Genomic DNA, 71,324 nt, shown 5'->3' on the forward strand with positions numbered 1-71,324 from the left:
CCTACTTCTAAATTGTATTTTTATATTAACTTTAGACTCTTCTTCCCATGTTTCTTTTTAATTTCGAATTTTAGTTATTTATAAATTGTATTTTTATACGAACTCTAAACTCTACTTTTAATTTTATTATGTTTATTCCGAATTTTAGTTAATTTTAAATTTCTATATGAACTCTATACTCTACTTCTAATATTCCTTATTTTTAATTCCGAATTTCTATTATTTCCTAATTGTATTTCTATATGGACTCTATACTCTACTTCTAATATTCTCTATTTTTAATTCCGAATTTCTATTATTTCCTAATTGTATTTCTATCTGGACTCTGTACTCTACTTTTAATATTTCTTATTTTTAATTTCGAATTTCAATTATTTCCTAATTGTATTTCTATATGGACTCTATATTCTACTTCTAATATTTCTTATTTTTAATTCCGAGAATTTCAGTTCTTTCCTAATTGTATTTCTATATGGACTCTATATTCTACTTCTAATATTCCTTATTTTTAATTTCGAATTTCAGCTCTTTCTAAATTGTATTTCTTTATATGGACTCCAGTATCCTCTTCTAATATTCCTTATTTTTTAATTCCGAATTTCAACTATTTCTAAATTGTATTTATATATGCACTCTAGTCTCCTCTTCTAATATTCCTTATTTTTTAATTCCGAATTTCAACTATTTTTAAATTGTATATCTATATGGACTCTGCTTTTTCTTTTTCTCCGATTAATGTGAGAATTTCTAGGCCATGAGAGCGAACGTGGAGGCTTCTTTTTCTATTCCTTTAATAATATAATAGATAGATAGCCAATAACTTTTTTTTCCTTTTGAGAGGAACATTACACCACTTCTTTTTTTTTGTGAGGAACAGTACACCAGAATTTTTTCCCATGGAAGTGCACTTGAACAGAGCAAAGATCAATGAACATCAAACTTGAAATTCAGTATCAATATAGACTAGAGAAAAAAAAGATGCGAGTATGATCATCAAGGATGCTGGTGCAACTACTGATCAATAAAACAGCCATGATGAGCATGCATATGAGCAGTAACACATTGCAAGACAGTGAACGTTAAAAATTCAGAAATGAAGAACAATGGATGAAGTAATCCGGTCAACCTATTCTGAATGCAGTTACAGTGTTTAGTGTTAGCACATCAGAGCGCATCTCTCCCGCCATTGCCAACAGGAGGCATACTATCTAGGTGAATTCTTTGGCAGGTAATTCGCTTGCTGAAGACATACGTGTTCCATCAAATTTGCCGACTCAGTTGCTCAAGATAGAGTAGTAAACCCCCCACAAAAAATCAGGCACGATTATGCAACAAACTCACCAGAAGCTAGCACCTAGCACCGGAAGGCCGGAATGTTCTTCCAAAGACGCACGAATCGGGACGAGTGGTAAGCCATCGGCGGGTGCAGCATCTCGAAGAACTGCCACTCCAGGACCCTGCACTGGCCCAGATGCACGCCGAACAGCCGCGAGTGCAGGAAGAAGTAGGCCACATCGCCGGGGTGCTCCGGGTGGATGAGCGCCACCGTGGGGATCTCCGGCGGCAGCATGGTCGCCTTGTAACCCTCGTCGGCCCAGATCGCCTTGAAGCTCGCCTCGCAGTCGAAGCTCCACGTCCCGGCATCCTCGTCGAGCAGCGTCCACATGCTGACGATCGGGCCGACGCCGTCGCGCTCGTCGATCTCCACGTACCGCAGCTCACCGAAGTTCAACCCCACGCACCGGCTCTTCTCGAGGTCCCGGCCGCCCGTGCCCGGTGGCAGCTCGCGGCCGACCGGGAGCGGGACGAAGCGCAGCTCACGGTGGGCGACGCTGAGATCCAAGGCGAGGAAGCCGTACGAGAGATCCACCCACCAGATCTCCTTGGGCCACACCACCACGCCATTGCCGCCCCATGGACGGTCGCGCGGCGGGTAGTTGAGCTCCAGGTTGCTCCAGGCTCCAGAGGCAGAGGAGTACAGGAGCAGCGTGGCGTGGTCGGCGCCGACGACCGTGGGGTGGAGATCGGCGACGAGGTAGGCGTCGCGCGAGATGCTGGCGAGGCAGGCGTTGCCGGGGTGGAGGATGGGGAGGCCGGGGTCGGGGAGGCGGGTGGACTTGTGCGTGCGCGTGTCGCAGATGAAGTACGCCTTGGGGAGCAAGCCATGGCGGTGATCGCCGTCGCCGAGCGGCCGACGATGGTAGAAGCCGTCCAGGACGGGCGGCTACGGTTCGGGCCCCTGCGTGGCGCAGAGGAGGAGGCGGCCATGGCAGTCGCCGCCGGCGACGTAGGGGTGGTCGTCGATGGTCTTGCGGCGCGGGGCGATGCTCCGGTGCACGACGAGGCGGGTGGCGCCCGGGGGTAAGCGGAACTTGAACCCGTTGTCGAATCCCGGCTTGAAGTAGCCGTCCTGGACGACGTGTGGCACGCAAGCGAGGACCATCCATAGCTCGCTCCCGTCCTCCGTCACCCACTGCCCCTTCCACCGCTTCCACGCCGCCACGTCATCATCCATTGCAAGCGTGGGTTTGGGTCGTTGGAGAGGCGTGTGCGCGGAGCGTGGAGAAGGGGCGAAAAGAATTTTCCGGCAGTTTGGTGGTCACGTTTTGTGCTGCGGCTGTCCCCGTCACTCGTGTACTTATATAGTGGCGACTCAGCGTGCGTGGCGTGGTGGTTTGCAGCTTGTGAGATGGCGTCCGTGGACGACATGAGACACGGCCGTACACGATCTGTTTCGTTTCGAACTGAAAGTACAGAGAACGCAGTTGGTTGCAGCTTTGTGAGATGGCGTCGTGCACTCGTTTGGAACCCCGCGCGCACCAATGCACGAGTACGAGGGACAGCGCCGCTGAGGCGCACGCGTGACAACGTGAGTAGTACGTACCTACGCCACGGCGAAAAATGCGCGCACGGGCACGGATAGATCGGCTGATCAAGTTCTTCTCCTTGCACCGCTGCAACTGCGTGATGGTTCAAAGACGGACCAACGCGCCGCGCCGAGCCCATCGCAGCATGTGACGCTGAAATGATCAGCGCGTCTCCCGTACTGGAGCGGGGATGTTTGTGACATCAACACGCTGCACCAGATGTAACGTTTCCGACACAAGGATGTAAGTGGATAGTTCCGCTACCTGCATAAAAACCCGTTTGTTAGTCTATTTTTTATATGGTAATATAATTTTTTTTTAAAAAATGAACTAGAAGTGAAATAAATGGGAAAAAAAAGGTCCGGTTGCCCGCTCCGCTTGCACCCCTCTGGACATAGCAACAATTAATTGGGCATAATTCTCTTGAGCAAGTGGCAATCTATCACCCAGACTTGTCGATAATGGATCTGCAGACTGCAGTTGCACGATACTACGATGATAATCCACGAGAGAGAGAGAGAGAGAGAGAGAGAGAGAGAGAGATCTCGCAACGGGGATTCGGACAACATCGTTGCAGCTTTCCACCAGCTTTCCAAGAGATTAGATGCAAACAATCGAAGAACCAACAAATTTAAGACGATTGACAATCTACATTTAGGAAAAACAAATGGTGCTATGAAATATCCCAACATAGGTCCACGAAATACAGAATGCATAAATGTTCCACTTAACGATACTCATGGTCATTAGATCATTTGTTCAACGATCAGCAAATCATCAGGACAAAGTCATGACCGGCCGGTGAGCTAGACTTAGCTGAATTCCTCGTACTCACCGGAGGAGCACCTTTTTTTCCCCCCTTTTAATCGTCATAACCTTCAAAACATGCACAAATGATGGAAATGTTACAACAAGGTAAATTTACTTCCATGAAACTAATTATCAATTTTTAGGGGAAAAAACTTTCATGCATGTGTAGTTTAATCGAGAGTTATTTACACTAATTACTAAGGTAGTTTACACGTTGTTTGTTATCTAAAAAACTTTCACACGTCCTTATCTAAAATAAAATGGTTCACATGCATCTGTAGTTACCTCCTCAAATACCTAGAAACTTTCTTGATTGAAGAGGTACCGAGAGGTGTGGTACCTCGTCAAAGTATCTTTAAAAATTAATTTTCTTGACTGAAGCTAGCACTATAAACTATATTTTAGAAAATAAACACTGCAAACTATTGCCTCACAAATTCCCTTAAGTTAGATAATGCATATGTACATGAGGCTTAATATATGAGAGTAGCGTGACATACTTAAGTCTTCAAAAAAAAAAGCGTGATATACTTGAATATGTTCACCTTTGTCTAATTAAGACGCGCGGATCCCTCGTTCGCTGGGCGCGTAAGTACCTTTTTTCTGATTGTTAGAAGCTTCAAGACAAGCAAACAGATGGAAATGTTAATTCAACATTTCCATTACTCTTATTTATATTTACTTAATCACCTTAAAGAGTTCACAAGCAGTTAGCAGGATTTTATTGCTACTAGGTAAGAAAATGCATCTTGTCATATAACAAGCATGTGCAGAGTTGAAAAATGATTCCAATGTTCAAGTATCTTGAAAAAAAAAATCTTCATTAGATTGTTTGTGGATGAACTCCTTAAACCTACACAATACATACGTACGTACGTGAAGCTTGATTATATAAGAGTATCATGTCAAACTTGGAAGTAGTTGTGACATTATCCCTACATTCAGGTTTAAACTGCCTTTGTACTCGGTCCAAACAAAATGCATAAGCAGATTACTTTGTGCTTGGCTGACTAAACACGAATTAAAACTGACAAAAAAGGAAATTTGTACCACGATATGATAATTAATATGACGATAGAGAATCTTGCAGCTACTGATCATTAAAACAAAGACATGACCAGCATATATATGAACACTAACACAGGGCAAGACTGGGTTGGAAAATTGAATCTAGCATTCACCGAAGTACTATATCATTATATGTCGCAATGAGTGCTTAATCCGCAAGAAAGAACTTGCAAAACTGTGAACTGCAAAGTGCCATATAGTAAATTCAGTGAAACTTATCGCTCCAAAAATTTAAGAACACTAGACAGAGTAATACCATCAACCGCGTGCATGAACATGAAGTTGTAAAGCTAGCTACTTATATCACAGAGTGAATGTTGACTAGGCCTAGCTAAGTGAATCCTTAATTAGGTGTTCCATTTGCATGTTTTTTTTTTGAGCAAATTTGCTTGCTTAATTAAGAGCCAAGACAGGCATGTTCCATCAAATTTGGCGCGATTCATGACTGACACCAAAGTACTAGCAGCTCACAGGGGTAGTTAACACAAATATCAGGCAAGATTATACAGTCACGTACCAGAATTTGAGACTGGGAGACGCCAGGCACGCACGAATCGGGACGAGTGGTAACGCATCGGCGGATTCAGCATCGCGAAGAACTCGCACTCCAGGACACTGCACGCGCGCAGGTCGACGCCGAACACCCGCGAGTGCAGGAAGAAGTAGGCCACCTCGCCGGGGTGCTCCGGGTGGATGAGCGCCACCGTGGGGACCTCCGGCGGCAGCTTGGTCGCCCTGTAGCCCTCGTCGTTCCAGATCGCCTTGAAGCTCGCCTCGCAGTCGAAGCTCCAAGTCCCGGCAAGCTGATCGAGCGTCCACATGCTGACCGCCGGGTCGCCGTCGCGCTTGTGGATCTGCACGTAACGCAGATCGTCGCGCCTCAGCCCCACGCAGCGGCACTTGTCGAGGTCCGCCGTGCCCGGTGGAAGCTCGCAGCCATCGGGGAGCGGGATGAAGCGCAGATCGTGATGGATGCCGGGGACGACGCGGCGGAGTTGGTCGAAGGCGAGGTCCGCGAGGAGGCCGTAGGAGAGATCCACCCACCAGATCATCATCTGGTGCACGACGACGCCGTTGCCGCCCCAGGGACGATCGCGCGGAGGGTAGTTGACCACACGGTCCTTCCAGACTCCAGAAGCCGAGTTGTACATGAACAGGATAGCCTGTTGGTCCCCGGGCGTAGGGTGGAGATCGGTGACGATGAACCCGCCGCTCGCAGTGCCGACGAGGCAAACGTTCCCGGGGTGGAGGATGGGGAGGCGGCGGTCGGGGAGGCGGGTGCACCTCCGGGTGCGCGTGTCGCAGATGAAGTACGCCATGGGGAAGCCGTGGTGCACGCCGAGCGGCCCACGGTAGAAGGCGTCGAGGACGGGAGGCTCCGGTTCGGGCCCCTGGCTGGCGCATAGGAGGAGGCGGCCATGGTGATCGGTGCTGGCGACGAAGTAGGGGTGGTCGTCGATGGTCTTGCGGCGCGGCGCGATGCTCCGGTGCACGGCGAGTCGGGTGGCGCGCGGAGGAATTTTCAGCTTGATCCCGCAATCAAAGCCCCGCGGACGGTCGCCGCGGACGACGTGCGGCACGCAAGCCATGATCATCCATTTCCGGTTCCTCGTCCACCAGTGCTTGTGCTTCGCCTGCTTCCCCGCCGATATCTGTTCATCTACCGCCTCGGACATGGCCGGAGAGAGAGAGAGAGAGAGAGAGAGAAGGATCTGGGTTGGTGTTTCAGAATTTGGCTTGGAGGAGAAGCGGAGCGTGGAGACGAGGAGGGGATCAGTTTGGTGCTCACGTTTTGTGCCGCCGCGCGCCGCGCGCGGCTGTGTCGTGGGTTATATATTGTCGACTCGGCGTGTGGTGTTCCCCGTGGGCGGCACGCTTCGAGAACGAAAAAAGAAGGCGGTTGGTTGGTGTGGACCGCAGTGTTGGTTGCAGGTTTTTTTTTTTTTTTGTGTGTGTGCGCGCCTGTGACGCCATCACTGAGTCCATCCGTCGGCTGGCAATCGCGTGGCGGCGGCGAGCGTTGTTTGGGCGGGTGGGCTAACGTACGGTGTCGGCTTGCTCCGGCGACCGCACGCGTTGTGTGGGTGAGTGGGTCGGCGAGCACGAGGCAGCGTCGCTGCGTCGGCGTGGGCTGCAACCACGCGCGGTCACCGTGAAGCATCAGTACGTGCGGGAAGCGCGTAGAAAAGGAGCATGATGTCGAGCGGGGGCAAAGGGAAGCGGACGGCCGGGGGGCACAGAAGAGTGCGAGGGAAGCCGGAACGGTGAGCAGGCGGCGGTGACGCGCAGGCGACAGTACGCGACGGCGCCGATGGTGGACAGGACTGCAAGCGAACAGCCCGGGTGTATAATAGTACTCCCTCTGTTCCTCTGTTTTTTAATAGATGACGCCGTTGATTTTTTCTCACATGTTTGACCATTCGTCTTATTCAAAAAATTTACGTAATTATAATTTATTTTATTATGAGTTGTTTTATCACTCATAGTACTTTAAGTGTGATTTATATCTTATACATTTGCATAAAATTTTTGAATAAGACGATTGGTCAAACATGTGAGAAAAAGTCAACGGCGTCATCTATTAAAAACGGAGGTAGTATATCTTTTGATGATTTTCCAGATAGTTGTATGAATGGACATTTGGTTGATTGACTTGATATTTGATTTTGAATTCGATATTCGAATTGGTAGAGACATTACAAATTTAAGGAAAATATGTGTTTGAGATTTTTTTATATTTGATATGAGGTTTGGATCTTGAATTGAATTTGAATAAGTCTAGGGGGATGGTGAACTGGGATGAAAATTAGATTGAACTTTGAAGAGCGGATGCATTTGAATTAGATTTGATATTTTGGAGGACTTAGCTATGGAGAGATTAATAGAGAGACTTGAAAATAGGTTTTGCTTTTATTTTATAAAATACCTCCTTGAGGGATATCAATTCCTAAACATGGTTCTTACATAACCTTTAGAGCAATTCTACGGTCCTTGAGGAGGTACCAAATTTTGGTACCTCATGGTACCGAGGTACTTCATGGTATCTCCTCAAGGACCGTAAAATTGCTCTAACCTTTAATTCGGATTTAGAACTTGGTGGATGCACCTGGACAGATTTGTAGGGATTTTTGCTTTTTGAGAAAATTTTGTAAAGAATGGAATGGATAGAGAATTAAAAGGATCAATAAAGGATATGAATTCGGATAAAACTCTGAATAGTGGTTTAGGATGCTATTCGAATTTCAAAATTTTGAACATGAGAACTTTTATATGGGAGAGGATTTTTTTTAATACAAATTTTAGGATCATAGGAAAGAATTAATTTGGCCATTGATTTTTTTAGTGGATAAAAATGGTAGGGAATAAGGAGATTTGATTAAAGCAAGAGTTGAATCTTAGCAAAATTGAGGATAAAAAAAGAATGTGTACATGTGATACATTTTTATGAGTAAAGTATAGGAGGACTGTTGATTAATTTTTGTAAAGGATTTAATTGCAAGGACTTCAACTACAAAATTCGAATACCATGAATTTAATTTAGAAGAAAACACCAAGACTTTGAGGTCACAAAGATTGATCTAATTGAGATCGTCTTTGGCAAAAAAAACCTAGATACAATCAAAGAACCATAGGATTTCATCAAAATAGTTTTCGATGGTTAAACGAAAACCGAGGCTTACACATTAGTATATAATTAGTTCTGGTTTTGCTATACATTTGTTGAAAAGAATTTCTCCAACAAATTTATCAAATGTAAGTACATATTGTAATTACACTGTAGCTTTTTTTATATAAAACTTTCATATAATTTTGAACCATTAGATTTTCTTCAAGATTCATGAAAGCGGGGAAGGGAAAAAATTATAGTGCATGCATGGATGAGGTGATTAATTTGGTCCTCCGACCTCCGCTTTGCAAAAACAGTGTGTTATGCTCGATTTTTAAAAGTTACATACAAGTTATATTATGGGAGAATAGCTAATATGGTCCCTAAAGTTTCACTCATGGGTCATTTTAGTCCTTAATCTTTCATATTGTCCAAACAAGTCCTTTAAATTTGTCATGTGGGCTAATATAGTCCTTGGTCCCACCAAAATCGCCACATGGATATGCCATGTCACCTTCCTATACAAAATCTATATGATTTGTCCAACTTACCCTTACGCATAGGAAAATAAAAAACAAAAGGAAAAAGTTAAAAAATATATGGTATATGCAAGAGCAAAAGTATACCTCAAAATGGTGAAAAAAGAAGTATTTTTTTCCTATGGTTATGTCTAATTCACCCTTATATTTATTTTTCTATGATATACGTAAGGATAAATTGGACAATTCATTATAGATTTTGCATGAATGATGACATGGCATATCCATATGATGGTTTTGGTGGACCTAAGGACTATTCTAGGTCTTATGACAAAGGTTAAGGATTTCTTTGGACCATTTAAAAGGTTAGGGACTAAACTGATCCTACAGAGAAACTTTAGGGACTAAAGTAGATATTCTCTCTTATATTATATTGTAATTACATGTGAATTATACTATATTTATGTCTAACAAATTTTATGAAAAAAGATATTGACTAGACCCTATGTATCACCTATTACAAAATTGAAAATGAGTTTTCTATTTGTTAAAGAAAGTTCTATCTATATAGAAAGTTTTTTTAAGAAAATATGCACTGTTTAGCGGTTTGGAAAATATATTAATGGTAAATAAGAAAGTAGCAAAATCGAAATAAAGGAAAGAACACACCCTTAACAATATGTGATTATTATCGAAAAGGGTAGTACACAAACGTTCGTGGTTACCTAATCCAGCGAATAACTCAGAAGGGACACGCGAAACAGGAGGACACGCCATTTTCTTCCGTTTTCATCTTTTTCCCTTCTTTTTACGTGATTATTCTGTAATCCATTGCATCTTTTACGTGATTCTTCTATAATAAGTATTTCTATTTTTTTTCTTCACTTCTGTTTATTTCTCAGATTTCTTTTTTCGTTATACATAGTATATTTTAATATCTTCTTAACGGAAATTTTCTATACAAATAATTTCCGTGGAAACTTTCTATATATAATGAGACTTTATATATGTAAACTTTATATACGTATATATAGGCTTTGTATATCATAGAAAGTTTATAGAAACTTTCTATATATAGATTTTATATAGAAATTACATCATAGTTAGAAAGTTTAGTGCAGAAATAACAAAATGCTAATGGGAAATTTTTTAAATGAATAATATTCTTGGAAAATTTCTATATATAGGCTTTCTATATAGAGAGATCGATTTTATGTATGTAAACTTTATATATATGGACTTTGAATATATAAACTTTATATATATATATATATATATTGTATATGTATACTTTATATATAGACTTTGTATATGTAAACTTTATATATAAATTATATCTATAATTCGAAAGTTTAGTGCATAAATTTTACTAGAAATAAAAAAAACTAAGATATTTTTCAAAAAAAAAATCCAATATGAACAAACCTCCTAACAGAAAAACGATAAAAGGAAAAGTTTATCTTTTCCCATCGCGTGATAGGTAAACGAGAAACCGGAAAACACCTTTTTTTTTGTGGCTCCGTTTTTCTTTTTGTCGTTTTCTGTTCGCTAGGTTTGTCGCTAGCGAGCGTTCGCGTATTAGACATACCCGATTATTATGGTAGTAGCCATTGAGGCATGAAATCAATAGCACTAATAAATTTGTTATACTCCGTACGAGTTAACGGTGAAAGAAAGTACACGTTAAGAGCAGGTACAATAGTGAGCTAATAGCCCGCTTTTTAGTACATGTGGCATAGAGCTAAACTGCAGAGAGAGAAAAGCGAGCGACTAAATAGTCACCGGCTGAGCACGCGCGCATATGTAAATCTACATGTCGTGGGGCCCATGCATGTCACAGCAACCAGTAAAAAAATAGGAGAGCAACATGCAGCATTAGAACAAGAGAATAGCACGATTAAAAAATTGAAAGCTAATAGCCTGCATTGTATGTCAGGTAGATTATTTATCTATTGAATGAGTTGGCAAGTTTTTGGAGCCATCAGTCGGCGCCGTTATTAAACTTGCTCTAAGTGCTAGAGCTATACTACTACTCTGCCTCGTCAGCCTCGACCTCACCTTAGCTGACATTTGCATAAAACCTGAAGCTGTGAAGAAGACCCATCCTAAAGGGGAAACTCTTTTAATCACACGGTGGACGTCCACCTGTTTATTATATGCCATCTAAATAATTATTAAAAAAATAAGATTGATCAATATGTAATATATCCACAAACATACAAGTTCAAATTCAACTTCTATAAATTGTAACAAAAATAACAATTAAAACTTAAATTAGTATAAGTATATTTGCAGTTGAATTTATTATTTTTGTTACAACTTATAGAAGTTGAATTTAAACTTACATGCTTGTGGGGTGATATATTACATATTGATCTATCTTATCAAGTGTTCTGAAATTTTTTTAAAACTATTTGGTTGACATGTAATAAACGGGTGAACGTCCACCAAGTGATTAGAAACCATCCTAAAGCCACTAGATGCGAGATTGTTAAGGGGCGATCGATCGCCCCTAGCGGGCCCCCCTCTCCTCCATATGGTTTCTTTTTTTGGCACCGCATTACTTTCCTATTTTAGTAAATTTATACACCTAAAGTTTACACATCTAAAGTTTAAAGACCCAAAGTTTATAAATCAAAAGTTTATATATCCGATTCAAATTTAAATTTGAATTGAAATATTTTTAAATATAGTATTTATATACACCTAAAGTTTATAGATCCAAAGTTTATAAGTCAAAAGTTTACATACCCGGTTCAAATTTGAATTTGAATTATATCCGATTCAAATTGAATTTGAATTCAAATATTTTTTATATATAGTATTTCTATGCATCTAAAGTTTATACACCTAAAGTTTATAGATCCAAAGTTTATAAGTCAAAAGTTTACATACCCGATTCAAATTTAAATTCAAATATTAGTTTATAGGTCCAAAGTTTATAAGTCAAAAGTTTACATATATACCGTTTCAAATTTGAATTTGAATTTAATTTTTTTTATATATAGTATTTCTATACATAATTTTTTTCAACTTTATGTTTTTTATTTTTTTTAAAATTATGGTGTAGTAGGAAGAGAAGGAGAGGAGGAAGGAAGAGAGTAGTATATAGGGGATGGGAGGTGATTAGCCGGCCCCCACTAGATGCCCGAATCTGTTCCCGTGGAAAATCTTAACCCGAGACGCACGGAGATGTTGGGGTCGTCCACGACCACGAGTATACCACGTACCATATACTGATTGTGAAACGAACTATATATACGTACGCTCCTGAAGTCCTGATCACTCCTAAATGAGCCTGAATGTATATATATGTATAGATTGCAACGTACGCTACGCATACACAAGTCGATCGAGGATCCAATCGAAACAATGCGTCTTCGCTTCAAGACTACGGTCGACATCTCGCTGGCGGCGTCGATGGCCTACGCGGCCTTCGGCGCCGCGGTGGCCTACCCGGCCAGCGCTCCAGCGGCTCTGGCGCGCGCCTTCGCGCTCGGCTATGGCGCGCTCCTCTTCCTGCTCCCGTTCTCCGTCTACGCGCTCGAGTTCCTGCGGCCGCCGTACCCAATCGATCGCACGCCGCTGTCGATGATCACGTGCGCCACGGCCACCCCCGTCGCGCTATCCGTCGCCGTGCTGACGGTGCTCAACCAAGGAAGAGCCGGCGGCGATGTCGCCTTCGCCGCCTGCGTCGTCTGGATCGCCGACGTGGCCGCCGTCCTGTCCCTCGCGTGGTGCCTCACGCACGGTGGCACCATGGGCGTGGCTTTAAACAGGAGAGGACAGTACGGGGAAATCTGCAAAGTACAGGAGCGGATGAAAAAGTCCAACAACCATGCCGCCGTTGACGTCCGGTACGCGATCCGGGATGCCAAGATTCGCTTTGCGGTGGCCGTGTCGGCCGCGGTCGCGGTAGCTGGCGGCGTTGTGATCGGCGGCGTTTCATTCAAGGGTCTATCCTACGCCGCCGTCTTCTTCGCGCTCCCTACGAACCTCTTGTACTTCCGGGACACGTACGCTTATCCTACGGACCACATGCCGAAGCAGCTCGAGTGGTGCTACGTCTCGGTGCCTATGGCCGTCATGCTGTTGTCCCGCCTCATGTTGGCGGCACGGCAGGCAACCACGCTGGACATCAGGCTCGTCGCCGTCACCGCCGTCATGTTGGCAATAGACTTTACCGCAATTGGTTTTCTCGAATGGCACAGCAGGAGGGAGATGCCGAAGCCTCGTGGTACACGTGCGAGTGCGGCGGAGATCGTCACGTCGTTTGTGATGGTTTGCTTGCGGTATTGGTTGTATCTACACGTTTTCTACGTCATTGGCAACGGTTCTCAGAGATGGTTCAATTAATCAGCATATATACAACGGTAAAAGCTGTATATATGCTGATATATATAGCTTTTACCGCTGCGAGTTGCTTTCATTTAGACGGTAATAGTCCACTTGTAATAACTATGTAACCCACACTTCTCCTTCTAATATATGCGGACATTTACAGTCTCGAAGACTGTAAATAATACTCTTGCCACTTTCACGTAAAAAAAACTATTAGTAACAAATAATGTAATAATGCTCTATTGCTTTTGTTTTAGAGACATTACCATTAGTCAACATTTTTTTAGAAGAAACTCTTAATCAGCATAGCGGTCGAGGAACCGAATTTTATTCAAATTGATCAAGTGATAGCAGAATCAACATTGCGACACGTATGTACTCCTACAGGTACACACGAAAGAGAACACGTCACGTTCCATGTAGCAATAATACTCATGGAGTCATGGTCATTGGATCAATTGATCAGTTAATTAATGCTTAGCAAATCATAAAGAGGAAGCAACCGGCCTTTGTCTTCGACGTGGATCCTTAATTAGACTGGCAAGAATTTACTTGAATCACTTGTGCTCACTAGAGGAAGGTCTTTTTTTCTGATCGTCAGAACCTTCAAGACAAGCAGAAATGATACAAATGTGACACAAGGATAAAAGCTTCTAGGAAACTAGCATTTCAATTGAGATCGTTTACAAGTTTGTACTCTTAAAAGAAAATCACATATCCTTATCTAAAAATAAGTAATTTTACAACCCTTGAGAAGATATCATAAGGTAAATTTTTTTTTTATCATCCTTGAGAAGGTACTAGAGGTACTATATTTTTCTACTGTAAAACTAGAAAGGTGGCCCGCGTGCATGTGCGGGCACTTATATTATTCAAAGGTAAAAAATTTTATTGTTTGTTCAAAAATTTTGTATCATAGATTAAGGGAAAACTAAAGTTCGGATACTATTATTTTGTAATAATTTAAGGATTCTATTTTTCTTAAGGTATCTTAAAAATCCATTCACAAACTTTTGAGTAGAAGATGGATTAAATACTTACGACTTTTGAATCATATTTTTTTCTCGAGTAAATAATAAACTATTGCTTGTAGTATGGCTACAAATGAAAAATGCGAGAGCAAAGATACTTAAAATTCTTGTGATTAAATCGTCTCATGAAGGCACATGATATAATGAGAAAGGGAGGGAATTGTATACATGGTGAAAAAGAAGAAAGGGAAAAATGAAAATGTGGAGAGGAAGCGTAGGTACCCACGTATAGTAGGTGCGTACCGAAGGTGGAGAGGTGGGACCTCGTAGTATTTAGTTTGTCCTAAGATCAATTTAATCTAATGGCTTATAATATTAGACCCACCGATTTAAGTAAAATCTATAACTAATATAAATATTTGGATTTTTCCGGTCATCACATCGCAGTAATCTCGGTATTTTTCGTCCGTAACCCCTTTTTCTTCACCCCGCGCGGTTTTTTCGTCCCGTAACCTTTTTTTTTTCCGTCATAGGGTGATTTTTGTCCGTCACCACCCCATCCCCAAGTCCCAGTCAGAATTCCATCATCACACAAATAGAATCCACATTGAGCACATCTTCTCTCCAAATCTCAAATCATCACAATCCAAATCAAACACAAAACCCCACTCCAAATCTAAATCGGAATCACCTTATAGGTGGTGGGCGTGGCATGTCACGAACTCACGGACGTTTGTTATGTGGCGGCGAGGCGAGGAGGAGACCGCCGTTTTTGATCGTGACAGGGCGGAGGCGGAACGGAGCAGCAAAGCGAGCGCGAAGAGAAAAGGTGAAATACCCCTCCTCCTTCCTCGGCGGGCAGGAAAACGACGCCACCCAACCGAAACGAAACGCTTCTGCTAACTGCTACGACCACGAGTTGTTACTGTAATATATCTGGCTATCTGATTGGTAATTCATCAAACGTTGTGTATTGTGTGGAGAACAATCACATAAAACGAAGCACTCTTTAGCACATAATTAATTAATATTAATTTAAAACCTTAAAATGAAATACTATGGATGTATTTTTAAAAAAACACTCATAACTACTATGTAGGTTGTTATAAAAACCGGCCCATTTGCTAGTTTTAATAAGAACTGGTATATATAGAGATTTATAAGTGCGGTTTTTAACTTTTGTCTTTTCTAAGAATCACATGGATAGAAAATGCTCTGTAAATGTCAGTTTTAAATGAATCGGCACCTATATGGGTATCCCTCATTAGTGTTCCTGTATAATTTAACTCGCCAATACCATCGTATATACATGCACCGTATATAATAAGGAATTATACATTTCGGAGTACACTCATCAATTATCCCAATCCAATACACACCCAACTATTCTATATACGCACTAACCAAACATCGCCGACCCCACCAAGGGTAGGGCGCCGCTCGCCACAGAAGGCGTCGTGGACTGTGACAGAGAGGGAGGGGGAGTGAGAGCAGCAGCGCTGCCGATGGGGGTGTGTGGGTGGAGGGAAAGCCGCTGATGGGGAAGAGGGAAGGGGTGGCGATGAAGGAGAGCAGGTGCGTAGCGGAGGAGTGATAGGCGGGCAGAGGAGAGAAGGCCGAGAAAAACGAGGAGATAAGGGTGACGGAAGGATCGAGGCACGTGGGGGTATGCCGCTCTCTGTTTTTTTTACATGTGCGCCACGCTCTCGGTTCGACAAAATAAAATTCCATAGGACCACGGTCCTTCGCTCATGCAAAGGACTCTTAGGCTTTGCTCTTCCCCATCTTTCCCAACTCACCTCTCTTGTGTTTCACGCGCACGTTTTTTAAACTGCTAAACGGTGTGTGTTTTGCAAAAGGTTTCTATATGAAAGTTGCTTTAAAAAAAATCATATCAGTCCTTTTTAAAAAAATTAATAAATACCTAATTAATCATAAGAAAATGTGTCGTTCCGTTTTACGTACACGGCACATCCCGAACACAGCCTTAGGTTGTGTTTTGCTTGGACGCTTTACAAATTGCTAAACAGTGTGTTTTTTTCAAAAAAAAAAGTTTTCTATATGAAAGTTGCTTTTTTAAAAAAAAATCATATTTATCTATTTTTTAAAAAAATAATAAATACTTAATTAATTATAAGAAAATATGTTGCTCCGTTTTGCGTACGCGGGAGATGAGTTCCCAAACTCACCTCCTCTCGACCACAGCATTAGCCTCTTGCGCAACACGTGTTAAGTTAGAATCTGAAAGCAAACATTTCTCCTTTTCTCTCATGTCCCCAAATCCTGTTAGTTGACACCGTGATTGGGCGTGAAGCGCGTGCGCCGGCGTCGGCAGCGGCAGCCGCATCAGCGCGAAGCTGCGTGCCTCCATTAATGGCGTGAGGAGCAGCAGCAGCAGCAACCTAGCCGGCATGAGGTGAAGCTGCACCGCGACCACTGCATGGCTCGATCCGATGCATGCTTTCTGGCGTTCGCTACTCATGGCTGAGTACCGGGCATTTACCTGGCGTGGTGCAAAATTGTTGATTGTGAGCTTGGAATTACATGATTAATTGCAAGTTTTTAGATGGAACATGGACATCATTCTTGCTGCTCTGATTCTTGTTCGGATCATCTTAACACGCACACATGTCACCACTAAGAGACTATGAGTAAATATGCAAAGTATTTTTATCTGTCCTGATTATTGTTAGTTAATTTTATGATGAACTTACCTATTTTTAATACAGATTTTTTTCACAAAGTTCATATCATACATGTACACGTGGAATAATTTTCCAAACAAAAAAGAAAACTTTTGTGATTATTATTATCATACTAGACTGTTTAAAAAATCGTTCAGTTAAATTTTATCCAACGTGACATTACCCGTGCAACGCACGTGTATTTTGCTAGTCAAGTAATAGATACTTTGCTTTTTTTTCTTAGAATTTATAATATTTTCTCTAATTTATTAGAGCACCACGTGGCAGCTTGGGGGCATTTTAAGAAATTTTAACGGACTTACCACATGTGATTAGAATATTAACCATGTAATATATATGTATGGGATATATGCTAATATTCGTTCCAGCTTAGTCCATGTTTATATACATGTAGAGAGAAATTAATATGTTGCTAGTAAGCTATTAGAAGTCTAATTAATAGCAATTAATTTTGACACCTATTTACAATTGTTCATAGTAGCTCTTGCAGATTCATCTTATGATCTTAATTATGCGTTGATCACCAATTTACTAATCACCATGACTCACATGAAAAAATGTGTACTACTTAGGTTTAGGACAATTGAAATTGATGAATTATCTGATTTATGTGATAGCTATTTGAGATTATAAACGAATGAATTAACTTCAAAAAATTAAAAAAGTTTTTTAAAAAAAACACCATTTAGGAACTTGGAAAGCGTGGAGCGTGCAAACAAAAATCCAAAAGATGGAATTATGAAAAAAAAGACCTTAAAGTCCCTTATAACACTCTTGTACTAGTAAGAGTTCTATTGATATTTATTAATATTGTTCTTGCAACCGTATAAACAAATAATATAAAATCCAAATACGACATAACACAATACGATATAATTATTATGTAATCAACTCTGGGTTTCAGTTTAAATAGAGCTAAATGTTGGAAAAACTCAACCCACGGTGCTTAATTCTTCTCTCTCTACATCACACCTTTAATTTTCTTTTCATGTTATTAACAAAATTAATCATCTCCATATATGATTTGATATGTGGCAAAGCGGTAGCGCTGCAGTGGTCGTGATCACCTTAGATGCCTCAGACATGACACTTTGTCACACGTGCGAAAGGCAAAGATGCAAATGTGCATTATGCAGCGGGCCAAAAAAGAGAACTTCGGACACTTTATTTGTTAACAATAGATCCGATGATTTAAATAATGGGTCCACCGGTTATAGTGTAAATGTAAATTAGTTAATATAGATTTTAAATTGTTAATTTAATGGGTACACAATATAATAAGTGTAGAGTTTATTTTAAAACCGTGCATTATTTGATAATAATAGTCCAAAGTAATAAAAAATAGATCCGATGATTTAAATAATGGGTCCATATGTTTAAGTGCACGTATAAATTTGATAGGTACACAATATAATTGTGTAAACTGTATTTTAAAATAGTGCATTATTTGAAAATAATAGTACAATAATGAGTACACTGGTTTAATTGAAAATTATCTTACATTATTGATTTAATGGGTAAACGTATAATGGTGTAAATTTTATTTTCAAAGATTGTAGAGCTAATTTAGTTACCTGTGTTTATAAAGAGTTATATAGAGTTATATGATTGTATATTCTTTCTTTGTAAAATTTTAAAAATATATATCAATTGTATAAATGGAAAATATAAGAAAAAAGAGGAAAAAAAAACATGAAAGGAGCCGTACGTACTACATACCCATGTGAAAGAGGAGAGGTGGGACCCATAGTATTTTGTTTGTTTTATGATCAATTTCATCTAATAATGTATAATAATGGACTCACCAATTTAAGTGAAAATTAAGGGGTAGATGTTTTGTTTTTTTCTTAGAATTTCTAGGGATTTCTCTAATTTATTAGAGCACCACATGGCAACTTGAGAGTGTTTGTAGGAAGTTTAATAGACTTTTAGTATATAATAGAAGATTTGATACCTCTAGGTACAGTCCTTAAAAAAGTACCTAAGGTACCTAAATTTTATACTAAAATTTTTGATACCTTGAAATACTTAGTACCTAGAGATATCAAATTTTACAGTAGAAAAATATAGTACCTCTAGTACGTACCTTCCCAAGGATGGTAAAAATTACTCTTATAGGATATATTATAGGATATATGATCACCTATATAGGGCTTGAATTTGGTGTGGTTTCTACTCTAATATTGGACAATATTGAACTTATCTACAAGCTTTATTGAATAAATACAAAATTCAGCATATTCTTGTAATCCTTAAACAGAATAGTTACTGCTGAACAGTTTGGTATACTCAGAAATTGATTGTTTGGATTCATTTATCTAAATAGTTCTCAGTCACTTGCTAACATTGATTCTCTCTCAGATTAAGTATATGGATCTTGAAACTTTAAGAACCAGGTTGAATGCTATCGTCAATTCTGCATCATTTCGGGGCAGTATGTTTCATTGGATTTCTTCAGCAGCTTCATCCAAACTAAACTCACAACAGCTGCCTGTGATGGAGATGCCCATCTACCATGATAGAGTTACTCCTGGACCTAATAATCTGCCCTCCTGTGCATATAATGTAGTATCCTCCACTCAGGGTGAGTTGAGATGATGAGTTACCTATTTTAACCTCACAATGCACCTTATTTTTTTAAAATTCTTTATTGGCTTGATTTTGGCAGGATATAAACAATATGAGCACTGTAATATTGGTGCTGCTAACTTTGCTCATTCATTGGCTGATAAACCCAAGCAGATGCCTAAAAGATTAGCAAACACCATTTTTACCTCATGTGCATCAACTCTACCGAAATGTAGCCCTAGTATTGATGTACTGCATACTGGCCATATAAAAGAACATTTCTCAGGTGAGTTTACATCCCCTTTCTTATGTCTGAAACTGAGTTGAGCTGAAGTTATTTGGCATCATAAACACTATGGTCAAATTTGCCAGGTGATGCTGATGATACTAGAATTTTGAATGTCAAGAAGAATGAATGTTGACGAATTTTGAATGAAGTATATAAGAGTAAAATACACTGCTGGTCCTTCAATTTAGACCGTGGTATCGTGCACATATAATCTTGTAAATTTCTCATCTAGGTATATATGTAATTTTGGTGTTATGAATCACTTGAGATCCATAGCCCCTTTGGCAAGTCTCGCCCCATGACTTTGTTGTTCATGGTGGCAAACATTTTGCATTTAGCCCTCCTCTAAAACTAACAATGGTAACAAATTTGTATTTAGTCCTAAATGAGTAATTTACCCTAGTCTAATTTAAGAACCGGTCATATATTTCAATGAATAGGATGTTGTCACCCTATACTTATTTCTACAGAAGTTGACAGCCCATTTTTAAGTCGCGCCCTAATAAGGCTCTTCTGTGTTTCGTCAATGAATCTCCGTTTTATTGGGGGCAAGGATCGATGCTTGTTGACATTGTCGCATTCCATGCAGGGGTCCTTTCCAAGCAAGCAGATTCTCTTTAAGCACACGGCACGTTGAATTATAAGCCTTAAGGCCTCTCACAGTGCAAGACACTCAATGAGGGGCTTAGCCCAAAAAAGTGACCCAAAGACACTCAAGCCCACAGTGCAGTTATTTTTTTTGAGTGACCTAATGAGATGAAGCTACTATTGAAGTATACAAAGTCTACAGTGGACGTACCCTACCACATGTGGCACTGGCAGGCAAAGGAAATTAATTCCTCACCTACCCTTCCTTTCTCGCGACCCTTCTCTTTCTCTTAGCCGCACCGCCCCTTCTTCTTCTCCCTCCCACGCGCCGCGCCTCCTTCTCCTCGACCGCGCCGCCTCCTCCCCGTTGACCTCGCCGCCTCCTCCCCGTCGACCACGCCGCCTCACTCGCGCCTCGCCGCGCCTCCTCCACCACGGCGACCGCGAGCAGCGGCGGCCGAGGCCTCCTCCCACGTCTGTCTCCGTCCACCGCCGCCGCAGCTTATCCGTGGCGGTGTTGGCGGCAGAGCTCGGCATCTCTCCGGCCAAGACGGCGGATCTGGTGGCCTCGGCGGTTGTCCGCGTGAGGCCCTGGAGCGGCGAGCGATTCGAGGCGGCGGTGAAGGGCCGCGGCCGAGAAGGAGGTGGAGATGGAGAAGGTGGCGGCGGTCCGGAGCAGGGCAGACTCCGTCGGCGGTGGCTAGCCTCGTCTAGTTCGACGACAACGGCAACGGCCAGATCTCGTGGCTCGAGAGCCTCGGCCACACAGCCACCGGCGGCGACGGCTTCATCAGCCTCGACGAGTTCGCCGTCCTCAACGCCACCGCCAGCGGTGACGCTGCCACCGTCAAGACGGTGGGAGCCGACGCGCCGATGCAGCGCGAATCCTGTGATGATTTTGCTTTCTTTTTCTTTTTCATTTTGTTGAATCCGATCTGTTCTTCTCTTCCAATCTTCAAGATTTTATTGCTTCTCTATCAATCCGATTTGTGGCGGGAGGGGATTTTGGAAGGGCGAATCAGGAATTTTGCTGCCGCGTGAGGGTATTTTGGGCGCTAGGCCATGCGAGCACGAGGCTGCACCGCCCACAGCGCGCGTGACCCGCCTTTTCTCCTCGCTGCGTGCCCTCGTTTTGGCGAGGCTTTGCGTCGCTCAGGTAGGGGACGACAAACCTAACTAAGGCGCGGGCGCTTGCTCCACGTCGGTGAAAATCTGAGCTGGCGCAACTAGGTAACTCACTAGCTCAGTGCACTGTGAGAGGCCTAAGTATTGCATCACCCTCTTCTTAACCTCAAACCCTTTCATTTCCAGTAGGCTCAAATTATGGTGCTTGAAATCTGAAGTTTTCCGTGTGACGTTGGTCTTCTCAGCACCATACTCGCATTCGCATGCTTCACACGTATGCCGGCATAACTGCATTCAACAAATGTTAGACGTTAGAAATATATTTACTTCACATATATACGCATCAATCATTTTAGATGAAATATAGTGACTCCATTTAACAGAAATTTCAAAAAAAAAACTCCCTCATTCCCTAAATGTTCGATGCCGTTGACTTTTTTTAATATGTTTGACCGTTCGTCTTATTCAAAAACTTTTGTGAAATATGTAAAACTATATGTATATATAAAAGTATATTTAACAATGAATTAAATGGTAGGAAAAGAATTAATAATTGCTTAAATTTTTTGAATAAGACGAACGGTCAAACATGTTTTAAAAAGTCAACGGCGTCAAACATTTTGGGATGGAGGGAGTATATATAAAGGTACTACCTCCATTTCATATTATAAGTCGTTTGTCTTTTTTTTAATCAAATTTTTGTTAAGTTTAATCAAGTTTATAGAAAAATTTACCAACATCTAAAACATCAAATTAGTTTTATCAAATCTATCATTGAATATATTTTGACAATATATATGTTTGTTTTGTGTTGAAAATACTATTATATTTTTCTATAAAATTAGTTAAAATTAAAAAAATAGATTAAGAAAAAAGTTAAATGACTTATACTCCCTCCGTTTCACAATATAAGTCATTCTAGCATTTTCCACATTCATATCGATCGATCGATATGAATGTCACTAGAACGGATACCCTCATCTCAATCGGGCGGTAAGCCCCATCTCAATCGGGCATGGCGTCCGTCACAGGCTAGAAGTCACTGATGTGAAGAGCTATTTCAATCGGGCAAACGGCTGTCACGGATGATTCTATCTCAATCGGGCCCTAAGTAAAGCCCGTCACCGATAGCTTTGACCCAGACGACCAGTCAAACTATAGCCCGTCACAGATGACCTATCTCAATCGGGCTACAACTAGTGCTTGTCACAGATGACCCTTATCTGTGACGGGCATTAACTATAGTCCGTCACAGATGAGTAATCTGTGACGGGCATTAATTATAGCCCATCACAGATGAGTCATCTGTGACGGGCATTAACTTATGCTAGAGTTAATGCCCGTCACAGATGAGTATATTCCAAAAATAAATAAATTTTATTTTTTGGCTAGCCCTCACTCGTGTGCACACTTAACGTCAAAGTTCTTTAGAGATTGGCTTCCGGAAAAATAATTGTGACATGTTGGTATGAGTATTCTATTAATCCTATTATGCCTTAGGCCAGGATGTTAAATTGGGGTTATTAAATGATTTCAAATGGAAAAGTCAACAAAACCAAAGTTGTAGAACTCATCGAGGTGCAAAATTTTTATTTTGGTCATTTCTCCATCTGACTCTATTTAAACAATTTGAAATTTGAAATTCAAAGTTTGAAAAGTTCAAATAGAATTTTAGATCAGTGAACGACTTCAACTGAAAAAGTCATCAACAACAAAGTTGTATAACTCATCAAAATCTATAACTTTTATTTTGGTCATTTTTCTATATAACATTTTTTGAACCGTTTGAATTTGAATTTGAAAATATGACAACTTCAAATAACATTTTCAAATACTAAATGATATCAACTGAAAAAGTCATCAACAACAAAGTTGAATAACTCATCAAGATCTAAAACTTTTATTTTGGTCATTTCTTCATACGACAAAGTGATAGTAACATTGTTCACAAAATTGACATATCTCTTATCTGGTTTTATAAACTATAATACATATATGTAAAATTTGTGAATAATATTACTAACATTTCGTCAGATGAAGAAATAACAAAAATAAAAGTTTTAGATCTTGATGAGTTATTCAACTTTGTTGTTGATGACTTTTTCAATTGAAATCATTTAGTATTTGAAAATGTTGTTTGAAGTTGTCATATTTTTAAATTCAAATTCAAACTGTTCAAAAAAATGTTATATTGAAAAATGACCAAACTAAAAGTTGTAAATATTGATAAGTTATACAACTTTGTTGTTGACATTTTTTCCATTTGAAATCATTTACTACCTGTAAAATTATTTTTGCTATAGTTAACTTACAAATATAAACATTTCATATGAAAAATGGAAAAATAGTCATCGATGACGGGCTTTAGTTAATGCCCGATAGAGATTAAGTATATAGCCCGTCACTGATGAGTCATCTGTGACGGGCCTAGTTGTTATCTCAAACGGGCCTCAAGTTGGTGCACGTCACAGATGATGGTCATTTGTGACGGGCCACAACTTGAGGCTCGTTTGAGATATGGAATGTTATCTCAAACGGGCCTAAAGTTGTGGCCCGTCACAGATGATGGTCATCTGTGACGGGCCATAACTTTAGGCCCGTTTGAGATATGGAATGTTATCTCAATCAAGCCTAAAGTTGTGGCCCGTCACTGATATGTGTCATCCGTGACGGGCTTAAGTTTTATACCCATCTAACATGTCTGTGCGACCATATCTTAATCGGGCACTTTTCGGCCCGATTGAGATGACTTCCTTGTGACGGCCCGCTATTTCTAAGCATATTAGAGCCCGTCACAGATAGAAGGATCTGTACTAGTGTGTGGAAAATGCTAGAATGATTTACATTGTGAAACGGAGAAAGTAATACTAAACCGAGAGAATATATATCAATCTACATACCGAAATATACATGCTGTTCAAGGAGGGCGCAGCGTCAAGTAAAAAAAGAGTCCAGTTCAGGTCGCATCCGTTAAAGATGTTGCGGAGATGCACGTCTCTCAGGCAGGGTTCACTTTCTCGCCGGTAACCGCGCGGTAACCGCGGTTACCGGGCTTACCGTGGGGGTCGGTAACGAAAACCGGCGGTAGGGTTTGGGCAAATTTTGCTCAAATTCAAAAATTTAAAAAATAATCGAAAAAAATCAAAAAAAAATCATGGATGTAAAGCTTGTTTTGTATGTTGTTATGGTGAAAAAATTTCATCAAAAAGATGCAGGTAAATTCAAATTTGAGCACAAAACCTATTGTGAATTATAAAAAAGAAAAAAGATTAAATGGAATGGGCCAAGTATGCACTGTTCATGAGGCCCAATAAGGCCCACAATGGGAGGAAAATATCTTTGGAAGCCTCTGCTTCGTTTCTCTGGCGAATCCTACCGTTTTTCCCCTCTTTCGCGTAGCTGCGCTCAGGACCGAAGGGGCGACGGCGTGCGCCCGCGCCAGATCCGCCGCCTCCGCGCCGGCGAGGCCGGTTCCCGCGCGGTAAGCGGTGGTAACCGCGCGGTACGCGACGGTAACCGCCTGGGTCGACGGGCAAGAGGTAATCCCTCCGTTTTGAAGGTTTTCGCACGGTTAGGAGCGGTAACCGTGCGGTTTTGTACGGTTACCGTCGGCTTCGTAATCTATGAGACGATATACGTATGTGCAGTAATCGTGTGAAAACCGTGGTAACCGTCCACCCTACCGTGGTTACCGTGGCTTGAACCGTGGTATGGTATTTTTTACTGTGATATGCATGGACATATTTGGGGATTTAGGTCAATAGAACATATTTTTACCAATATGCATGAGAAATACATTGGGAATATGAGTTTATTTCGGCATTTGGTTGCCCGTGCTTGGCTAAAACCATGCATGTGAAGTATATTTGATTGCTTTGGTCTATGTACATATAGGTTAAATTAAATACGTCATAGTATGGAAGAATTTGGATGCATGCTTACCAGTGTACATATAATTACGTCGTATTATTGCATAATGGGAGGTATGTTTATAATTAGCAGTGATAATTTCTCATGCATTTGATACAGGGTGGAGATGTCAGATAGTAGGGACCCTGTGTGGGAGCACGGGGAGAATATCCCACCTGGATGGCGCTGTAAGTATTGCCATACAAAGAGGGGCGGTGGTGGGGCAACAAGACTAAAGCAACACTTGGCTGCAAGAGGGAAGGGGGTTACATATTGCAATTCAGTGCCTCCGGATGTCCGTGAGTTCTTCTGCCGTGAGTTGGACAGGATAAAAGATGCAGGTGACCAGCGTAAGAGTGATAGCGGAAGAAGGGTTGAAGCAGCAAGGGTCAACTATTATGACCTAACAGGTGATGCCGACGAGGAGGAACAAATGGAAGCAGCCATTGCAGCCTCACGACAAGACGAAAACTTTAGGAGGGATGTTGAGGAGCGTGGTGGCACTTATGAGCATGGCGGTGGGAGTGGATCCGCTTAGCCGGAGGCACGGAAAGGTAGAAGTAACCCAATTACCAATATGCTACGAAGGGCTACGTCTCATAGGGAGTCACCTGCTGTGAGAGATTACAACCTAGCATCTGCCAAGGCCCCTGTGCAGCCACGCATTGACACAGGATTCTTCACAAAGAAGGGGAAGCAAGCTAGGCAAGCCATTGGTGAGTCATGGGCAAGGTTCTTCTTTACCGCCGGCATTCCTGGTAGAAACGCCGATAATCCATACTTTGTGAGCGCCGTTCGGGAGACACAAAAGTGGGGTACGTATGCATCTATTAAGGAACTTCTTTTTTTCTAACTCATTGCGCACTACTTATTTCATACGTCAATTGTAGGTGAAAGTGTACCTTCTCCAACTGGTAACGAGATAGATGGAAAATATCTTGATTCTACAGAGAAGGATGTGAAGAAGCAATTTGATAGGTTCAAGAAGGATTGGGATGAGTACGGTGTTACTATAATGTGTGATTCTTGGACAGGTCCGACGAGTATGTCGGTCATCAATTTTCTGATATACTGCAATGGAATAATGTTTTTCCACAAGTCCATTGATGCGACCGGGCAAAGCCAGGATGCTAACTTTGTGCTGAAGGTATGTATGGTTCATGCAACAAATTACTTCATCACCTGTTATCGTCAGTGTTAGGGGCATGGACTAATTTTTATTATGTTATCTACCAATGCAGGAGATAAGGAAGGTGGTACGCGAAATAGGCTCGGAGCATGTTGTTCAAATTATCACTGACAATGGCTCTAACTACAAGAAGGCGTGCAGACTACTACGGCAAGAATACAAGACAATTGTGTGGCAACCTTGTGTGGCACACACAGTTAACTTGATGCTTAAGGAGGTTGGGAAAATGCCAGACCACGAAATAGTGATTGAGAGTGCTAGGAAAATTTGCAGATGGCTATACAATCATAACAAGTTGCATGCTATGATGGTCTTAGCTATAGGTGGTGAACTGGTTAAGTGGAATGCTACAAGGTTCGGAACAAACTAAGTGGAATGCTACAAGGTTCGGAACAAACTACATGTTTCTCCAGAGTTTCCTTAGGAAGCGAGATCTTTTCATGCAATGGATGGCTTCCTCTGTCTTCATGCAAAGCAAATTTAGTGGGACTTTGGAAGGTAGATATGCACATGCATGTCTATCTAGTCTGTCTTGGTGGGAGAACTTAGAGGCAGTAGTGAATTCTGTCCAACCTATGTACTCATTCCTTCGGTTTGCTGACGAGGACAAGAACCCTAATTTGAGTGAGGTACTTTTGAGATATCAGTTGCTCAAAATGGAGTACGACAGTCTTTTTGCGAATCAAAGGGACAAGTTTGAAGCATACATGGAGATCGTGAACAGAAGGATGCACGACCTAACCAATGAGACTCTCATCAATGCCGGTAAATATTGGTCATAACATAATCCACATGGCATATTATGTAACTCTTACTTAACCTGTGCCATGTTTTGTAGCTGCCGCATTGAACCCTAGGACGCACTACGCGTATTCTCCAAGTGCTACTGTCTTCCAAGACCTCCGACATGCATTCGAGTGGATGACGGATATCGATACGGCTGCCGCCGCTTTGCTGGAGGTTGAGATGTACCGACGTAAGACGGGTGAATTTGGGAGGGCACTAGCAAGAAGGATGGCCATAGATGGGAAAACTTCACCTGGTATGTTTCTAATCATGGAACTATGATATATCTAATTGATCTTGATGTATTCAGAATTATGAAATGACATGTTACTTGGCTTTTGCAGCACAATGGTGGTCTATGTTCGCCTCAGACACGCCGAATTTGAAGAAGCTTCCGTTGCGTTTGGTTGGTCAATGTTGCTCCTCCAGTGGATGTGAAAGGAATTGGAGCACATTCGCATTCGTACATACGAAGGTCCGTAATATACTTACCCACAAGAAGCTCAACAAGCTAGTGTACGTGAACTACAACCTTCGCCTTCGAATTCAGCAAGCAAATGCCCAAATTAGGGTGGAGGACGATGATCCCCTTCAAAGATTAGCGGACCTCTCATTCTATGAAACTAACAATCATATCAGTGCCTGGATGGACAATGCTCGCTCTAATGCTTGCCCCGAACTAGATGAAGATTCAGCTGAGAGTGACGCTCCCCTGCCTAGTCAACTTGTGTCTGACCTAGTCAACTTGGATGACCTGGGAAGGACCACGGGAGCTTCTAGTATTGCTGAGTGGGCTGATACGAATGTAGGTGACACTCATATTGGGAAAAGGAAGACTCGAAAGCCGCCAAAAGCACGTCCATCTAAAAAGGTAAAGGGCAAGGGTCCACGATCGACTAGTGTTGATAGCGATGAAGAGACCCAAGGAAGCCCAGAGTACCAAGAGTCCAATGATAGTAGCTCAAGAACTGAAACAGATGACGGCGACGACGATGGTCAAGGAGGCCAAGGCACTACTAATGTGCCTCCTAGGGGTCACACCCAACAATCAGATCACCACAGCCCCGTTCAATTCACTGGTGTGATATAATTCAGTTGCAATTTCAACCTTCATCTTCCAATTCAGTACTGGATAATTTTCTTGCAATTTTTTGATTTGCAGGTGAGGGCGACTTCACTCATGCTACTCAGGACCAGGATCATGGTGCTCCAAGCTCTCAACGAACTACCATTGCACCGGGAGTCCGACAACAGCAACAATTCAGTGACATACAACAGGATAGCTCTAGCTCATTCAGTGTCTCTAGCTTTGAAAGTGGCTATCCAACGTATGTGTACAACCGTCCCCAAGCTTCTGATTATCCTGCTACTACATGGGTGTATGAATGGCAAGAGCCTCAGTGGTATGCTCAATTGTACGCTCAGTGGCAAACAACATCATCATGGACAGGTCAAAGTTGGGAGGAATACAAGGCGGGGTTGCTACATTCACATGGCTTGATGCTCATGTCCACAGAGGAGTACAATATGGCATATAATCAGTGGAATGCGTAGCTATGCATGTCCTTGTTTATTTCCTTTCATTCGAACTAGAATTGTAATCGTGGACATTATACTGTGGACTCTACAATATAGAGTAGGTCATGCCGAATTTTTCTGTTGTATAACCACATCTTAATTAACTAAAATACTCACATTTTAGTTTTTTTCTATTATTTTTTTCATTTTTCTTATTTCAGTTCCAACATAAACTAAAATACTCACATTTTAGTTTTTTTCTATTATTTTTTTCATTTTTCTTATTTCAGTTCCAACATATCGCGGTTACCGTCCTCTTACCGCGGTTACCGTACCAAACCGTGCGGTTACCGTGTCCATACCGTGGATTTTTAATTCAAAAATTTGGAAACGAAATTTGTGCGGTTTTTCGCGGTAACCGCACGGTTATCGCGGTAACCACCATACCGCGGGGGGTCGGTAACCCCCCAAAACGGTAAGGTGAACCCTGCTCTCAGGTTACCGAATATAGGAGATAGCAATTTCGGGTCTTCCGGTTTAACCCAAATCTGCAATAATGAAAAAAAAAAGGCAAATTAAATACAGCGCACGTCAACAGACTACTGAATTCAGAACATATTTAATATTCAACAAATGAAAACCCAGCCTGTGACGTACTTTCTGACCACGGAAGTTCAGGTACAAAATCGACAAGCTTCTAGCGCCAGAAAGCCACTGGCTTAGAACGAACGGCTCATGCCAAAACAGGCACTCGGATCCGAACGCGATGTTATCAAGGCAAGGAACGTAGCCGAACCGCACCTACACGCGCCGAAGCTTGGGCACCCGGATCAGATCCACCCTCCGGAAGTTGCAGTGGTGCAGCTTCAGGCACACGAGCTGCGAGCGCGGCGCGTCGATCTCGAGGACGGCGTCGTCGACCACGTCGCTGTGCCTCAGCTCGAGGAAACGCAGCCTCCCGCAGGTGTTGACGAGGGTCGGGATGTCGTCCGGTCCGCTCAAACAGTCGTCCACGGTGAGCCTCGTGAGCCACCTGAAAACAACGGGACACGCTTGGAAGAAGGACCAGAAGCGTCGTCCCAGCGAGACCTTGTGCTCGTCGGTCAGGTCGGCGACGGCGATGTCGGCCTCCACGGTGAGGTCCAGTTCCTCCGTGCCGCCGCCACCGTCGATGGCGTGTCCGACGGCTCGGCCGATGGAGTGCAGGTAAGGGTCTCTCAAGAAGAATGCCAGGTCGATGCTCTTCTTGGTCACCCGCTGCGGCGTTGTGATCGTCGGCTCCAGGAGCCACCTCGCCGTGGCGGTGTACGCCGCCATTGTCTGATCAACGGTGTAGCCGGCGGCGTTGTTGTGTCTTCCGCCGGAGCCGATGTCCGGCTGCGTGAAGTCACGGGCATGGAGTCTGATATCAGGAAGCATGTGCGGGAGGTGTCTCCATCTTCTCGAGAGGGCGCTGGCCCTGACAACGGAACGCAGGTCGTCGGCGAGACGTTGGAGTATTTCGAGCAAAATATCATCAAGGAGTGCGCTTAGCCTGTCCTCGCTAGTTACTCCCTCCGTATTTTAATGTATAACGCCGTTGACTTTTTAATCAATATTTGACCATTCGTTTTATTTAAAATTTTTGTGTAAATATAAAAATATTTATATCATGCTTAAAGAATATTTGATGATAAATCAAGTCACGATAAAATAAATGATAATAACATAAATTTTTAGAATAAGACGAATGGTCAAATATTGATTAAAAAATCAACGGCGTCATACATTAAAATACGGAGGGAGTACATGGCAAGAACGCGAAGAGGAATCCACCTCCATCAGGCCGGATTTTCTGGAGGACAGGATTGTGCAATACTGTAAATTAAAGTAAGCGACCGATCAATACTGGACGTACGCACACAATGGTCTTGCACCCTGGAATCAATATATATTTCTAACGCGATGGCTAATTCTTAGGAAAAACGGATCGGATTTCCGTTTCCCCCCGCACAGTGTTAAACCGCCCTCCCTAAGGGCGGTAAGGGGACCGCCTGCAAAATGGCAGGCCCCCTATAGCCGACCGTTAGGCATAAGCCAACGGTCGTCTGCCACGTCACGAAAAGGCGGCAGGCGACTAGTTTTGTAAATTTTTGAAACACAAATTAGTTTTGTAAATATTTTAATAAAAAATTAAAAATAAAAAAAAAATTGTCCAACGTGACTTGCAGCATAGGCGGGCCGGCTGTGCCGTATTCGGCACCAATCCAGCCCATCCACAGGCCAGCGGTCCGGTGCCTAAAGACTTGATGAAGGCCGGCTGCCGGTCAGGGGTGGGTAGATCGGTGGGGGAAATGTACATATGAGGTCCCTCATCTTATCACCGAATTACAAAATCGTACCTCAACCGGGAATATCTTAGATCCCTCGACTTACAAAACCGGATCACCCTGAGTTCTTAGGTGGTATTGATCCCGATTTTGTCCGACGTAACGGATGAGTTAGCGTGGGACTCACGTGTACCCCACATATTAGGGTGACCACGTCATAACCCTCTCTCTTCTCCTTGTTTGGGTAGGCTACCTAACGGATGGGAAGGAGGTCAGCGGGACGAGACGGGAGAGGAGGAGGTCCGGCGGCTTGCGACGATGGCAAAAGGGGAGTTCCGCTGGAGCCCCACGAGAGCCGACACGATGCGGAGATGGAGATGGCCGTCGTGGCAGTTGGCGCGGAGGTGGTGGCTTTGGTGACCTCTAGGCCAGCGGGGGCTTTGCGGATGGTGCCCGAGGTCCAAGACGGCTGGTGGTGGTACTCCCAGGGCGGAGGGTCGGGCCTCGCTGAGCGTGGTAAAGCTCTAGCGTTTGCCACGAGGCGCGGTGGCCGACGAGAGAGGGCAACTGCCATGGCCTACCGTGGAGTGGAGGCGGAGGTAACCAACAATGTGCGATGCCCCGGCGGGGGGACTTGGCGGAATTGATGCGATAGAGCTGGAGGTGAACAGCAGGGGTGAGGTGGAGGAGGACGCCGCCGCCGCAGTGGAAGAGGTTGCGTATGGCTGGTTCGGCGTGGGCGCCGATGGTGACGGGGTGAGGACGGATTGGTTCGCCACGTACCAGGGCCACGCTGTGCTGGCGCTCGTGAGGCTCTAGCGGAACTCCGTCGATTTCTCCGCCATCAAGACGGCGGGATCCTCCAAGCATGCGGCCTCTGCAACCACCGCCTCGACTGCTCGTCGTCGCCGTGTCACCCGTCGCCAGCCGCCGGACCTCCTCACCGACTTCCTCCCCACCCGCCGGCCGACCTGCCCATATGAGGAGAAGAGTGAGAGAGAGGAGGAAGGGAGAGCAGAGGGGAAAGAGAGAGAGGGGGGGTGATGACGTGGTCACCCTGACATGTGGAGCCCATGTGGATCCCATGCTAACTCAGCCACCCCGTCAGATAAAACCGGGGTCAATACCACCTAAGGACCTAGTGTAGCCCGGCTTTGTAAATTGAAGGTTCCCATATCTGGTTTTTTGGTTGAGGGATGATTTTGTAATTCGGGGACTACTTTTCCTACATGTGGTCCGTATGTCATGAGGGCACTAACCCATGTTGGCCCATGTGGGTTGACCCATATAGTGTTTGCCCCATAGTTCATGCGCTGGGTCAGTGGGTAGCTGGGTCGACCTAGCCCATCTGCATTCCTAGGTGATACCGCCATGCCAACGAGTTGTCTACCACGCCCAGAGAGCAAAGCAGTGGTACAAGAAAGAGACCGAAGAAAGATAATAGATTTTGGAATGATCGATTTTGTTGCATCATATCAAGCCAACAGTTGAGCACCGTTGAGTGCATTATTAATCAGAGATCAACTAAGCTTGACTCCTATTCAGTCCAGCAACAGACATTTCAAGCATGCATTACAGGGAACCTCTAGCATCCATGTTCAGTTGCAGCAGTAAGTGGCTAATTGAATAGTGAACTGCTAAAAAGAGTAGAGCGATTTCTTGGCATTTCGCTGACAAGTTCACATCCATCGACTGTTTCTAGTGCGACGAGTGAATTGAAGATGAGTAATCTAGAGGAGTGGGAGCCTAGACGAGTGAATTGAAGACGAGTTTATGCTATATATCGGAATCCCGTTAAAAAACGGGACGATTCTGGTACCAATATGGCATCGCTCTTAGCAACTGTCGTCCGCCACCTGCGTGCATTGCAGCAAAACATGAACGACGACCAGCACTCGCCAAACGCCGGCTTCCCTGCATCTCAGCGAAACCTCCTCGGAAGCGCGCGCCTCCACGCGCGATTCCTCGCTTCCTCCCGCTGGCGCGCGCACCGTCCGTCGGCTTCTCCGCATCATGGCAAATCCTCCTAGAAAGCGCGTGATTCCTCGCTTCCTTCCACCGGCGCGAGCATCATCCGCCAGCTCCTCTACATCCCAGTGAAACCTCCTCGGAATTGCGGCGCGCGATTCCTCGCTTCTTTCCAGCGGAACCCTCGCCGTCCGCCGGCTCTTCTGCTTCCCAATGAAACATCCTCGGAATCGTGTTTTGCAAGGATATGATCTTGCAATCAAAACAATACAAGGTTTAGCTGAGAAAGCTTGCATCAATGAACTTGACACCAAAGCTTGCATCAATGAACTTGACACCAATGGGAGGACAACATGTTGAGAAGGCCCAGTCTAAAAATCGAGGTGATATGCAGGAAAAATTTGTGAATGAGAGTAACACCATCAAGACAGTGAGTATCTTGGCTGCTATCATGGTGACTACGGGTTTCATGGATGATACATTAGTAGAATCATGTGATACCTGGGAGGTATCACGATCCTTCTCGATATCATGAAACCTGAAGGTTTCACACATGATCCCTCGCTAGGTATATATAATCTTGTGTGATACCTAAAAGTTTCATACATGATACTGCAAAGTATCATTATGTGTGATACCTGTGAAGTATCACATGATCCTACTTAGGTATCATGTATGCTATCATGGTTTCTGTGGGTTTCACATATGATACTTGAGGATGATCATGTGATACCTGGGAGGTATCATGATCCTCCTCAGTATCATGGATGGTATTATCAGGTTTCACTGATGATACCTTAGGAAGATCATGTGATACGTGGGAGGTATCATGATTCTGCTCAGGTATCATGTCTGGTATCATCAGGTTTCATAGATGATACCTTAGAAGGATCATGTGATATGTAGGAGGTATCATGATTCTGCTCAGGTATCATGTCTGGTATCATCATGTTTCATAGATGATACCTTAGATCATGTGATACGAGGGAGGTATCATGATTCTTCTCAGGTATCATTAGGTTTCATAGATGATACCTTAGAAGGATCATGAGATACGAGAGAGGTATCATGATTCTTCTTAGTATCATGACTGGTATCATGGTTCCTGTGAGTTTCATAGATTATACCTAAGTATGATCATGTGATACTTGGGAGGTGTCATGATCCTCCTCAGTATCATGGCTGGTATTTACTCCACAAAAAGTCTACCCCATGTAATACACTTCATTTGTTCATATATGGGGAAACGATTTTTGCTTCCGTCAACTTCCAGATCAAATATATGTACAGGGAGTGGACATGAATAAGTTCATATCAGATTCGATCGATGTATCGTCTATGTGCTCGTACCAATTCATGTCACCGATTTTCTTGACACTGCTTAAAGCAAGAAAATGAAGAACCTCCTGTTGATGGAGACCGTCAACCGAAGAAAACACGGTGGGCGCTGGCGTCGGCGCCACCACCACGCTCACGCCGCTCTCCCACACTGACCTCGTGCACTTCAGCGGCGACACTGAAGAGGTGGAGCTGCCGCCGCCGGCGGACGCGAGCAGGTGCCGCCGCCGGCTCCTCCACCGCCGCCGTCGACGCCAGCGAGATCTCACGCGCCATGCCCACGGTGAGAGAATTGTGAGTGGGACTCGGATAAGCACAAGAAACGTTCTGTCTCTCTTGGGAGTGGGACTCGGATAAGCTCGTGATGATTTCTGATGATTGGTAAAAAATTTGTCCCGTCCCGACCGAGCCCAAACGGGATACCGGTGTTTAGCATTTCCGTTCCTTTCTTCATTCTGAACATCGTCAGGCAGTTGCTCGAATAGATCTTCCTCCGCCTTGGGAACTACATAGAACAGATTAAGTGCAAGTAGTCACGAGCCTTGTTGTTGATTTACAAAAATAAGAAAAGAACTAAAATGGAACAAGTGCACACCTCGATGATATTTCAGCTGAATTGGTTCACTTTGACTTAGTACTTGAATCATGCCAACTGCACAAGTCAAAAGTTGTCATGCATCAGAACGTAGCACACAAGGTTAATAAAGCAAAACTAAACAGGTCAGCAGCTTAATACATGCAGAACATTGTTTGTAGAAATGTAGTACGTAGCCATGTACATGAACCAGAATTACTAATGAGCACATGTGAGAGGTAAATGGCAATTTGGCATATGTGTTGAACTGATTGAGATGTGCAGTCATGTTACTTATTCTTGCCTTGTTGTAATAGTTGTGAATCATTTTGATCGATCCAAAAATTGCTGACATGCAAGTCACATACTCACATGACAGTAGCAGGAGCAATTAAGATGCACAACAACATAAAACACGGATAAGGAATTAAGGATGCATGAAACTGTGATACTAGATGAATCAGCAGACTAATACAGTACCATACATAGTTTAATTAACAAGGTTGTTGAAAGCTACAGAAACACACATTAATTAGGCAAACTAATTTTAATCTACACACATGCAAGCACAGAATAATGCAGTGCTAGCATGACAGTAGCATCATCAATTCAGATTCACAGCAGCAAATGACACATTAAAGGATTCATGGAAACGCCATACCAGATGAATTTGCAGATGTGTCATGTTGTTCTGTATTCAGAGGCTGGTTCAGCGGCCATGAATGAAAGAAGTAGGAGGGGTTGCAGTGTGTGGCATGAAGATCTGTGCACCTAATCATCCTTCTTGCTTTCACATCCACTGTGAATAGGTTCTTGCCGTGGCCCGTGGACGAAGAAGAGCATCCCTGTATGCACAGGATGCGCTGCCGCAACCATGAGGCTCTTCTTCCTTGTGATCCTGCTTACCCATCTCCTGCTCCAGATCTCCGAGAAGGGCAAATGGCACTCACAATCCCAGGTCGCGTGCTCCGGATCTGCCAGCACCCATACGCTGATGATCGGTACGCCAAGTCTGCTGTGAATCTGAATGTAACGAAGCTTCCCACCGCTGCTAGTAACGCAGCGATGCTTGATGAGGTCGTTCTCCGTGCCGGCTACAGGAGGCACGCACCCATCTGGAAGCGGCACGAACAGAAGGTCCTGGTGCTCCGTGAATGGATCGCACGCGAGGAGGCCGCAGGAGAGATCAACCCACCAGAGCTTCTGGGCATGGGAGATGACGGCATCGTTTGCCCAGCTATCTGGATGGCCAAGCCCGGCGTACTTGACCTCCTTGCTGAGCCAGAGACCGGTGGCGCTCCAGTAGAGGCGGAGGGTGGCGTGGTCGGTGCCGAGCATGGGCACGAGCTCAGCGATGGCGTAGGCAACTCCTTCTCCTCCTCCTCCTCCACCGCCGCCGCCACCGCCGCCGCAAGGTCTTGAGATTAGACCCACCCTATGGAAGTCGCTCAGTGGACCACCGACGGGAGGATCGGGGACGCGGGAGGCCACGCCAGTGTGCGCGTCGCAGAGGAAGTACGCCGGGACGCGGGCGAACTCGCGGCGGCGACGCGCACGGCCGACGCTCGCGTCTGCGCCGGTGGCGAGGGGCGGCTCCCTGGCGCGCTGGGTGACGCAAAGGAGGAACGCACCCCCCGCGTCGACGGCGACGACGTAGGGGAAGCGTGTAGGAGTTGCCGGCAGGCCGGGGGCGATGCGGGCGGCGACGGTGACGTGGGAGACATGCGGGGGCTTCTTCAGCGCCAGGACGAAGTCGGTGCCCGGCGGGAACATCCTCGATGACCGGCGGACGTCGGGGACGGCGGCCAGCATAATCCACTCCTGCCGCGGCTGCGCGTCTCCTACCTCCTCCTCCACCACCACCGCCGCCGCCATGTCACGCTCACGCGAGGTCGGCGAGCTCGCCATGGCTGTGTCTGTGTCTCTGTGAGCAGGCCCGTCCCTGAGGGCGTGCGACACGAGCGCTCGCACAGGGCCCCCATTTTCAAGGGGCCCCCAGGCTCATATACTTGCCCTTCCGTGGTTCAGTCCCATTGATCCAATTGATAACAACAGAAAGGCATGGAGGCTGCTGGAGCGTGAGTGTGAGCTCAATTAACGAGGGAATGACGCCGCACGCGCACGAATGCACGACAGTTCCTTTTTTCAGATCGATCTCACCACCTATCCGCCGGCCTGCTGCCCAATCACCTAGCTCCCTCGCTTTGTTTTCTTTTCTTTTTTTTTTTATGTTAAGATCTCACCGCCTATCCGTGGGCCGTCGCCCGTGACGGTAGAGCTCACTACTCTTGCCGTTGCCTGGCACAACGTCACCTATGCCCGGCCACCGACTCGGTCTCTGCGCTAGTGAGCTCGTCCGCACGCCATTCCCCTGCTTCCGATGCCGGAGCACTACTGCATCTGCAGTATGCACGATGAAACCATCACACCGGAAAAATTCACGGTTATAGGCGTCGTCTTGTGCTTTTCAAGTGAAGATTATGTGAAGGTATTAGTTTTTTTCTATTATTTTGTTGGTACGAAATATATCATAAGTATAAATTGTTATCATCTTTTTTATTATCACTTATGTTTAGGCTGTGTTTAAAATTTTGAACAGGCCCCTAAATTTTACGGGACGGCACTGCTGTGAGTGGTCGGGTCGGTGCCTGGAGGAGAAGTTGGGTGCGAGTCTGGGATGGTCGAGGCCCGCATAGAGCAGGGGGTTTGGGGCAAATTGACCAATGGGGTGCGTACCAATGCGTATTGGGCTTTAGGATGGGTTCTTCCAGAAGTTTCCCAGCTTGCAAGAGAAGGAATTTTTTTTATTTTTAATTTTTTTTATTAAAAGTTTTACAAAAATAATTTTCCATTTTGAAAATTGGCGGAAGTAGTCGCCTACCGCTCTTTGGGAGGGCGATTTTTAAAAATCGCCATCCCAGAGGGCGGCGAAAATGACGTGGCAGACGGCCGTTCGCTCTCGGGCGACGGCCGTCAACGAAATTTGCAGGCGGCCCCCTTGCCGCCCTCCGCTAGGGCGATTTTGTACTGTGCGGGGGGCCGCCTGCAAATGGGCGGCGAGGGGGCATGGAATTTTGCAGGCGGCCCCCTTGCCGCCCTGGGGGAGGGCGATTTTTGCCTCCCCCTATAAAGCCCAGTCCCCCCTCTCTGAAATTTCATTATATTCACTAAATATCCAAAAAAAACGAAAGAGAGAGAGGGGAGGGCAGCAGAAGGGGAGCGGCGAAGCCCTGCTGGTTCGCTCACTTCATCACAGGTTTGCTCCCATACATCTTTTGCATTTGTACTAATATGTTATGTTTGAGTATATATGTTGCGTTTTAGTTTTAGTTCCATATATTTTAGCATATCTGTAGCACACAGCACATATGTGTAGATCCAGAGCATAGAATATAATAGTATGAATTGAGACATAGACAGTAGTGTTAATTGTAAGATGTAGTTTAGTTTGATTTGGAGAATGTAACCTACTTTTAGAATTTTGGAGAACAATATTGCAGAGAATGTAACTTAGGGCGTAGTACAGAAATGCGAGGTTAACGCAGTTATTGTTTTCATCAGGCACAATGTCAAATAAGGTCACATTTCAGATAGTTCACGGTGAAGGAAATATTAGATTTGGTCCAGATGGTGTTGATCTGTCAGATTTTGTAATGACATCTAAGGGCATCGATAGGCCTGCGGAGAGAATATTTCAGTCAATTTATAGTTGGTTGTTGAGAGGATTTAGAATAGACCAAGAAGTCTACACAATGTCAGTATCAGTTGTAGTGAGTCGTGCAACAGAAGGTTATTTTTGGGAACTAATGCCGATGGACAGCACTGCTGCTTGGAGACGGTATGTGGAAATAGCTTTTGAACGGTCATGGCCCCTCGTTATATTTGTGTCGGTACAAGAGAAAGATATAAATGTTTCAATGCAAACCGAAGATGTAGAGGGTCCTATCAATGCAGGGGATGTTGTTGGACCATCGATGCAAAATGAGGAAAATCAACCAAGGGAGGAGCAGGCCATGGGCATGGCGGATGAGGGGGCCGCGTTCGCCAGCTCTTCCTCTCACGGAGCGTCGATCCCTCGCCCACACGGTACTTTACTTTTTATTAATACTATTAAATACCTGTATGGTCCTTGTCCAGCAGGATTTGTAGCCGGGATCTTCGGTACTGGGGCCTCTTCGTCTCACGCCGGTAGGACTGGTCCTACTAGCCAGTTCTACAACGACGACTTGCACGGTGCACACCACCACGACGTACTAGGCTCCTCTCAGCTTGGAGGAGCTCCAGAGGCGCACACTCAGGAGCAGCCAGAGGTCACACCTGTACAGGCAGGACGGGTTGGCCGTGCCGTACCCCCGGACCGACTCACATACTCCCAGGGGCACATTAGGGCGCAGGGTAGGAGGGACAGGGGTAAGAGGCCTCGTCAGTAGTGTTCTACCTCTTCAGTCCTTATGTGACCGTTTCTTTTGGCTTACAAACTTGTAAAGCAGTACTACTGTTGCTATTACTACTGTAGTACTACTTGTGTTTGTCTCGTCTACATAGTCCTTTTCATTCATATGGTGCTAGAACAACTTATGCTCACGACAACACACTTTCGGCGCTTCACGGTAGTGTCAGATCCAGTAGCGCGCACAGTCCACAACAGCACACATGAAAAGCGGCAGCTCGAGTTGTCACTATCAACTTTCGGCGCTGCCTGTTGACATAAAGTGAATCACGCCCACGCGTGATCGTCTTGTCACATCTAATGAATAATGTATCTCATTGAGTTCACATATATTGCAGTGAAAACGACGCTATATAATTGACAATCTGAAGGCAACCTCTTCATATCTTCTTTCCCACTAGCACACAACACACGAAAATGGAAGCGCCATTCCTTGAGCGTCTCAACTGGTAAAGCGATCCTTTTGCTGGTTGGTTTCCACCATGGTGTGACCGTCCTTTGTGCGATTGTGGGGATGGATGCATACTCAAGTCTTCCCTCATGATACAAACTCGGGGCAGGAGATTCTTCCAATGCGCGAACTTTGATCAGGTATGCTTCATCTATTCGAAGTTCAAATGGATAAAAAAACTAACTTCTTCGTACACAATTGTAACATCTTACGCAGACATATCGTCCAATGTGCAACTTCATCGAGTGGGTAGACATGGAGAACCCACAAAACAACGGAACCCGTGCTTACCCACGTAATGAAACAAGATCGGACTACCTAAGGCGGAAGGATGAGCATGAACGTCGAATTGCTGCTGAGGCTTTAGAATGGCACGTAAATCCCCTAGGACTCCCCACGTGGCGTGAGCGTCCGGAGTGTCGTTGTGGTGACCGTTGTCAGGTCATAAGGTCCGTAAGGCACCGAACTCGAGGACAAAGGTGTTTCGTGTGTCCAAACATTGTCGACGATGATTTCGTGGTAATTACAACTATTCTTTTCATCACTCCTCAGTACTATCACTAACTTAACTATCCCAAAATGGATGTACATAGGAGGATGTAAGGAAATGTCAATTCGTACAATGGATTGACACAGTCAGAGTTACTTCAAGTGGCAGGCCGATAACGCAACCTGAACCGGCCATACAGTTCATTCATGCTTGGATGGAGTACGAACGTCGGGTGGAAATTGCAAGCTTAGACTGGAGGAACAATCCATTAGGGTTACCTAAATGGTCCGAGCGTCCAAAGTGTGGGTGCAGAGATCGCTGGCAGGTGGCTACATCCTTTGCTGAACAAACATTTCGAAGGAGATATTTTGTCTGCCCCAATGTAGACAACGATTTCGTTGTATGTCTAACCATTTACAAAATCCGCTATGATTTGCACAAAATTACTACCCAAACTGAATAACATTACTATTTTTACAGGGCAATCCAAGGATGGGTGGATTTACTCGATGGATCGACAATGTCACTCCATCATATCATGGCCAGAAGATAACAGAGTCAGAAACACAAGTAGAGTATCAACGATTGAAGGACCACGAGAATGCAATGCATTCTGACCGACCTAGAAGGGGCCGATAGGTTACCGCATGCTTGATTCGTCGGGATCGACAAATTTGTACCGTGTATCGATGGCACTTCTTATCTATCTTATCATTACAATGTTTAATTATGGTGGTGATTTTTTGTATGCGTAAGACTAAGGGCCTATTTGGATTGCTACCAAAAACATACCCTACCAATATTTTGGTAATTTGAATAGTACTTGTGTTTGATTTCGATTGAAGCCTATTCATTGGTAATACGTAATCTAGATTTGAGATTATGTATAACATTCTTCACTACAATTTTACATTTTGGCAGCAAACCAAATATGATCAAATGCAATTTTACCTTACCAAATATTTGGTAGTGCCAAAACTTGCTTATATTTTGGCACTAACAAAATATTTGTACGGTAACATTCCAAATAGGCCCTAAAAATAATAAAATTGTATTTTACCAGTCTTGGAGATTTTAATCTTGTATAGTTTTCAATATAAAAAGATTTGATAACTATTGATATTTATACAAAAATATAAAGCACAGTATAAAATCGCCCTCCCCCAGGGCGGCAAGGGGGCCGCCTGCAAAATTCCATGCCCCCTCGCCGCCCATTTGCAGGCGGCCCCCCGCACAGTACAAAATCGCCCTAGCGGAGGGCGGCAAGGGGGCCGCCTGCAAATTTCGTTGACGGCCGTCGCCCGAGAGCGAACGGCCGTCTGCCACGTCACTTTCGCCGCCCTCTGGGATGGCAATTTTTAAAAATCGCCCTCCCAGAGGGCGGTAGACGACCACTTCTGTCAATTTTCAACATGAAAAATTATTTTTGTAAAACATTTAATAAAAAAAATTAAAAATACAAAAACCTCCAAGAGAAGTCACCTACTGCTTCAGGTTTGGAGGAAACGCCTAAGCTAATCCGGTGAGGTCGAGGCAGAGTAGTGTATTGACACGTCGTCCACCGGTAACTCTTGTAACAAATTCCTTGTAACTGCTTGCCTCAATGGCCACTGGCATAATTTTGTGTACTGACCCATATGTAAATTTTGAGTGTATAAACTTTAGATAAATAAAATTTAGATAAACTTTAAGTAAATCTCTACTTATCTCTATCTCTAGTATGATAAAAATTGAAAATGTTTTTGCTGGTATTTTGGTACGTCATCCATGTTTGAATCAGTTTTTAAGTTCGTTCGTTTCTAGAAATACAGTTTGTGTTTGAGTTGGATTTTAAACTCGTTTGCTTTTGGAAATACAAGAGGAATCTTATAAGAAATCTCTTTAAAAAAAACTCATGCTAACTTGAGATGGAATATGGACTCCTAATTACAGCTCATGATTTTCTAAACGAGAATGCTAGGGGACGGGATACTGTCCCCCAACGGGATAGCTCCTCTCCACAACGCGATTCGCATCCCCCGCCGCTGCCGCACCCGTCCCCCGTCGCCTCCGCCGCCACCGCGCCCGTCCTCCACCGCCGTCGTCGCTGTCCCCCGCCGCCACCGTCGCCACCGCGGCGTCCGTCCCCCGTCGACGCTGCCGCCGCCGCCGCGCCCATCCCCCACCTGCCGCTGCGCCCGTCCTCTGCCGCCGCCGCCGCCGTCCTCGTCTACAAGGGATGGCTGCAGGGGGCGACCGCGCGTGTCGGGGTGCTCCTCTCCCAACGGGATGCCCAGCTATATCTAGCAGGAATCACCTGATATCTGGTAAGTATCATCTGATACCTCGCAAGTATCACGTGATACATGGTAGAAATCGTCTGATACCTCGCGAGTATGACGTGATACGTGGTAGAAATCGTCTGATACATGACAGGTATCGCATGATACCTCGTGAGTATCACGCAATACGTGGTTGAAATCATCTGATACCTGACAGGTTTCACATGATACCTCGCGAGTATCACGCAATACGTGGTAGAAAATCGTATGATACCTGATAAGTATCACATGATACTTTGCAGGTATCACCTGTAACGTGTGTAGAATCGTTTGATACCTGATAGGTATCACACCTGATACCTACTCGGGATTATCCTGTTCTGTAGAATCGTCTAATACCTGATAGGTATCACACCTGATACCTACTCGGGATCATCCCGTTCGAAAACGGGATTCCGTTATATAGCAGCCCCCTTTTCTAAATGAAATATTCAAGCAAATTCCATGGTGAATTTTATCCTAACTAAACCGTATAATAATAATAAAATTAAAATAGCATTTATCCGTTGCAACGCACAAGCATTTTTTTTTTAATAAAAATTGAAGATGTTTTTGCCGGTACTTTGGTAGGTCATCCGTGTATGAGTCGATTTTTAAGTTCGTTTGCTTTTGGAAATACATATCCGTATTTGAGTCTGAGTCTTTTTAAGTTCATTCGTTTTTGGAAATACATAATGGATAGCTTTAAAAATATTGCATGCTAATTTTAGACGATCAGACTCTTAACTGCAGCTCATGATTTTCTAAAAAACATATATCTAAGCGAATTCCTACAGTATTGATGTACTGCATACAGGCCATATAAAAGAACATTTCTCAGGTGATCGCGACTAAAAGATCATGACTATATAGATGGCATGCACAAATATTCGCTTTGCGGTGGTCGCTGGTGGCGCCGTTGTGATCAGCGACGTTTCATTCGTGGGCCTCTCCTACGCCACCGTCTTCTTCGCGTGCGCTCCCTACGTGCCTCTTGTACTTCCGGAACACGTACGTACGCTTATCCTACGGACCACATGCCAAAGCTGTTCAAGTGGTGCTACGTCTCGGTGCCTATGGCCGTTCTGCTGTTGTCCCGCCTCGTGTTGGCGGCACGGCAGGCAACCACGCTGGACATCAGGCTCGTCGCCTTCACCGCCGTCATGTTGACAGTAGACGTTACCGCAATTGGGTTTCTCGAATGGCGCAGCAGGAGGGAGATGCCGAAGCCTCGTGGTACACGTGCGAGCGCGTCGGAGATCGTCACGTCGTTTTTGTGATGGTTTGCTTACGGTATGGCTGTATCCACTGGTGGAGAAACCATCTTTCGTCGGTCGACCGAATTCCACAATAGTCCTGGATGCAATAAAAACCGGGGCTAAAGATCAGCTAAAGATGATCTTTAGTCCCGGTTAAAAAGAGTAATGGGCATATTTGATCTTTAGGTTCAAATGCTGTTAGGGCCTGTCAGGCCCCTCCGGGATAATACCAACTGGGACTAAAGATCGTACCTTTAGTAATACCAACCGGGACTAAAGATCCCGGGAATCTTTAGCCCCGGTTGGTAACACCAACCGCGACTAAAGTCCCACCCTTATATATATATGTTTTCTTCCTCCTCCAGCTGCCCGAGCAAGCTTCAAAATTTCTTTAAAAATGATGGGAGGTCATGCCAAAATTTTTAGTGAATTTATTTTGGTGATTACATACAAATCGGAGATGCCTAAAAGGTTTGCAACTTCATCCTCCAATGTTTTTTTTGTCATATTACATTTGGAGCTATGTTTTGCACACTTTTTTATCTCCAAAATTCAGTTATAAGTTGATGAGAGAGAAAATTTGTGTGGGGAAGAAAGAATATATAGAAAATTAGTTGATTTGCTAAAGAAGGTTTTATAAAATAGTTGAGAAGGAAAATATAGTGAAAGTTAATCTTAAATAATAGAAAACAAACTAAAATGAAAATTAAAAGAAGTAAAACACATTAATATAAGTTTAAAACTTTAGAAATAGTAAATAAGAATTATTTGGTGTAATATTTTATGATTTTTATATGAATAAAGATATGTCATTATTGTCTGACTGTTCAAAGAGTTTGTAATTATTTTATAATTATTGTATGACTGTCATTATTGTAAGAATAATTATTTGTGTACGATTTTTTTTCATGTCATGTAGATGGATCGGCAATGGATGTACGCTGACCGGCGGTCCAAAGAGTTTATTGACGGCGTGCATTATTTTTTGAGAGTGGCCGAAGCTAACAGGCAAAAGGGTTTTATTTGTTGTCCATGCAATAAGTGTAAGAATCAGAAGGAGTATTCTGCATCCAGGACTATTCATTTCCACTTGTTTGAGTCGGGGTTCATGCCAAGCTATAATTGTTGGACATCCCACGGAGAGCAAGGTGTTGAAATGGAAGAAAATGAAGTGGAAGACGACAATATTCCGGACTTTGCTCAGTACGTTGGATTTGAAGGAAATCAAACGGGCGAGGAGGAAAGAGATGCTGATGGTAACGACGTTGCGGATGATCTTGGTCAGATATTGCAGGACGTCAAGGAGGACTGCGAAAGTGAAAAGGGGGCCCATAAATTGGACAAGATGTTAGAGGACCACAGAACGTCGTTGTACCCAGGTTGCGAGCAGGGGCACAAAAAGTTGGATACCACTTTGGAGTTCTTGCAATGGAACGCAAAAAATGGTGTTAGTGACAAGGCATTTGGCGATTTATTGAAACTCGTCAAGAACATTCTTCCGGAGGGAAACAAATTGCCCGAGACAATATACGAGGCTAAGTATATATGATTATTAGAAATCACACAGGTCGCATTTACATATGTTAATTAGAGTTTTTAATAATTAATTTACTATCATTCATATGCTAATTATATATGACTATTCAAATTTTTAAAAGTTTTAAATCATGCATGTGGCATTTACATATGTTAATTAGAGTTTTTAACAATTAATTTAATATCATTCATATGCTAATTATATATGATTATTAGAATTTTTATTAATTTTAAATCATGCATGTCGTATGTATTTACATATGTTAATTAGAGTTTTTAACAATTATTTTAATATCATTCATATGCTAATTATATAAGATTATTAGAATTTTTATTAATTTTAAATCATGCATGGCGTATGTATATACATATGCTAATTATAGTTTTTAACAATTTAATATTATTTATATGCTAAGTATATATGATTATTAGAAATTTTATTAATTTTAAATCATATATTTGCTTACTACGTTTTATCCACTTAAATTACTACAAACAACAATAATTTTTCGAAGTAATTGTCATTATTTTTTCGACTTTAAATAATTTTAATGCATTATTTTCTATTTTAGAAACACATATGTAATGGAAATTAATATTCAGTGCGCTTATCAGTAGTCCCGGTTCTTAACCCTAACCGGGTTTAAAAAGAATTTGGAAATAGCGGGAAAATATCTTTAGTCCCGGTTGATGAGAACAACCGGGAGTAAAGACATCTTTACTCCCGGTTGTTCTCAACAACCGGGACTTATAATACATCTTTACTCCCGGTTGTTGAGAACAATCGGGACTTTCTTTAGTCCCGGTTGTTCTCAACAACCGGGAGTAAAGATGTCTTTACTCCCGGTTGTTCTCATCAACCGGGACTAAAGATCTAGGGGTATATATATTCCCAATGCGCGCCCTCGTCTTCTCCATCAACACTTAGAAGTTTTTGCCCCGATCGATCTCTCTCGGCTTCTCCTTCGCCGCCACTGCCTAGGGCATCCCCGCGCCGACGCCGCCGTCGTATCTCGCCGTCGTCTCGCGCGCGTCGTCATCGCCGCCTCCGCCTCCTCCGCCACCGCCGCATCTCTGGGGTGAGAGCCGCCGCCGCCTCCCTCTCTAGCTCTCTCTCCGATCTCGATCTCTCTCTCTCTCTCGGTTGCCGCCGGCCGCCTCGTTGCCGACGCCGACGCCGACGTCGTCGCGGCTGAACATGACTCCGCCGCGCCACGACGCCGCGGCGGCACGACACGCCGGGACGCCACGACGCCGCCGCGTCACGGCACCGCCGCGCCGCCACGCCTCCGCCGCACACCGCCACCGCCGCGCAACGCTGCCGCCGCGCCGCGCGCTGCGCTGCCGCCGCGCTGCACGCCACACCGATGCCGCGCGCGCCGCCACGCCGCCGCCGCGCCGCCCCGCCGCCACTCCGCTGCCGCCACACCGGCGCTCCGCTGCCGCCACGTGAACGAACGAATTAACGTGAACGAGCGAATGAACGTGAACGAGAACGTGAACGAACGAAACGTACGTGAACGAGAATTGAACGTGAACGAACGAGCGTGAACGAACGTCAACGAATGTGAACGTGAACGAACGTGAACGTGAACGAACGTGAACGTGAACGAACGTTAACGAACGTGAACATGAACGAACGTGAACTTAACGTTGTATTTGAACGTACGTAAACGAACGAGCAAAGCAAAAGCAGGGAACTAACTTGTGCGGCTACTACGTGTGCGAGTATTGCCACTGCCTTGCAAACCAAATCATCACCACAAGAGAGCTCGATGTACGTACAAATAAATTCAAAATTTCATTACGTATCGATTTGTTGTTTAATTACTAATTAATTTCATACATTCATATAGTTTATTCGCATGAGGGATAACTTTATCACACACAAGGAATTTATCGCGGCGGTTCAAAAACAACTCATGGGATTTATCAACGAACAAATCCTTGATCCCAAGGGTGAATTCTACTACGACGGAAATACAGTTCATAGGTCCTTAGTTTCTGAGATAGCGACTACTACTACGTCGAAATCGTAGCTAGCTAGGACATAATGGATTGTAATTAATACATGTCTATTTTTCTATATACATGTGCACATTTTGTATAATGTAAATATATATTTTGGTCATATATATATATATATATATATATATATATATATATATATATATATATATATATATATATATATATATATATATATATATATATATATATATATATATGTATGTATGTATGTATGTATGTATGTATGTATGTATGTATGTATATAAATATGTATATAAACCATGCAGCAACAGGGCCATGCAAAAAAAAAGGTTAGCTCGATCTTTAGTCCCAGTTGGTGTTACGAACCATCTTTAGTCCCGGTTGAGATCGATCTTTAGTCCCGGTTATTTCACCCGGGACTAAAGATAGCGATCTTTAGTCCCGGATTGGTAGTCCCGGTTTAAAAACCGGGACTAAAGGGGGGTTACGAATCAGGACTACAAACGCTTTCTCCACCAGTGATCTACACGTTTTCTACGTCATTGGCAATGGTTCGCAAAGATGGTTCAGTTAATCGGAGTCCAAAACTATCAGTAACAAATTATGTAATAATGCCCGATCTATTGCTTTTGTTTTAGAGACATTACCATTAGTCATTTTTAGAGAAGGAACTGTTAATCAGCATAGTCAGTCGAGCAACCGAATTTTATTCAAATTGAAGTGATATCAGAATCAGCATTGCGGCACGTAGAATGTACTGCCTACTGGTACACGAATGAGAATACGTCATGTTCCATGTGCGGCATGTAGAATGTACTGCCTACTGGTACACGAAAGAGAACACGTCATGTTCCATGTAGCAACAATACTCATGGTCATTGGATCAATTGATCAATGCTCAGCAAATCATAAGGAGGAAGCAACCGGCCTTTGTCTTCGTCGTGGATCCTTAGACTGGCGAGACTTTACTTGAATCACTTGTACTCGCCAGAGGAACGCCTTTTTTCTGATCGTCAGAACCTTCAACACAAGCAAAAATGATGGAAATGTCACGCAAGGATAAAAGCTTCTAGGAAACTAGCATTTCAATTGAGATCGTTTACAAGTTTGTACTTAAAAAAAGAGCAATTTTACGATCCTTGAAGAGGTACCATGAGGTACCGTTTTTTCTATTGTAAATTTGGTACCTCATAGTACCATGTACCAAGAGATACCAAATTTTACACTAATTTTTTTGGTACCTCATGGTACCTCAAGGACTGTAGAATTGCTATAAAAAAGTTTGAACTCCTAAAAAAAGTCACATATCCTTATCTAAAAAAAGTTCCCATATCGTTAATTATCTTTAAAACAAAAGTTCACATGTAGTAAGAAAGAAATTAATACTTCCAGATAAGAATATAATGAGTATCATATGCATTCATGCTCATGCCAAAACTGACTCTGTACAGTACTCTGTGCTAAAATGGTTTGGCAGAATACCCTGTGACTAAGCAACAAATCAAACTACCAAAAAGCTAATTTACATTGATATGTTAATGCACACGACGATAGATTCTGGTGCAGCTACTGACCATTAAAGCAGTCATGACGAGCAATATGAGCAGACCAGTAAAACAGGGCAAGACTGGGTTGGAATCTAGCGTTCACCGAAGTACTAATTTTAGATTATCAGTAAGATTATTTCCGTACAAAACTTACTAAGATCATTTCATATGATCAAAACATTTATAATGAGTTGCGCGTGATAGAGATAGAGTGCTGAATAGTGCGATTTAGTCAACTTACTGACTCTAAACGTTCCAAAAATGAAGAATAATGGACAAAGTAATGAATTCTAGCCGTGCATGAACATGAAGCTGTAATTTCGAGTGCTTATTTCACAGAGTGCATGCATGATCAGGCCTAGCAAACAGGAGACATCTTATCCAGGTGAATCCTTAAGTACTTCATTTCCATGCTTAATTCAGAGTAAAGACATGCATGCTACATCAAATTAGGCGACTAATTAATTACTCAAGAAGACACCAAACAGAAAAGCAGTAGAAGAGACTAATCAAGTAATCAACACAAAAAAATCAGGAAAGAAGATTATACAGTTACTTACCAGAATTTGGGCAAGCCCAAGCACGAACGAATCGGGACGAGTGGTAACGCATCGGCGGGTTCAGCATCGCGAAGAACTGCCACTCCAGGACCTTGCGCGTGTACAGGTTGACGCCGAACAGCCGCGAGCGCATGAAGAAGTAGGCCACGTTGCCGGGGAGCTCCGGGTGTATGAACGCCACCGTGGGGATCTCCCGCGGCAGCTTGGTCGCCTTGTAGCCCTCGTCGTTCCAGATATCCTTGACGAGCGGCTGACAGTCGAGACGCCAAGTCCCGGCATCCTGATCGACCAGCGTCCACATGCTGACCACCGGTTTGCCGTCGTACTCGCGCTCGTGGATCCCCATGTACCGGAGATCGTCGCCTCTAAACCCAACGCACCGGCGCTTATCGAGGTCAGGCGTGCCCGGCGGCAGCTCGCAATCCGGAGGGAGCGGGACGAAGCGCAGATTCTGACGTCTCGCGCTGATGTCGCAGGAGAGGAGACCGTAGGAGAGATCCACCCACCAGACTATCGTCTTGTGCACGACGACGCCGTTGCCGCCCCAGGGACGGTCGCGCGGCGGGTAGTCGACCACATGCGTCGCCCAGATTTCGGGAACCGAGAAGTAGATGAGCAGGGCGGCCTTGTCTGAGCCGACTATGGGGTGGAGATCGGCGACGTGGAAGATGGTTTTCGTGATGGCGACGAGACCAGCGTTCCCGGGGTGAAGGATGGGGAAGCCGTGGTCGGGGAGGCGGGTGGACTTGTGTTTGAGCGTGTCGCAGATGAAGTACGCCTTGGGGAAGCCGTGGTGCTCGCCGAGTGGCCCACGGTAGAAGCCGTCGAGGACGGGCGGCTCCGGTTCGGGCCCCTGGCTGGCGTAGAGGAGGAGGCGGCCATGGCAGTCGGCGCCGGCGACGAAGGGGTGGTCGTCGATGGTCTTGCGGCGCGGCGCGATGCTCCGGTGCACGACGAGGCGGGTGGCGCGCGGAGCTAATGCGGCCTTGATCACGTTGTCCATGCCAGCCTCGAAGTAGTCGCCGCGGACGACGTGCGGCACGCAAGCCAGGAGCACCCATTTCCGCCCGTCCTTCTTCTGCCAGCGCTTGTCCTTCACCGCCGTATCCACCTTCTCCATTGGCGGCGCTTCGGACATGGCTGGAGAGAGAGAGAGAGAGAGAGAGAGAGAGAGAGAGAGGGGAGAGAGAGGAGGGAGAGAGAGATTTGGGTTGGTGTTTGGGGATTTTTTTTTTTCGCAGCAGAGTGGATTCGCTATTTGGTCTCGGGGAGAGGCCGGCCGTGGTCTGGTCACGTTCTGTGCCGCCGTTGTGTCGTGGTTTATATCGCCGACTCGGCGTGGAGTTCCCGTGGATGGCACGAGCCGGTACATTTCGTGCTCGAGAAGAGAACGCAAATGGTTCATCAGCGCTAGCGTGCGCGTGCGCGGCATTGCCATGCAACGGTTAGAACGAGCGCGAGGTTCAGGGTAGCGAAGACATAGCCTGGGGGGCGCGGTGGCAAGCGTGAGCTAGCACAGGGGAGAAGGGGAGAAGCGGACGGCGAGCATGCACGAGTGCGATGTACCGCGTGCGCGCGCGCGCGCGCCGATGGTGACGCCTGACGCGCGGGCGCACGGGAGTACCGAGTACGCGACGGCGCCAGCCGCATGGACATGGACAGGCGCGCAGGCGAGGGATCGATCGAAGCGAGAGCGCCGCGCCGAAAGCTCGTGCGATTGCCATGGGCGGGGAACACGACGCGAGACGACGGGGCGCACGCTGGGAGAGCGAGGCGGTTGTGGTCTGGATCGTACGGCGCGCACACCGGCACACGGGGGTCTGGCCTGCGTCGACGCAGGCACCCAGCCAGTCAGGCATCGTGGGTACTTGGTTTTCCAGTTTTTGCTTACTTTGACACGTGATCTGCAATGCAGCGGTCACTTGGAGGACACCGTGTCCGGTGCTCCTGGCCGCGTTCTCCGACTGCGCCACGCACGGCACATCAACCAAAACAGTGCAATGTTATGGTTTCAGTTTCGGTCTCTGTATCAGGCTATCAGCACATTAATTTTTTTTTGAGAGAATCCCTAATATGTCACTTCAAATTAACTGGTTCTCTTATATGCCATTTCAAATTAGCTTATTCCTTCTATGCCACTGGTTCAAGTTTGTGTCCTCCCTTTTATACCATTGCCGTCGCTCCACCGCCCCCCTTTTATGCCATTGCCGTCGCTTCACCGCCAGTTGACCGTTAACTTTATAGTTAACAAACGAATTTGTCCTTGAGAGTTGGTATACAACCAATAATAAGTATTTTAGTACTAATATAGCTACTGGATACAATATATGAAAATTGATTTTTTTTTCATCACATGCAATTTTAGCCATCACCATCAAAAAAAAATTCAATATAATCATGAAATATGTAGTTTTCCAACAATATTTTTTTTAGTACAAAGAGCATTTTTCACTGGCTCTAACAAAATTTGGTTCACTCAAAAAGGATTTAAGTTATAATTTTTTGAAGTTTACATATTTTTTAGTTGAGAGGGCATATTGGTCATTTATGAAAAACTAACATTTAAATAACAGTCAACTAACACTGTAGTGCTGAGAGTGGCATAAAAGGGTGGAAAAACTTAAACCAATGGCATATAAGAGAGAAGCCAATTTTAAATGGCATATAAGGGAACTGGCCAATTTCGTAGCATATAAGAGATTCTCTCTTTTTTCCCCTTTTTGAGTAGGAAAGGCATGAGCTCTGCCTTGAGAGCAAGTTTAACGGTATAGTCAACTATAGGTTCCAAATCATGTAAAGTTAATTTAATAGTCAATATATATAATAGTTATCAATAAACATATACTCTCCCCGTCCAAAAAAAAACCAAATCCTGGGTATGTCTAGATTCAAATCCAGGGTTAGTCAGAGAAAAAGAAAAAAAAAAGAAGAGTCCAAGTAGAAATACAATCTAAAAATAGCTGAAATTCGAAATTAAAAATAAGCAATATTGAAAGAAGTTTCCATATAATAACCCAATACAAGATTAATCAAAATTCGAAATAAAAATAAAATAAAATCCAAAATTAGAAAAAGAAAGGAGAGTCCAAATAGAAGTACAATATAAAAATAGCTGAAATTCGGAATTAAAAATAAGCAATATTGAAAGAAGTTTCTATATAAGAACCCAATACAAAATTAATCAAAATTTGAAATAAAAATAAAATAAAATCCAGAATTAGAAAAGGGAAGGAGAGTCCAAGTAGAAGTATAATATAAAAATAGCTGAAATTCAGAATTAAAAATAAGCAATATTGAAAGAAGTTTCTATATAAGAACCCAATACGAGATTAATCAAAATTTGAAATAAAAATAAAATAAGATTCGAAATTAGAAAAGGAAAGGAGAGTCCAAGTAGAAATACAATTTAAAAATAGCTGAAATTCGGAATTAAAAATAAGCAATATCGAAAGAAGTTTCTATATAAGAACTCAATACGAGATTAATCAAAATTCGAAATAAAAATAAAATAAGATTCAAAATTAGAAAAGGAAAAGAGAGTCCAAGTAGAAATACAATTTAAAAATAGCTAAAATTCGGAATTAAAAATAAGGAATATTAAAAGAAGAGTCCATATTAGAACCCAATATGAGATTAATTAAAATTTGGAATAAAAATAAATAAATCCGAAATTAGCAAAAGAAAATAAAAGAAGAGTTCAAGTAGGAATATAATTTAAAATTAGTTGAAATTCGGAATTAAAAATAAGCAATGTTGAAAGAAGAGTCCATATAAGAATCCAATACGAGATTAATTAAAATTTAGAATTAAAAATAAAATAATGTCCAAAATTAAAAAAATTAAAAGAGAGTTCAAGTAGGAATACAGTTTTGAAACAACTGAAATTGAAAATAAAAAAAAAGCATTAAAAGAACATAATACGGTATTGACTACTTCCTCCGTTTCACAATGTAAGATTTTCTAGCATTGCCCATATACATATAGATGTTAATGAATCTACACACATACATATGTCTAGATTCATTAACATCTAAATAAATGTGGATAATGCTAGAAAGTCTTACGTTGTGAAACGGAGGAAGTAATTTTTTTTAAAAAAAACTGAAATTAGAAAAAGAAAAATAAGATTTCAGCTAGGAATATAATTTATAAATAACTAAAATTTGTGATAAAAATAAAGATTATTGAAAGAAAAGATTGTCCAAAACACATGATGAGATAAATTAAGTAACAGGCCTATAAAGGAGTAGAGTGATGGCGGTTGATACAACATATAAAAATTGTTAATAAAACACCAAATAGAATCCTAATGACGATTAAAAGGAGGGACATCAGGCAGGCTGTGAAGCAAACGAGTAAGACGGTTGCCAGGATTTTTAGAAAGTAAAAAAAATGAACCCCATTGATAATCATATTCGATTTTTAAAATCTCAATAACAATAAAAAGGAGAAACTGCGGGCGGGGTGTATAAGAGTATAGTTGCAGAGCCACCGATGGTTGACGGGACTTCTAGAAACTAAAAAATGAATTCCAACGATAGTTATGTTCGATTTTTAGAATCACAATGACAATAAAGAGTAGGCGGCGGACGGGCTGTAGAGGGGCATAGTGGCATCGTTTGATGGGACTTCTAAAAATTATAGAAAATAAAAATAAAAGTCCAATTTTTAAAGGTTCGGAACTTCTAAAAAGTAAAAGAAAAAACAATGTTAATCATATTCGATTTTAAAATCTCAATGGCAATAAAGAAGGGAGGCAGCGGACGAGCTGTAGAGGAGTACAATGACAAAGCCGCTGACAGTTTGGCGGGACTTTTAGAAAGTAAAAATGAACCCAAACGATAATTATGTTCGATTTTTAAAATCTCAATGACAATAAAGAGAAGAGACAGTGGACGGACCGTAGAGGAGTATAATGGCAATGTTTGATGGGACATCTAGAAATTATAAAAATGAAACCCAACGTGACAATAAACTCTAAAAACTATAAAATCCAGTTTTTAAAGGTTCCAAGAAGAATGAATAGAAATAGTGGTAGATCGAGCAAGCAAATAAAGAAGGAGATGACATAAGCGGTAGCAACTGGTGTGGCTTTTAAAAACTATATAATTAGAAACACGGGGACTTCTAAATGCCCAACAGGACAATAAACTCTAAAAATATAATTTTTTAGATTGAATTTTTAAAGGTTCCGAGGAGAATGAATAGAAAAAGTGGTAGATCGAGCAAGCTAATAAAGAATAATATGACAGTAGTAAGGGGTAGCAGCTGGTGTGACTTTTAAAAACTATAAAATTAAAAACACGAGGATGATAAGGTTTGGTCTTTCAAAATCTTAAGACAACAAGATAACTATTTAATAAATTTTAAATAAAATTATATTAAAAAATATATAACTTTATATGTGTGCTAGCCGCGTAATTGCGTGGGCCACCCAGCTAGTTTCATCATATGCTAACGAATCTGATGATTGATGTTGGTGCAGCTACGAAGTATTTAAATAGGATCATGACAAGCTTAATTATGAACGCTAGCTAAAACAGGGTAAACAGGTGGAAATAAAGAGTAATCAGTATTCAAATACATGTGTCAAAAAATATATTCATTGCAGTCACTCACATATAACGATCCAGAAATGAAGAAACAACAGGTGGAGTAATCCCATGATGCATGAAGTAGTATACTTGTACCACAGATTACAATTAGTAGTGCTGCACTACTACTAATGAACAAGGATTTTGGTATGCATGCTATCTTGTCAGGTTAAAACATGGCAACTCATTATCAGTACAAAATCAACATTGCTCACTGACTGCCACACTGTTAGCATCCACACCAACATCAGGCAAGGTTATGCAGTTACTAAAAGTCTAAATGCATACCAAAATCTCACTGGAACAAAGTTGGCAGGTTCCAGGCACGGACGAACTGGGACGAATGGTAGCGCATCGGCGGGTGGAGCATCTCGAAGAACCGCCACTCGAGGAGCCTGCGCGCGCGCACGTCCACGGCGAAGATCCGGGAGCGCAGGAAGAAGTAGACCACGTCGCCGGGGCCCGTGGGGTGGATGAGCGCCACCGCGGGGACCTGCCGCGGCAGCTTGGTCGCCTTGTAGGCCTCGTCGTCCCAGATCGCCACGAAGCTCGCCGCGCAGTCGAAGCCCCACTCCCCGGCATCTTCATCGAGCAGCGTCCACATCCTGACGATCGGGTCGCCGTCGGGCTCGTCGTCGATCTGCACGTACCGCAGACGGCCGGCGCTCACCCCGACGCAGCGGCGCTTCTCGAGGTCCGGCGTGCCGGCGGGCAGCTCGCTGTCCTGCGGGAGCGGTACGTAGTGCAGGTCCGGGGGGTCGTCGCCGTAGACGACGTCGCAGGTGAGGAGGCCATAGGAGAGGTCCACCCACCAGAGCCTGTCCTGGTGTGAGACCATGCCGTTGCCGCCCCACGGCCGGTCGTGCGGCGGGTAGCTGAGCTCCTCGTCGACCCAGGCGTCGGAATCGGAGCGGTACAGGAGGAGGGTGGCGGTGCCGGACGCGGGAGCGGGCTGGAGCTCGGCGACGTAGAAGCTGATGGAGTAGCAGAGGAGGCCGACGTTGCCTGGATAGAGGATGGCGAACGGGTGGTCGGGGTCAGGGAGGCGGCTGGCCTCGCGGGTGGTCGTGTCGCAGATGAAGTAGGCCTTGGCGAAGCCGTGGTGCACGCCGAGCGGCCTGAGGTAGAACGCGTCGAGGGCGGGGCGCGGCTCCGGGTCGGGTCCCTGGGTGGCGTAGAGGAGGAGGCGGCCGTGGCGTTCGTCGGCGGCGGCGAGGTAGGGGTAGTTGTCGATGGCCTTGCGGTCCGGGGCGATGCGGCGGGGCACGGTGATGCGGGAGGCGAACGGAGGGGCGCCGAAGTTTAACCGGAGCTCGGTGCCCGGAGGAAAGTGGAACTCGTCGTGGGCAACGTGCGGGACGGAGACGAGGATCACCCACCACCCCTTCGCCGCCTCCCTCATCTGCATCTCCTCCGCCGCCCTCTCCTCCTGCAGCCTCGCCATTTGCAGTTCGGCAATGGCCGGAGGCGGAGAGATGGTTGCGGTGGTGGTAGCTAGGCGAGTATAGCTGCTATGACGGTATCGATTTGGGGGTTTGGTGTTTGAAAATTTTGGGCAGCGAAATGGAGTTTGGCTATTTAAATTGGGAAACAGGAGATCGACGGCAAGTTTGGTTGCCACGTTTGCGAAGAAGTTTTGGTTGTCACATTTGTGAAGCCGTCACTGGTCGAGCGGAGTCAGCCCTGTATTGAGTGCCAGGCCCTGTATAAATGAATTTTCGCCCAGGAGGCAGTGAGGCACAGGATATTTTCCTGATCCATACCGAAATTTAAAATTATTTACTGTAAAATCCTGCACCTATAGCGGTAGGCCTGCTTAAATGGTTTTTTGGCACAGGATATTTACCTGTTTCATACCGAAATTTAAAGTTATTTACTGTAAAATCCTTCACTACTAATGGTTTTGGACGAAGAGCGCATTTATTATCAGTACTGCTATATACATGTACAGTGTAAAATACGGAGTTCAGAATGACAACCAATCTGGGGACATAGGACGAACAAGTAAGTCATCCAGCGACCAATTGGTCCACTAAAAACATGTATTTTAACAACTCGTTTCAAAGATTACCAGGTCATCTCTATCACAATTCACAGCCCACAAGTCACAAATGTTACAAGATTTATTCCAAGCACCATAAAATTTCAGTCCGTAAAAAATGTCTTGTCTTGCATGCACTGGCCAACAGAAGCATATACTCTCTCCGTCCCAAAAAAAAAAGACAAACCTGGTTTCCGTGCCCAATGTTTGACCGTCCGTCTTATTTGAAAAAAATATAAAAAAAAATTAAAAAGACAAGTCACGCATAAAATATTAATCATGTATTATCATCTAACAACAATGAAAATACGAATTATAAAAAAATTTCATATAAGACGGACAATCAAAGTTGGACACGGAAACTCAGGGTTTGCCTTTTTTTTTTTGAGACGGAGGGAGTAGATCCGAATCATAGCAGTGACTGGTCTCTGACCTGTATCATTTTTTTAATGGAAGACCTAGATCAAATTAAGGAAAGTTAGTTATGTACTTATGAAATCTTCTCAATTAAGATCACATGCCGTTTGAAGTTGAATGAAAAGGTCGTCTGGTCATATAAGTGGATCAATCACCTTAGTGAGAAGAGGCGTAGTCAGATGGAGCAGAATAGCAGATCCTTAGGCCTTTCACCGTAAGTCCATGATCTTCATTTTAGTTCTCAAACATAGACAATCTTCCTCATCAACATCAGATGATACTTGATACTTCACAGACAAATATTCATTGATCAATAACGCAGAAAAATCAGTGCTAATTAATAATTTTGTAGATAGGGACAACTCATTTGAAACAATAAAGTCCATTTTGAGTTCAAGACAGAGAGAGAACTCTGAACAGAAAGGACAAGAAATATAATGATTCATCATAAATCCTGATGCTACATATATAAGAGTTTCAAATCTGAAAGCATGAATTCATTTTTTAGCAAACATGTGAAGCTTATTTAGAAAGCAATGCTTAATAAAAAGGGCCAAGAAAGCTTTGATACTGTTGACCTTAACACTAATACCCCCCCCCCCCCCCCCAAAACAACAAAAGCAGTTATGCAGCACATCTTTGTGCATATTCAGAATGAGCGCGTTCTTAAACACTCAAGCAACAGCTAGCATTCTTATGTTATTGGGTTCAAAACGATATGGGATTGACACTTGGAAATAAAAGCGGATACTGAACAGCCAAACACACAGCTTATACTCAGAGCAAATTTACCTAGATCAGTCATATGATTTTAAATGTATTATGGACAAATGTTTGCCTAAAGACATGCATTCATATGCATCCTATTAGGAGATGATCTATCAAGCCAACTCAGTTGAGGAGATTGTCTGGTAACAGCACAGATAACAAAAAGAAAAGATCTGCATACACAGAACCCATGGGGCCACGACATTCTGTATATGTTCAGGCAGAAATTGACATTGTGAATTTGTGACCAGCTGTACTGATTTACCTTTCCTCATGAAACATCACTACAAAACTACAGCTACAGCATTCCAGAGCAGCCAATCACAGTACGCAAGAAGTAATGAAGGGACAGAGGAACAGTATAGAGACTACATTTTATCTAGCATCCTGTTTGTAGATGCATGAGATATGCTTAGTACTATGAAAAATGAATATATATGTGCCCATTTCAATGATTTTGCTAGTGTTCAACGAAATTCTGAAAGCACATGTTAAAACCCTCTCTAAACACATAATCTGAACTTTGATCCATAAGACTGTTCTACGACATCCATGGGCCTCAGTTGGGTGGAGTAATTATTTAAGCACGAAACATGTGTAACTAACAACCACCACACCTTGAGAGCAATGTAAAGCATCCTTTAGCACTCGAACTGATGATAGTCCATATAATGTCTAGACCTGGACTGATGGCAAAATGCGGTACAACAGTAACTGACAAGGTAGCTATAATTATGTATATCTGAAAGTTTCTGAAAGCATCCACTACTAGGACAAAGGTAACCACAGAAATAAGCAACCCCAGGTGAATTATTAGCTAAAAACTCTTGCCTAAGCAGAGGTCTTGCATAAAACTCTACCATTCGGCAATTTAGCATTCTTCTACAGAAAAAAAAACAGCACTGCAGCAGTAAGCAAGAAGAAATGCACCATGCTGAACTGGAGGAACAGTCCGTGGAAGCGACGGTGGAACCTCCCAAACGCGGACGAAGAAGGGAAGAGTACCAACACTTGGCGTCTTGGTCAGTGGATCATCCCGAAGAGCTCGTACTCCAGAACCTCCCTCCGCGCCGCCCAACATCAGTTGGCCCTGGAAGAAGTAGATCACGTCGGGGTCGTTGGGGTGCAAGAGCGCCAGCTAGCGCGGGGACCTTGCGCTCCATTTCGCTCCTCTTGTACCTCTTGCCGTCCCAGGTCTCGACAAAGGGCACCTCGTACTCGCGCCGCCACCGTGCGTGCACTCGATCGTGCAGGGTCCAAATGGTCACCACCTGTTCGTCCGGAGGACCATGGATCTGCACGTACCGCATCTTGTTGCCCGCGCTCGCCTTGATGCAGCGGGGCGCTTGGCGATGTCGCCCTCCCCTCCGGTGGCCAGCTGCACGCAGAGGAAGTAGCTAGGCCGGGAAGAAGTCGGGGCGGAGTCCGAGGGCCGTGGAGTCGGAAGGCTCCGCCGCGGCCGGGCCATGGATCACTCAGAGGAGGCGGCGAACGCAGGGGTCCGCGCCGCGGCGGCGATGTAGGGGTAGTTCACGAGGCTGGTGGGCGTCAGGGGTGATGCGGCGGGTCGTCAAGCGGGAGGCAAGCGTCGGTTCCCGGCGGGAGGTGCTCCTCTGAGTAGGCCATTAGCGGCACGCAGGCCAGTACCACCCACGGGCCACGGCTGCACCGGCGGTGGCGCGCTCCCCGGCGTCCCCGCGCGGCACGACATGCCCAGAGCCCCAGAGCATGCTATGAAGAATTGGGAGCGGAAGCGGGGAGAATTGTCAGGGCAGGGGAAATGGTAATTTTGGGATTAATTTGTTTCTTTTTTACAAAAAAAAGGCCGTGATAAATCGCTGCGAAACGTGTCATCGTCACGTATGAGTTTCACTGGCATGTCACTTTGCAAATAGGATTCGTTAAAATATCACATTTAATTCTACACGTTAGAATACTATCTATAACCAAATTACCCTCCGTTTCTTTTCTTCCTCTCTCCAACGCCAGTAGTGGTTGCCAGCAGCCCCAGTGCGTCGTTCCCAGCTAAGTGGACGACCTCCCTCGCTCCCACCACTGCTTGAGCGCAAGCTCCAGCATTCCAATCCCGATCGCACCGTCTATCCAACGCCCGTCCATTATCAATGCGTTACCTTCCCCGAGCTCGATTACCGCTTACGTGGTTGTTGTCCCTGTAATTGCTCCATCCCCAAGCTCAGCTTTCCAGAGCTCGACCACCACTGTCACCGAGCTCAGGGTGGAGTGGATGACGACGACAGCGATGAGAGGGCGAGCTGCTGCGTTGTGGTCTCATGTGTCGGAGCCTTATTCACCATGGCCTCGTCAGAGCTAGTATTCATATGTTGTTATGCTTGTGCTGCTGCATGTGTTGCCGTGGAGGCTGCACCAACCGATGACGACCGACGGAGGTTGAATCGGCGGCTCAGGCACGATGGCTTCATCTCAAAGTGGCGACGCTCGAGCTCGAGGACAGCATGAGCAACGACTGTGGCGTCCGCTGGTCGAGCTTAAGGACAGTGCAATTGACAACAATGATGGGCATGCTTGGAGGTGAGCTAGGCGGCGACGACGACAGACAGACATGCTCGGGAAAGGGGCGTCCTCACGTGGGTGGGCACACGGCAAGGGACAAACCGGAGTTGGAAAAGAGGATGGGTATGTAATTAAGAAGCCAACGGTAATTAATTTGCTCATGTATGGTATTGTAGCAAGTAGCTATTGGTCAATAGTGACATTTTATCGAGTCCACTTTTGTGAACTGGTATTTCAAAACCTACTTAGGAAAATGGCACAATGTCAAATTTGTTGATGCCTATGAGACAATCCTAATTCCTTCATCCAAAAAATACAAATAGAGGAGGTTTGTTTATTTCAAATTTTTTGTTGTCTTCTTCAATTTTTATCTTTTTTTCTTTTGTAAAAAAAGTAAGGGCCCCTTTGATATGGAGGAAAAATATAGAAATTTTGGAGGATTTCAATCATATAGGAAAATTTTCTATGAAGCCTTTGAAACAAAGGATTGAATCCTATACAATGCTTTGAAATTCCTATGGAATGGACAATCCTGTAAAGATTTTGGAGGAAATTTAGCAAGAGCTTCAACCTCTCAGTAATTTTTCTTTGAGTTTATCTTTCTCATCCAATTTATGTGTTTTTCCTGCGGTTCAATCAAACGGCCATTCCTGTGTTTTTCCTGCATTTTACAATCCTATGTTTTACACTTACACTCCTATCAAAATCCTACGTTTTCTCAATCTTGCGATTCTAAGGGGCCCTTAGATCTTTCGTCGCAATCCTGGTCTCTCTCTCCAATCAACTTCGAGTTCCGACTTCCAAGTAAAAACCCTAATTCTTCCCCAATTCCTCCGAATTGAGCCGCCGTCATAGCGATGGCCGAGCTTAATAACAGCGCAATTAACAACAATGACGGGCATGCTTGGAGGTGAGCTAGGCGGCGACGACGACGGACATGCTCGGGAAAGGGCGCGTCCTCACGGTGGGCACACGGCAAGGGATAAACCGGAGTTGGAAAAGAGGATGGGAATGTAAGAAGCCAACGGTAATTTGCTCATGGATGGTATTGCAGCATGTAGCTATGGGTCAAGAGTGATATTTTATCGAGTCCACTTTTGTAAAGTGGTATTTCAAGACCTACTTATAAAAATGGCACAATGTCAGATTTGTTGATGCCTATGAGATAATCCTACTTCCTTCATCCAAAAAAATACAAATACGGGAGGTTTGTTTATTTCAAGTTTTTTTTGTCTTCTTCAATTTTTATCTTTTTTCTTTTGTAAAAAAAAAGTAAGGGACCCTTTGATATGGAGGAAAACATAGGAATTTTGGAGGATTTCAATCCTATAGGTAATTTTTCTTTGAGTCTATCTCTCTAATCCAATTTTTACGTTTTTCCTACAATTCAATTAAACAGTCGTGGTTCAATCAAACGGTTATTCATATGTTTTTCATACGTTTTACAATCATCTAATTTACACTTATACTTCTATCAAAATCCTAAGTTTTCTGAATCTTACTATTCTAAGGGCCTTTAGATCTTTCCTCGCAATCCTGGTCTCTCTCTCCAATCAACTTCAAATTCCTACTTCCCAGTAAAAACCCTAAATCTTCCCCACCAGTTCCTCCGAATTGAGCCGCCGTCGTAGCGATGGCGAACCCCGTCGTCCCGTGCCCTTCCGCCGCCGCCTACGGCCCCGGCGGCTGCGATGGCGTAGGCTGCTCCTCCAGCCACAACGTCTGGGCTCACCGTGTCCGCCACAACGGCGGCGTCTACCGCCTCTGCTCCTCCTGCGTTCTCCTCGGCCACCGCGACGCCTTCTGCTCCGTTTGCCTTGACGTCTTCCCGGGGGACGCGCCCTTCCAAGATGATTTCTATAACCCCATCGTCTCATGCTCCTGCTGCGGCGTCGAGCCCGTCGCCGCCGCCCACCTCGCCTGCCTCACGGACCCTTCCTACTTCGTGTGCCCAGCGTGCGCCGCCGCCGCCGAGGGCAGGACCTTCACTTACGCCCCCTCGAGCGGTGCCCCGCACGCGCTGGCGGAGCGCGTGCTCCTCGTCGCGGCGCGGCTCGCGCACGAGTCCGTCGCCCGTGCCGCGGCGGCGGCGCGCGAGCAGGCGGAGCGCCTGATCCGGGAGGCGGCCGCCGCCAGGAAGCGCGCGCGCGACATGGTAGACGTGGCCTGCCGCGTCCTGGAGGCGGAAGCCAGGGACGCCAAAGAGCAGGCCGCGGCGCCCCCCTCACCCGTGCTGACCAAGAAGACGACCCCGAAGAACAGCGCAGCAAACAGGAGCAGCGACAAGCCTCTCAAGATCAATTCAATACAGAAGCCGGCGCTGGCGTTCGCCGCAGCGGCAGCCGCGGCCGCCGCCGCGGCCAGCTCAACGCCATTGTCGACGCCGTCGCCCGCGGGGGAAAGGAAGCCAATGAAACAGGGAAGAGGTGAGTCAACAAGTAGTTATTGGCTGCCGATGATGAACAGCAATTGTGATTTGAGACAACTATTTTTTCTCTGTACAGTACTAATTGCCGTGTAATTCTCTCAGCTTCAGCAAACAGAGGAGCAAAAGATGATCAAAGGACACTGTTTGGTGCCTTTCAACCGTGATGACTCCATGTGTTTTTTGATCTTTGAAGCTAAGTGACATTGAATGGTCTGGGCTATTGGCCGTGCAGTGTAAAAAGAATCCCAAGTTTAGATCTAATAACAGCTAGCAATTGGTGTATCTATCTACTTGGTGTTCATATTATTAAAATTTATTTCTAATGATTTTACTGCTGCGCAAATGAAATGCAATTGAATATCCCAATTCAAAAGTTTATATAACTGATGGCTTCATTTTTCTTAGGAGGATCAATGGTGGCAGAATTTGTGCTTAAACTTTGAACTAGTTGGTTTTCTAACTCGTACATTTCAACCAAGCATAAGATCCTTAGGTCCCTACGTGTACAATGTACATTGTTGTTCCATGGTATTACGTTGCGAATGTACAATTAATTTTGCAATATCAAGAAAATAGGATCAATGTTGTGTTTTACTATTATGTTAAGGTACAATTGTTCTTTTCTATGTCTCAAAAATTTGCTAGAATTGTTCTTTGGCTGCTCTAAACCGTGGTTCGGACGTTCTGTAATTGGTAACTGAGATAACTAATTGATCCTAATTGTTCTGTACTATACTAATCGTCATTGTATGGTTCTAGCAGGTTCAGCAAAAGGAGGAGCAGAGCAAACTAAAACTGAAGAGTTAGCCTGAACATTTATTCACTGATACACAGTATTAAAACTCTGTACGCACGTATAGCAGTGATAGTAAAGATAAGAATTCACAGATCCAAAATTTAAATTCTCAACCACGTGCTAGTTCGGAAATGTAAACAATCATCCATCGAATATACGAGAATTAGAACTCAGTGTACCATCACGAACAATGTCATCAGCCATCCACCAATTAACAAACACTGGTTGTGTAAGATAGCAGAGAGTTAAGCCAGATATCTAATTAAAGACACTGTCCAACATCAGTCAGGGTGTTTGGTTTCTCAACTGCCTAGTACCGTGGATATGTCAAACAGAGGAAGCAGGGAGAAGAAACAAGATTTCCAAACAAAACTTTCATCTGAAACTCAACACTGAACTATTCATACAATACTTTCAGCTGAAACTCGAGGAACTATGTTTGAACCGTCCATGGAGACATGTGACACGAAGTTTCGCATCAGACACAATGCCTCATATGCGTCAGTAGCCTTGACAATGACAAATGACAAGTACCTGATGAATGAAAAAGAAGATAACACACACATGAGGTTCAGTGAAGAAAATTCTCTCTTGTATGCGAGTGCATGTGAATTGAAGTGGTCGGCGATCCAAAGAGGATGGAAAGAGGCTCACTTAGGAAAAGCAGTGGCATTCCTCAGTTCCTGGAACCTTGGATTGATGAAGAGCCTTCCAGTGGTTGACAGCAGTTCGTCAGCTTTGTCACTCGAAAAGTTCAAGTCAAGCTCATCCGTCAGATTCTGCAAATTAACACAAGCAATTCTAGTTAGTCAAAAAATGGTAAACCTGTGTTCAATAACTTGATAGGAACTTAGCTTATGTATTTTTTTCCAGAAGCTAAAGATGCAACAGTACATGCACCAGTAAATATATGTCTATATTATACTCAGTGATTTTCAGACTTCAGGGTCATTAATACAAACAAACGAAGTTGCTGTTATGGAATATATTCTATAAGTATTCCGTAGTGTTAAATGACATACAGATACATGGCCAACATACAGCATTACTACAACATTGTAACTACTAAAATGTAGAAGGTACTAAACATGCAAATTCACATATAGTCCTTGATCGATTCCCATTAATTTACAATGTCAAAAGAACTATACAGTGCAAATCTGTATCTGCTAGATTAGATGCACCCTCTGGTGTGCAGGATTAATCATGAACCGGCCAAATGAGATGTGCAGACCATGCCCAGCATCAAAATAACTCAAACATGAATAGCACAAATGGACAAAGCACATCAGCATGCAGCGATGAGACAGAGCAAAGAAGTGAAGAACAGCGCAGCGTACGTACCATCTGTCTCATCATCCTCTCCGCGGCAGATCGAATGTGGCAGCTCCCAAGCGCGGACGTGGCGAGAGGAGTGGTACATCGTCGGCAGCTGGGGCATCTTGTACTTCTTGCACTCGAGCACGATTCTGGTGACCAGGTCGACGGCGAACATCCACGAGTTCCGCGAGGTGATCTGGAAGAAGAACACCACGCCGAGCTCCTTGGGGTGGAGGAGCGCGAGCACCGGAACGCGCCGCGGCATCATGGTCTTCCGGTATGTCACGTGGTCCCAGATCTCGTCGACGCGCACCCGGTGGCGGAGCGACCAAACCGACTCCTCCCCCGCATCAGACTGCTGCAGCGTCCACATGCTGATCATGATCGTCGATGGCGCGCCGCGGCCGGCGGCGGTGTCGTAGTCGTGGATCTGCACGAACGCCAGCTCGCCGTCGCTCACGTTCACGCACCGGTGCTTGGCGTGGTCCGCGTCGCTGGAGTACGGTAGCTTGCATCCCTCAGGGAGCGGCACGAAGCGCATGTCTGGCTTCGCGGCGAACACGTCGCAGGTGAGGAGGCCGAAGGAGAGGTCCACCCACCAGAGCATCCCGGCGTGGACGATGACGCCGTCGCCGCACCACGACCGGCGGCCTGGCGGGTAGTTGACCTTTGTTGAAGCCCACCCTCCGAGCTCATGGGAGTAGCGTAGTAGGGTGGCGCGGTGGATGCCATTGCCGGACTCTATCTGGAGCTCGGCCAACAAGCGGATCGGGTGGTCGCGATCCGCCGTTCTGCGGATCATGCCGACGTTCCCGGCGCAGAGGAGCCGGTACTCGTCGGAGCAGGGCGGGTAGAGGTAGGCCATGCGGAGCGTAGCGTGGCAGAGGATGTAGCCGCCGTCGTTGGTGCAGCTCGGTGCAGGGTCGAATCCGAGCGCGACGCCGGGGCCGAAATCGTGGGCGCTCCTCCTGGCGCCGCGGAGCAGGAGTCCGCCGGCGGAGTCGACGGCGACGACGTAGGGGTGGTCGTCGCGGTCGGGGCAGAAATCCCGAGGCGCGGGGGAGACAGGGACAGAGTCGCTCTGGCGCAAGGTGAGGAGGGAGACGCCCGGCGGGTCGCGCCAGTCGAAGGCAAGGTGGTCGCCGGCCTCGAAGTCGCTGTCGGAAGAGGACACGCTCGGGACGCAGGCCAGGATCACCCACGTGGCCTCCCGCGGCGGCGCCGCCATCCTCTCGTCCCGCCGGAACTTGGGCGCCGCGCCGTCGAACAGGTGCGGGCTATGCTCCATGCGTCTCTTGCTGCTCCGAACTTCCGAAGCGGCGGCGGCGGCGGCGGCGTTGGAGTGGTCGGTGGCGGCGATGGGCGGGGTGGGATGAACTGGAAATGGGCTGCTCCCCTCGATTGGTTTGCCGCTTTAACGGAGCCAGAACCCGGAGGGGCGAGAAGGTTCTAAATTCTAATCGCATCCCGGTGTTTGGCAATTGGCACTTTGGCTTGCTGACCAAGCCGGTTAGTTACGGTTATCACCATCTAACCACCTACAGTGCGGTGATTTTTTTTCACTAATCCATGTGGTTATAAGCTCTGACGGTAATTTTTCGTTAATCTCATGTTTTTTTTAGACAAAAAGGTTATTAAAAACTAGAGCATTGCAAAGCTGTGGATCGAGGAGGATTCACCAAACCAAACCGCACCGATGTATCGTGGTAGTCCATTGTACGCTTGTTTGGGACCATGGATTAGTTTCAGTCTTTCAGAGAAGAAAAAAGAATGTTACGCTTGTTGCCTTGTTTCCTATGCTCGACTTGTCGCGGCCGGAGATTGCACGGTGCGCCAGGCCGCCAGTTGGCAGATGCCGTTTGTGACGGACGATGTGGTGCGGTCCGTGTATGGCAAAAAATGGAGTGAAGCTAAGCCACCGCGCGTGCACTTCCCACCGATCGCGATTCACAGCCGCACGGGCACACGGCACACTAGTACCAGTACTACTCCCACGCGAACGAATCATCGGAAGTGGCCGTGCGCGCGTTCCGGCCGCTACATCGCGCCGCGGCAGCGCGCAAGCCGTGGAAGAGGCCAAGCGTCTTGTGCGGCTGCTACATTTGCCTCCGCTCCAAATAGAGACGTTGGTACTGTACTACCGTGTTTTTCAGGCTCACCATCAGCAGTAGTACTCTGTAACAATAGGCTTGGACGGCTGCCCCAAGTTATCGGTTTATCACTAATCAGGTTCTCTAACCTCGAACAAATCCCCATCTTATATGAGATTTAGCACGCATCAGCCAGCACACACAGTTGAGGAATGCCGTGAACAAGACATTAATCGATGAACTGTTTGTCATAAACACGTGGTTTATGACAATATTTCATCAATTTGTCATACAGAAAGTTCAAACAGTCGATCTTATTTGATCCTGCAAGCTAACACAAGCAATGCTAGTTGATAAAAAAAGGGTGCTAATTTATAGTATTTGATAGTTTGCGAGGAACTAGTCATCTGTAAAAATGTTAACAAAAACCCAAATCAGGTAAATGCTATATTTGTCACGTGAAATCAAGCTTCAAACCCCCAGCAGTTGCAAGTTGCAACAGTACATTAATTCTATTATACGGTTGCACCAGTACATATTACATTCGCTAATTTTCAGACTTCATAACTATGGTAGCCACTAACACCAACTAAATGAGGATATGCTCTACATGCAGTTGATGTTTCCATGATGAAATAAACCAGCCTTGGTGCTAGCATCAGTACACAATCATAGTACTAAAAGTCCCTCGCACTTCGTCCTTTTTTTTAGATGGATCTTTGAATACTTTTGCACTTGCATTATTACTTATTAGACAGCGATAACTGTCTAGCATGCAGTTTTATGAATCAGAGTATGAATATTCAAGATCATATGAAAGGAGCAAGCATGCATGCAGCGCTGTAGCCTTTCAATCTGTACGGATTACTAATTACCAGCTTATTGTTGGAATAATCCTCACACTTGTGTATTTTCAACACAAAACAAACATATTATCAAAATTGATTCAACGTTAGAATTAATAAAACTAATTTATATTTTAGATGCTGATAATTTTTTCTATAAGCTTTATCAAACTTAACAAAGTTTGATTAGGAAAAAAAGTTAAACGGTTTATAATATGAAACGGTGGGCCAAAAGTTTGCTAGAATTATTCTGCGGCTGCTCAAAACCGTGGTTCAGACGTTCTGTAATTGTAACTGAGATAGTAACTAATAGTCTCCTAATTGTTCTGTACAATACTAATCGTCATCGTATTCGTATGGTTCTAGCAGGTTCAGCAAACGGAGGAACAGGAGCAAACTAAACGAGTTAGCCTGAACATACATTCACTGATACATAGTATTAAAACTCTGTACGGAAGTATGGCAGTGATATATAGTAAAAATATGAATTCACATATCATAAAATTTCTCAACCGCATACCAGTTAGGAAATCTAAACAATCACCCATCAAATATGCGAGAACTAGAACTCAGCGTACCATCACGAACAATGTCGTCAGCCATCCATCAGTTAACAAACACTGGTTGTCCAAGATAGCAGAGAGTTAAGCCAGATATCTAATTAAAGACACTACGCAGCATCAGTCAGGGCGTTTGGTTTCTGAACTGCCTAGTGCCCCGGATATGTCAAACAGAGGAAGCAGGGAGAAGAAACAAGATTTCCAAACAAAACTTTCATCTGAAACTCAACACTGAACTATTCATACAATACTTTCACCTGAAACTCTAGGAACTATGTTTGAACCGTCCATGGAGACATGTGACACGAAGTCTCGCATCAGACACGATGCCTCATATGCGTCGGTAGCCTTGACAATGACAAATGACAAGTACCTGATGAATGAAAAAGAAGAAAACACACACATGAGGTTCAGTGAAGAAAATTCTCTCTTGTATGCGAGTGCATGTGAATTGGAGTGGTCGGCGATCTAAAGAGGATGGAAAGAGGCTCACTTAGGAAAAGCAGTGGCATTCCTCAGTTCCTGGAACCTAGGATTGATGAAGAGCCTTCCAGTGGTTGACAGCAGTTCATCAGCTTTGTCTCTCGAAAAGTTCAAGTCGAGCTCATCCGTCAGATTCTGCAAATTAACACAAGCAATTCTAGTTAGTCATAAAATGGTAAACCTCTGTTCAATAACTTGATAGGAACTTAGCTTATGTATTTTTTTTCCAGAAGCTAAATTGCAACAGTACTTGCACTAGTAAATATATGTCTATATTATACTCAGTGATTTTCAGACTTCAGGGTCATTAATACAAACAAACGAAGTTGCTGTTATGGAATATATTCTATCAGTATTCCGTAGTGTTAAATGACATACAGATACATGATCAAAATACAGCATTACAACATTGTAACTACTAAAATGTAGAAGGTACTAAACATGCAAATTCACATATAGTCCTTGATCGATTCCCATTAATTTACAATGTCAAAAGAACTATACAGTGCAAATCTGTATCTGCTAGATTAGATGCACCCTCTGGTGTGCAGGATGGCAGGATTAATCATGAACCGGCCAAATGAGATGTGCAGACCATGCCCAGCATCAAAATAACTCAAACATGAATAGCACAAATGGACAAAGCACATCAGCATGCAGCGATGAGATAGAGCAAAGAAGTGAAGAACAGCGCAGCGTACGTACCATCTGTCTCATCATCCTCTCCGCGGCAGATCGAATGTGGCAGCTCCCAAGCGCGGACGTGGCGAGAGGAGTGGTACATCGTCGGCAGCTGGGGCATCTTGTACTTCTTGCACTCGAGCACGATTCTGGTGACCAGGTCGACGGCGAACATCCACGAGTTCCGCGAGGTGATCTGGAAGAAGAACACCACGCCGAGCTCCTTGGGGTGGAGGAGCGCGAGCACCGGAACGCGCCGCGGCATCATGGTCTTCCGGTATGTCACGTGGTCCCAGATCTCGTCGACGCGCACCCGGTGGCGGAGCGACCAAACCGACTCCTCCCCCGCATCAGACTGCTGCAGCGTCCACATGCTGATCATGATCGTCGATGGCGCGCCGCGGCCGGCGGCGGTGTCGTAGTCGTGGATCTGCACGAACGCCAGCTCGCCGTCGCTCACGTTCACGCACCGGTGCTTGGCGTGGTCCGCGTCGCTGGAGTACGGTAGCTTGCATCCCTCAGGGAGCGGCACGAAGCGCATGTCTGGCTTCGCGGCGAACGCGTCGCAGGTGAGGAGGCCGAAGGAGAGGTCCACCCACCAGAGCATCCCGGCGTGGACGATGACGCCGTCGCCGCACCACGACCGGCGGCCTGGCGGGTAGTTGACCTTCGTTGAAGCCCACCCTCCGAGTCCGAGCTCCTGGGAGTAGCGTAGTAGGGTGGCACGGTGGATGCCATTGCCGGACTCTATCTGGAGCTCGGCCAACAAGCGGATCGGGTGGTCGCCATCCGCTGCCGTTCTGCGGATCATGCCGACGTTCCCGGCGTAGAGGAGCCGGTACTCGTCGGAGCAGGGCGGGTAGAGGTAGGCCATGCGGAGCGTAGCGTGGCAGAGGATGTAGCCGCCGTCGTTGGCGCAGCTCGGTGCAGGGTCGAATCCGAGCGCGACGCCGGGGCCGAAATCGTGGGCGCTCCTCCTGGCGCCGCGGAGCAGGAGTCCGCCGGCGGAGTCGACGGCGACGACGTAGGGGTGGTCGTCGCGGTCGGGGCAGAAATCCCGAGGCGCGGGGGAGACAAAGACAGAGTCGCTCTGGCGCAAGGTAAGGAGGGAAACGCCCGGCGGGTCGCGCCAGTCGAAGGCGAGGTGGTCGCCGGCCTCGAAGTCGCCGTCGGAA

The 71,324-nt window shown here is 44.7% G+C and overlaps 6 protein-coding genes and 1 pseudogene across 7 annotated transcripts; 1 reads left to right on the forward strand and 6 right to left on the reverse strand.

Annotated features, from left to right (window-relative positions):
• Positions 1 to 1,094: 1,094 nt before the first annotated feature.
• LOC107276364 (uncharacterized) lies at positions 1,095 to 2,597 on the reverse strand (annotated as a pseudogene).
• Positions 2,598 to 3,472: 875 nt separating this feature from the next.
• On the reverse strand, positions 3,473 to 6,555 carry LOC9271003 (uncharacterized). 2 transcript variants are annotated; one of them, XM_015790250.3, is made up of 3 exons: positions 5,263 to 6,555; positions 4,223 to 4,294; positions 3,473 to 3,743 (listed from the first exon to the last, which is right to left on the reverse strand). In XM_015790250.3, the coding sequence occupies exons 1-2, from the start codon at positions 6,419 to 6,421 to the stop codon at positions 4,233 to 4,235; spliced, it is 1,221 nt and encodes a 406-aa protein (XP_015645736.1). In that variant the 5' UTR covers positions 6,422 to 6,555; the 3' UTR covers positions 3,473 to 3,743; positions 4,223 to 4,232. The 2 variants fall into 2 exon arrangements, with proteins under 2 accessions (XP_015645736.1, XP_066165713.1); XM_066309616.1 differs by lacking the exon at positions 4,223 to 4,294.
• Positions 6,556 to 29,191: 22,636 nt separating this feature from the next.
• On the reverse strand, positions 29,192 to 34,711 carry LOC136356424 (uncharacterized). The gene is made up of 9 exons (XM_066310264.1): positions 34,592 to 34,711; positions 34,448 to 34,503; positions 34,133 to 34,202; positions 33,831 to 33,932; positions 33,121 to 33,468; positions 32,389 to 32,485; positions 31,913 to 32,100; positions 29,646 to 30,374; positions 29,192 to 29,368 (listed from the first exon to the last, which is right to left on the reverse strand). The coding sequence occupies exons 1-9, from the start codon at positions 34,709 to 34,711 to the stop codon at positions 29,192 to 29,194; spliced, it is 1,887 nt and encodes a 628-aa protein (XP_066166361.1).
• Positions 34,712 to 35,780: 1,069 nt separating this feature from the next.
• Positions 35,781 to 36,917, reverse strand: LOC136354943 (uncharacterized). The gene has a single exon (XM_066306856.1). It carries the CDS (start codon positions 36,915 to 36,917, stop codon positions 35,781 to 35,783), a length of 1,137 nt encoding a protein of 378 aa, XP_066162953.1.
• An 11,338-nt stretch (positions 36,918 to 48,255) lies between these two features.
• LOC107277377 (uncharacterized) lies at positions 48,256 to 50,878 on the reverse strand. The gene is made up of 2 exons (XM_015781652.3): positions 49,595 to 50,878; positions 48,256 to 48,507 (listed from the first exon to the last, which is right to left on the reverse strand). The coding sequence occupies exons 1-2, from the start codon at positions 50,730 to 50,732 to the stop codon at positions 48,437 to 48,439; spliced, it is 1,209 nt and encodes a 402-aa protein (XP_015637138.2). The 5' UTR covers positions 50,733 to 50,878; the 3' UTR covers positions 48,256 to 48,436.
• A 4,605-nt stretch (positions 50,879 to 55,483) lies between these two features.
• On the reverse strand, positions 55,484 to 56,679 carry LOC107275445 (uncharacterized). Its single transcript, XM_015781664.3, has one exon. The coding sequence runs from the start codon at positions 56,630 to 56,632 to the stop codon at positions 55,484 to 55,486; it is 1,149 nt and encodes a 382-aa protein (XP_015637150.1). The 5' UTR covers positions 56,633 to 56,679.
• Positions 56,680 to 62,510: 5,831 nt separating this feature from the next.
• On the forward strand, positions 62,511 to 63,709 carry LOC4326754 (uncharacterized). The gene is made up of 2 exons (XM_066306933.1): positions 62,511 to 63,372; positions 63,477 to 63,709. Exons 1-2 carry the CDS (start codon positions 62,580 to 62,582, stop codon positions 63,536 to 63,538), a joined length of 855 nt encoding a protein of 284 aa, XP_066163030.1. The 5' UTR covers positions 62,511 to 62,579; the 3' UTR covers positions 63,539 to 63,709.
• Positions 63,710 to 71,324: the final 7,615 nt, after the last annotated feature.

The sequence above is a fragment of the Oryza sativa genome, chromosome 1 (genome assembly GCF_034140825.1).
Source record: "Oryza sativa Japonica Group chromosome 1, ASM3414082v1".
Classification (NCBI taxonomy): Eukaryota; Viridiplantae; Streptophyta; class Magnoliopsida; order Poales; family Poaceae; genus Oryza; species Oryza sativa.

Excerpts from the sequence above, each read along its gene's own strand:
- LOC9271003 (XM_015790250.3), bottom strand. The coding sequence starts at position 6,421 with ATGTCCGAGGCGGTAGATGAACAGATATCGGCGGGGAAGCAGGCGAAG. Across the intron at positions 4,295-5,262 it reads TCTCCCAGTCTCAAATTCTG|CTTCTAACAATCAGAAAAAA; the intron begins GTACGTGACTGT and ends CTTGTCTTGAAG.
- LOC136356424 (XM_066310264.1), bottom strand. The coding sequence starts at position 34,711 with ATGGCGCGTGAGATCTCGCTGGCGTCGACGGCGGCGGTGGAGGAGCCG. Across the intron at positions 32,486-33,120 it reads TGCGGAGAAGCCGACGGACG|GAATGCAGATGGGCTAGGTC; the intron begins GTGCGCGCGCCA and ends GGTATCACCTAG. Across the intron at positions 29,369-29,645 it reads GGAGGGTGGATCTGATCCGG|ATTTGGGTTAAACCGGAAGA; the intron begins GTGCCCAAGCTT and ends TCATTATTGCAG.
- LOC136354943 (XM_066306856.1), bottom strand. The coding sequence starts at position 36,917 with ATGGCGAGCTCGCCGACCTCGCGTGAGCGTGACATGGCGGCGGCGGTG.
- LOC107277377 (XM_015781652.3), bottom strand. The coding sequence starts at position 50,732 with ATGTCCGAAGCGCCGCCAATGGAGAAGGTGGATACGGCGGTGAAGGAC. Across the intron at positions 48,508-49,594 it reads TTGGGCTTGCCCAAATTCTG|GTTCTGACGATCAGAAAAAA; the intron begins GTAAGTAACTGT and ends CTTGTGTTGAAG.
- LOC107275445 (XM_015781664.3), bottom strand. The coding sequence starts at position 56,632 with ATGGCGAGGCTGCAGGAGGAGAGGGCGGCGGAGGAGATGCAGATGAGG.
- LOC4326754 (XM_066306933.1), top strand. The coding sequence starts at position 62,580 with ATGGCGAACCCCGTCGTCCCGTGCCCTTCCGCCGCCGCCTACGGCCCC. Across the intron at positions 63,373-63,476 it reads GCCAATGAAACAGGGAAGAG|CTTCAGCAAACAGAGGAGCA; the intron begins GTGAGTCAACAA and ends TAATTCTCTCAG.